Here is a 69,905-nt window from a genome sequence, read left to right on the forward strand (position 1 = left end):
TATTTTTCTTTATATTTCTTAAATTTAATACCCAAATTAAATACTCCCTCCATCCACAAAAAATAGAGCACAATTACCATTTTTGGCCGTCCACAAAAAATAGAGCATATTTATTTATGGAAAGTTTTCAATAAATAATACTCCCTCCATCCTAGATAATTCGACCTAGTATTCCATTTCGGCCCGTCCGGCATAATTTGTCTCACTTCACTTTTACCATTTTTGGTAGTTGACCTCATATTCCACTAACTCATTTCTATTCACATTTTATTATAAAACTACTACTTTAAAAGTAGGACCCACATTTCACCAACTTTTTTAACTCACTTTCCATTAGATTTTTTAAAACCCATATTGGATCAAAGTGACCCAAATTATCTAGGACGGAGGGTGTAATCCTATTATCATTTTACTAATACTACTTTTCACTTACTTTTTTTTACTCTCTCTTACTTTTTTCTCTTCTCTCTTACTTCACTAATTCTACATTAAAATTCGTACTATACACAAATTGTTTTTTTTTTTTGGACATAAGAAGCATGACTTATATTGTGTGACAAGAAGTATAATTAAGAGGACAAGAGATTGTGAAATTAATTTTTGAAATATGGAACAGAAAAGTACATCATCACATTATTTGATTATACATGTCCATAGACTAATTCCAAATTTTTGGGGAAGTGTTCCAATAATTGAATGGCTATAATATTGTATACTCCCCTTAATAAGTTATGAGGTCAGATTTGGGATGATTAGAATAAAAAGTGAAATGCTTTAATAAATTATGAGGTTAGATTTGGGATGATTAGAATAAAAAGCGAAATGCTTAAGAATTTTATTGTTCTAGTATTTTTTATTTTTTAAGAGCCTTCACAATAAGAGCCTATCTCCGGAGCTCATTTCAAGTCTATCTCTATATTTTCCTGCCACGTCAGCATGTTCATTCCAGAGCCTATCTCCCTGCAATGAGAATCCATCCCAAAGTCTATCTCAGAGTCTAACTCATTTCCACATCATCACTATTTCATTTCACTCTTTTAATTTTTTTTGATGTAATAATTAAAGACAGCGTAAAATATACGATAAAAAACATATTTTATTTTTATAACTAAATAAAGCATAAATGTGAAATAGAGAAGGACGTGGGTGTGTGAAATGAAAGAGAAGAGATTGAGGTATTTATAATAGGAGAAGAAAAAAAAATTAAAAAAACAAAAAAGGGAAAATCGACTCTGCCATCGGTCCCGAGCCTCCGCAATGGAGGCCCATGCAGAGCCTATGGGGCCATCGGCTGAGGCCATTGATCGGCGCGGGTGCGGAGGCGAGGGGGAGGGAGAATCGGCCCTCCCTCCGCAATGGTGACCGGTCGGGGAGGGGGGGGGGGGGGGAGATCAATCGGCCTTGGTGATCGCCCCCCCATTGTGAATGCTCTAAAAATTTTAGTGAAATAGAGAGAAAAATGATCTGACACAAAATGTGATTCAAAAGTGAAGTGAATAATACTCCATCATTTTAGGTACTCAAACTATAAGAAAATATCATAATTCTGTACTAGAGAAAGAGATAAAGAAAATATCAAATCCAATACATATATATGAAAGTCCAAAAATGTCCTTCATGTCTTAGGGGTATTTTGAGTGTAAAATTGTGATGAATAGTGAAAAAGTACCATAAATGCGATTACACCTTAGTTCAGTGACGACCTATGATATTTTTAAAGTTTAGGTATCATTCGCGTGCAAAACACATTGTTCAGGGACCATTTGCGTCACTCTACTTTAGTTAACTCACTAAACACAACTTTCTTAAATCTCGTGCTGAAAAGAAACGCTTCAAGTAATATGAGACTAAGGGAATATTTATTTTAGTGTGTTTTTTTATTTTATTGCATTTTTTCTTGTGTTTTTTCTTTCATTTTTCTAATAGCATGTTTATATTTTTGTCGCTATGTAATTTTCATGAGTATAAATTTTAAATTATATACGGAAGTAATAATTATATGAATTTCATTTGAATATTAAATTAAAAAATAATTAAAATTATTTGCGTACTCATATGATTATTTTATTTTTAACAAACCTTGTATTTTATTTAGATTAAAAAATAATGTAATTAGATTTTATAGTAAATAAATTAAAATAATAAATGCATAGAAAATAAAAAATGTGCTCCATTGACTAATTAAAGAATGGATGATGCTTTGTTGCCTTACATATTGGTGTTGTTTTAAAAGTAGTGGAGTAAAAAATAAGTAACAAGTAGAGATCCATAAAAATAGTCTAGAAGAAACTTAGTTATGGAGGGCCAAATCTTACTCCATGTATTGAAAAAATACATTTCATTTTATTAAAGATGACCCATTTTTTTTTTTTAGTTTATCTCAATTAAGATGACTCAGTACTAAAAATATAAACACATTTATCTTTACTTTATTCACTTTCTCTTACTTACTCTCTCCACTTCACACACAAAATAAAATTGCATAAATTTCCGTGCCGCCTAAGGAATGGGTCATCTTCCTTGAAACGGAAGAAGTATTTTTATACTGAGGAGTCGATAATGTTATTTTTCGTTTCAACTCTAAAAGACTATTAGACTTTCGGACGATTATGGGGTCACCTCACCCCCAAGGCGGATACAGTAATAAGAGGAGAGAGGCTTACTTCTGCATATATTAAATTGCTGAAGACTAAATCATATGAAGGGGCTAAGTGTGAGATTTTGAAGCTTATAAGAAAAGGCAACAATGGCTACCGTTAGTATGGTAAAGAAAACGGTCACAAGAACATACTGTTTCCTTCGTCCCAACTACGTTGAGTCGTATTTCTTTTAGAGATGTTGTCCCAACTAAGTTGAATCATTTTTTTTAACCATTCTTACTTTATTTTCTCTACTTTACTATCTCTTACCTCTCTTATTTTAGTCTTTTTATTCTATTTTATCTTTATTTGACCTATTTAATAGAATTTTTTGATCTTCACGTCCAAAAGAAATGCACAATTTAATTGGGATAAAGGAGTATAAAAGAGTTAGAGATATGTGTGGAGTTTTATCTTCTATTAAAAGTTCTATCTCCTTAAAATATACTAGTATAAAATATTTCGGTAGAGTGCGGTGAATCATGCAAACCTCTTTTTCACATTATCTTTGAGTAAAAATAAAATTGGTCCTGAACATATGCTTATTTTATCATTTTGGTCCTAAACTTTATCTTTTGGATTTTTCGGTCCTGAATATATAGAAATTTGATCATTTTGGTCCTCCGTCTGCATTTCCGTTAATATTTAACGGTCAACCATTTTAATCACAATTTTGACCAACTTAAGCAATTTTTAATTATTTAATAACTCTTAATCATAACTTTAATTATTTAAGGATATATCATTTATAATAAAAAATAAGAATTTTAAAAAAGAAAATAAAGAGAAAGTCTGCAGACATTTTTGAAAAAAAACGCGATTCACTCTCTCGCCCTCTCTCACTTCGACGGCGAGCGACGAGCGACGAGCGGCGGCTAGTTTCTCGGCAGATGGAGAAGGAGAAGGGGGAGGGGAAGGGGAAGAGCACCTGGTCCGGCGAGAGTGGTGGTGGCCGACGTGACCTTCGATTCCGGTACGAGTGGTTGAGAGACAGATCCAGATCTGAGGTGGTAGAAGTAGGAAATCGACGCTGGAATTGCGCCGATGAGCTTGTTTTTGCTGAGCAATGCGCGGCTGAGCATTCTCAATTTTCCGAAATTTCTCGGAATTGTGCTGGAGATCTGGTTGCTGCGGATGTCGAGAGGCATTAGGGAGGAGATATTGGTGAGGAAGCGGGGGATGTAGCCGGAGATCTGTTTATTGGCGACATTGAGGACGGTGAGGCGGCTGATGCGGCCGATGTCGGCGGGGATGGGGCCGGTGAACTTGTTGCCGACGAGGTCGAGGATGCGGAGGAAGGGACGGGAGGTGATGCAGGAGGGGATGGGGCCGGAGATGCCTTTCCAATCGGCGATTGTGAGGCTGGAGAGGCGGGTGACTTCCTCTTTATTTTCTTTTTTAAATGATATATAGTTATGATTAAGAATTATTAAATAATTAAAAATTGCTTAAGTCGGTCAAAATTGTGATTAAAATGGTTGAACGTTAAATATTAACGGAAATGTTGATGGAAGACCAAAATGATAAAATAGACATATATTCAGACCAATTTTGGCCTTTACTCCATTATCTTTTTTATTAGCAGAAGTCAATTAATAGTATTAATTTATATTATAAATGAGGTGATTTCTTTTCAACTCAAAAATCTTTAATTAATTTATATAAACTTTATTATTTGCTGAAAAATTATTAGTCTGAGCATTTGAGTTTGAGCTATTAGGTTGAAGTTTTCCGATATTAGATTAATGAACATAGGGTTTAGAGTGTTTTCGGTCATTAAGAATAGGCAAATAAAGCCTCTACGAGTAAAAGTTTTTTCGTTGGACCCTTGCTTACTATTAGTCCCATAATAGTCACTTGATTACATAATACTAATAATTTAATGAAATGTTTTAATATTAGATTAGAATATTCGGTTTATTTAGTGGTCATATGATCTTATCATGTAATGGAGTGGCTAAGATTTTATACTTTATCTATCTCCTTACATCAAGTCAAAAGAAAAACAAAGATTACGACCTAATTATGACATTCATTGAAACTGAAGTATTCAATTGAATTAAATATTGAAAGGGTCTATTCCCAAAATAAGTTTAAAAACATACTCCGTATATTTTTCTCTGTTATATTATATAATTAATGCATAAATTTCAATGATCCTACGTAAAATGCATTACCACGTGCAACGACTTTTTATTATTGAAGGAATATTTGCTCTCTCCATGCTTTGCGTTTCTAACTGAATTGATTCAATATAGTGTACTTAGATGTTAGATGATTGTTCAAGAAAAGGAAAAAGGTGGAGCAGTGGAGAAAAAAAGAAAGATTGGGTTTCAACTTTCATGTGCAAAAACTGAAATAATTGATTTCTTTCATACTTTCCCTTTGAAATATGGACATTCATAATAATTTATTATATCCGAGTTGTATCTTTTAATATGTTATCCGGATTTGGATTTTTCCGTATTTCACACATTAATTAGATTAACAAATCGCATTGAATAGGAAATTAATGCAATCAACGGCTATCATTTGCTTTCACTAGTATTTAGAGTCCCTAGAACAATTTTAAAATACAACTCACAAGATTAATAGTAGATGTAACTCAAATCAAAACAATACACTATCATGCAGTATAAAATTACATGTTGAGATTATTTTATATTGCTCATAGATAGATCACACGTCAGTTGGAGTTATCTTGAATCATATCAATTTCAAGAACAGCTTTATATCTAACTTAACAATATACACAAAATTCAAGCGGGTCTAATTTACATATTGATTGCGATTAAAAGAAGTTACATGATTAGTTATCAATAATGCCTCATATTTCAACGTTGTTAGTGTTGTTTGCACACATTCAGCTAAAAAAAAGTATGCTACACAAAGTTTGATTTCAAAATAGCACATGAATGGCATTTTATTTGGTAGTATGAATGAAAACGCAGAAAATCACAATACATTTCGGAAAATGTTACAATTACATAAATTGCAAAATATAGAAATGCATCAACCAAATCAAGTACGATATTATTAAACCAGTATACTCTAAAAGTCAGCGTTGACTCACTAGAGCTTGCTGAGGTTTGCCGATCCCATCGCCTTCGCCGCCTCTCTGAGCACAAACTTTTGTATTTTTCCGGTGGAGGTTTTGGGCAGCTCCGCCTCGAACACCACCGTTTTAGGCACCATATACCGCGGCATCCTCTCCCTGCAATACTCAATCACATCTTTCTCCGTCGGTTTCTCCTTCACCCCTTCCTTCAAGCTCACGAACGCACACGGCGTCTCTCCCCAGAATTCATCCGGCCTCGCCACCACCGCCGCCTCATTCACCGCCGGATGCCCGTACAAAACCGATTCCACCTCCACGCTGCTCAGATTCTCCCCTCCGCTGATGATCACATCCTTGGACCGGTCCTTGATCTCTATATAGCCGTCGGGGTGCATCACTCCGACATCGCCGGTGAAAAACCACCCGTCTTTCAACGCCTTGGCGGTCCCCTCCGCGTCTTTCAAATAGCCTAACATCACGCAGCCGCCGCAGAGAACCACCTCACCTAGAGTTTTCCCATCGCGCTCCACGCTTTTCCGTGTTTCAGCATTGATCACGTCGATCTCTGCCATCGCGGGAGTTCTCACGCCTTGTCGCGCCTTCAGCTTCGCCCTCTCCACCGCCGGAAACATGTTCCACTTTTTCTTCCACGTGCAGAACACCACCAGCCCTCCGGTCTCCGTCAGGCCGTACCCGTGGCTCACGACGAACCCCAGCGACTCCGTCCGGAAGAGCACAGCCGCCGGAGGCGGCGCTCCGGCGGTCATGATCTCCACCGGCTTCTCCAGCGGCTTCGGATTGCCGTTAGTGAGCAAGTTGAGCACCACCGGCGCGCCGCACATGTGCGTCACGTGATACGTGTGGATCGCAGCGTAGATCGCGGCGGCGTCGAATTTCCGGAGGCAGACATTGGTGCCGCCGGCCGCGGCCATCCCCCAGGTGTAGCTCCACCCGTTGGCGTGGAACATCGGCAGCGTCCATAAATAAACCGGCTCCTTCGGCACCGACCACGAAATCAACGAATCGATCGTCACAAGGAAAGTGCCGCGGTGGCTGTGGACGACGCCTTTGGGAGCCGAGGTGGTGCCGGAGGTGTAATTCAGAGTCAACGGATCGAATTCAGTCTCCGGCTGAACCCAATCGAAATTAGGATCGCCTTTCTCCAAAACGGTGTCGTAATCCGCCACGAATCCAGGCTTGGAAGCACCTCTAGGCTGGGCTTCCTCAGCAATCAGGACGAGCCTCGGGAGCGGGCAAGTCGGCGGGAACAGAGAGATGGCTTCGAGGACGATTGATTCGGATTGGTAATCAACGAAGACGAGCTTGGATTCGGAGTGGCGGAGGACGACGGAGATGGTTTGGGCGTTGAGGCGGAGGTTGATGGTGTTGAGGACGGCTCCGGCCATGGGGATAGCGAAGTGGAGCTCGTACATGGCGGGGATGTTTGGGGCGACGACGCTCACGACGTCGCCGCGGGTGATGCCTAATGAAGAGAGAGTGGAGGCGATCTTGAGGCAGCGGAGATAGGTCTGCGACCACGTGTAGGTGGTGGAGCCGTAGACGATGGAGGGGCAGTCGGCGTAGACGGTGGCGGCTCGCTCGATGAAGCTGATCGGCGTCAGCGGCCTTGAATTGGGCGGACTTGGCTTCAGCTGATCCATTTTTTATTTCTGCAAAAGCTGTGTGTTGTTTTTGATTAATGAGATTGATTTTGGAGGGTAGATAAGGCGTATGGAAGTCAATTGATTCCTTAGTTTTACACGTATCTAAAATGGATTCAATTTGATGCAAATTTTCTTTTTATTAGTAGTATATCTTTTTCTGAAAAGGAATCTACAATACTAATCCCTTGTTTGTCTTGTTCATACCAGAGAAATCTATTGATACCTAAATATTGGATTTGAGATTTCGATAAATTATTTTCTTATGTGGTTTGGTATGAGAGCAATATTATGTTTTATGTACAATGACAGTGATAAAACACAGATTTTATAATTTTAAATATTGAAAAGAATAAGAAACAATTAAATGGTGGGGGTTAAATTATAATTTTGATAATATGAATTATAAACAGAAACAAAATTACATTTTGGTGAATCGTAAATAAGAAAAAGAGTGAAATACATAGATCATCCAAATTCAAATCCTTCACAAAGTATTGCTGGCAGCACAAACAATGAATGAACAATGGAGGATGATTGCAAGAATGTTTATGAGGTTATATATAAATTATCCAGAAAAGGGCTCTCATGATTTGCTGATTAATCAGCCCATAATTCATAACATCAATTTTGTCTTTGCTATGGGACCATGTGAATTTATCAGAAGATATGGGTGGAATCTATCTCCTCTCTTTTCTTCTCGTTTCTTTGTGGAAGTATTATTTGCCGTTTTGGTGAAATGGGTTGTTTTGTTATATATTTTTTGCCTTTTTTAGAGTGGGGTGTGTAGGATGAGGGTGAGATAAGAATTAAGGGTATCAAATGAGTCAGCGGTTACATATTCTAAAGTGTAAATTTAATGCACTAATAAACAAAAATAAGTACTCCTTCAGTCCATTGCCATGACTCACTTACCTTTTTAATTCCTCCCATTTAAGATGATTTATTACTTAAAATAAAAATACCTTTTATCTTAATTTTATTTCATTTCTGATTTCTCTTACTACTTTCTCCACTTAATACATAAAATAAAGTTGTATAAAATCGCGTACCACCTAAAAAATGGATCATCTTCCTTAGAACGGAGGGAATAATAAAATATTCCAAAAATAATTGTAACAAAGTATAACTACCAGTGTCTAGTATTTAGTGGTTGCACCCACATGGATGTTCCATAAGAAAACAAATCCAACATACTAGAGTTGTCAACTGAGCTTGGGTCTGAACCAGAGTTGTCAACTGGGCTGGGTCGATTCAAGCCCATCGATTCCCGCCTATATTTTGGCTCAGGCCAACCTAGGCCCATATCTGAAACGGGTTGGGCTGAACTTTTATTCAAACAAATGATATTTTGTTACAAATAACTCAATTTATCAAATTATCTACGTTAATTATTACTCCTTTCGTCCGCGAATAGGAGTCTCAATTCATTCCGACACAAGTTTTAAGAAATGTTAAGAAAAGTAAGTATTAGAAAATTAGTGGAATATGAGTTCCACTTATGTATATTTGTTTTAAATGATATGTGAGTGGAATGAGTTAGTGGAATGTGGGTCTCTTTATTATTTATAGTAATTATGAACCGAGACTCTTATTCGCGGACGGATCAAAATGGAAAGTCGGAAGTCATATTCGCGGACGGAGGAGTATATGCTAGTACTATAAGATTTTAAAATGTTTTAGTAGTTTTTTATTTATTATACTTCATCCGTTCCTTGTTAATTGTGGCGTTTCTTTTCAGCACGGAGATTAAGAAAGTAAGAGAGAATAAAGTAAAAGAGATGAAAAGAGATCAAAGTTGCACAAAAATAGAAATGACCCAATTAACTTGGAACTTTTCAAAATAGAAAAATGACTCATTTAACATAGAACGAAGGGAGTATTTTTTTCTTTCCTAAATTATTTTCAAAGTATTTTATTGTAATGTAATTATTAAATTTATATTTATATAAGATCTTAAGAATGATTCAATTCGTCCCTAATAATTTGTCACCATTTGACCTGACACGGGTTTTAAGAAATGTAATAGAAAAACGAGTTCAAAAAATTAGTGGAATATGAGTTATACGTTTATGTAGTACTCCCTCCGTGAACAAAAATAGCAACAAAGGAAAGTAGGCAAAAGAACTTCATTGTGCAAGTTTTGAATTGCATTTCTAATTTGATTTCATGAATCATGAACAAGTTACAAAATAAGCTATATATATAGTCATCTACTGCAACTGACAGAACATGCAATCTGAAACTAACTAGATCATGGTCCATCATCCTTTCTTCTAACCACCATTTCACACACGTTGTTAGTGGCCCAACAGAGCAGCTTTCCAATTCATGAGCTGAGGTGGAACTGCTTTGGATTCCTTATCTTCACGATCAATATCCACACGTGTTGCATTACATCCATATTTTTCGGTCGAGCTCGTTTCTTCATTCATCAAGTCGTGGGTAGTTTCAACACCTCCCCTCAATTCAAGCGACGTTAAGGAACAGACCCCAAGTTTGTTTCTCAACTTCGCGAAGAATTGCAAGCTCAGCGGCTTTGTGAAGATATCAGCGATTTGATCAACTGACGGCACATGTCGTACATCCAGTTCCTTCCTTATCACTTTGTCTCTCACAAAGTTCAAATCTATTTCAATATGCTTTGTCCGAGCATGAAGAACAGGGTTTGAGGCCAAGGCAATTGCACTCAAGTTATCCACCCAAACTATCGGTACTCCTCCAGGCTTAATTTTCAACTCACTCAGAATCGATTGCATCCACGTCACCTCCGAGGCAACATGCGCTAGACTTCGATACTCTGCCTCCGTGCTGGACCTCGATACCACCGACTGCTTTTTAGCACACCACGATATGAGGTTCGACCCATGATACACACAATATCCGGTTGTAGACCTTCTGTCATCAAGATCCGATGCCCAATCAGTATCGGAGAAAGCTGTAATTTGCCCATTTGATCTCGTAATGTGAATGCCATAGTCCAATGTTCCGGCAAGATACCTGAGGATCCTTTTTACGGCCTTCCAATGTGAATCGAGTGGGTTCGCCATGTATTGACTCACTTTGTTTACTGCAAGCTGATGTCGGGTCGAGTAATGGTGGCGTATTGCAGTGCCCCTACTGTACTCCTATACACCTTTCCATCGATTGAGGGATTTCCAATGACTTTGCTGAGTTCACAGTTGGATATCATGGGAGTTGGGCAGCTCTTTGCATCATCCATTTTCACCTTTTTTAAAAGATCTTTAACATAGCTTTCTTGGCCAAGATGAAAGCCTTGTTGGGTTTTTGAGACTTCAATACCCAGAAAATGCCGAACCTCCCCAAGATCTTTTAAAGAAAAGTGAGCATTCAATTGGTCGATCACCTTTTTTATGGACGCCGAATTAGAGCCAGTCACCAACATGTCATCAACGTAGAGAAGAATGTAGATGATGTCTCCATTTGAGGACTTATGAAACAGGGACGCATCAGCTCGAGATTGAGCAAACCCGAGAGAGACAAAAACCGAGTGAATGGTATAAAACCAAGCTCGTGAAGCTTGTTTGAGGCCGTAGAGTGCTTTATTCAATTTTCACACAAGGGATGGAGACCCTTGTTCGAAACCAACCGGTTGTTTCATGTAAATATCCTCCTTCAATTCCCCATGGAGAAAGGCGTTGTTGACGTCAAGATGATTGATAAACCAACCAGCAGCAATAGCAACACTAAGAATCAAACGAATAGTATTTGGCTTCACTACCGGACTGAACGTATCATGAAAGTCAGAACCGGGCTGCTGTGAGAATCCTTGAGCCACAAGTCTTGCTTTGTATCTAGCAATGCTTCCATCAATGAGCTTTTTAAGTTTGAAAATCCAGGCTGACCCAATCAGATTTTTACCAGGAGGGAGAGTGGTTAGAATCCATGTCTTGTTTTTTATAAGAGCAAGGTATTCCTCAAGCATTGCTTGCTTCCAGACAGGTATAAGTAGAGCTGCAAGAGCAGATTTGGGTAAGAGAATTTCGGGGATGGTAACAGTGAAGACCTTAGGCTTAAAGATGCCTGCTTTAGACCTTGTCACCATTTTATGAGAAGGAGCAGGAGGTGAAGAATTGTGAGCAGGAGAGGCAGAATCAGTGGTAATGATATCATGAGTAGTAGTAGGAGTAGATGAGGACGAGCTAGCATCTGAAGGGAGTGGGTGATTAGTGATTGGATCATTTGTGGCTGGAGAGTTGGAAAAAACAGGAGCATTTGAGCTGGTGTCCGCAGCTGATGGTGAGTTTAGAGTAGGTGGAGATGGAGTGATGTGGTCTATGATACATGGATTAGGAGAAGGTGAAAGAGAGGATGAGGAATAAGTTTGAGTTGCAAGAATTGGTGTCTTCTTGTAAGGGAATGATGACTCATCAAAAACAACATCTCTTGAAACTATCACTTTACCATGAGGGAGTAAGGCCTTGTAACCTTTGTGGGAGCTGTTATATCTAAGAAATGTAGCAGCTTGTGATCTGTACTGCAGCTTATTGGTGTTGTAAGGCCTTGTGAGAGGGTAGCAAAGACACCCAAATACTCTCATAATAGTGTAATCTGGCTGTTTCTTGAAGAGCATTTCAAAAGGAGATTTCATGTTGATGATATTTGAGGGCAGTCTGTTGATCAAATGAACCGCAGTCAAGAACGCGTCATCCCAAAATTTAGGAGGCAAGTTAGCCTGAGATAAGAGAGCAAGACCAGTTTCAACAATATGCCTGTGCTTCCTTTCAGCTAGACCGTTTTGTTGAGGTGTGTGTGGGCATGACAAACGGTGATGAATTCCACTATCTTTCAGAAATCCAGATAATCCTTGAAACTCTCCTCCCCAATCACTTTGAAGAACTTTAATTTTGGTAGACAAAAGATTTTCAGCCACAGCTTTAAAGTTCTTAAATGCAGCATAGACATCACTTTTCAACTTCAAGAGGTAAATCCAAGTATGTCTACTAAATTGATCAATAAAGGTAACATAATAGGAGTATCCACATCTTGAAGTTGTCGGGGAAGGACCCCATAAATTACTATGAACAAGTTCAAGAGGATGAGAGTATGTAGATTTAGAATCAGAATATGGGAGCCTGTGAGCTTTGGAGACATTACATGGATGACAAAGAGGAGATGTTTTCATTGAATCAAAAGGAATATTACATCCATTTAGAACATGTGTTACAATGCTAAAAGATGGATGACCTAATCTCCTATGCCATAGGCCTACACTAGAAACATCAATGCTGGAAGAGGAAGCTAAGGTGGCTGAGCATGCTGTAGGAGGAAGAACTGCTGGATTTGGAGGTGTTGAAATGACAGCAGACTTAGGCAGAAAGAAGCGGTAAAGACCTTGATCAAGAGAACCCTTGAGGATTGTTTGTTGGCTGTCCTGGTCCTTAACAAGACAATGAGTAGAGTGAAATTAAAAAAATACTCCATTATCTCTAGCAAATTGTGACACACTGAACAGATTTTTAGTGATAGCAGGGACATGAAGCAAATTTTTGAGAAAAAGAGGTTTAGAACATTGTGAAGTAACAGGACAAATACTTGATTCACCAACATGATCAATGTCAACACTAGAACCATTCCCCAAAATAAGTTGTTTACCTCCATGATACTCACTGCTAATGTTGAGGTTCGAAAGGTCATTAGAGATGTGGTTTGTGGCTCCTGAATCCGGGTATCAAGAAGTCAGTTGGCTACCCTCAAAGTTGTACTCTGATAGAGGTCTGATGGATGGAAGAGGAAGTGGCTGATGAACTCGAGTTTGAACCATGTTGGCAGAGGGATTGGATTGTTGTTGCTGCCTGCCTTGTTGAATTGGCTGTGGAGTGAAGGTTTGTTCAAATCTGTGCCAGCACCTATCTGCTCCATGTCCTGGTTTTTGGCACAATTGACAAATGATTTTGGAACTAAAGCCTCTTCCTCCACGATCTCCCCTCGATGACCTGCCCCCGAAGTGTCCTCGACCTCCTTCATTTTTTCCAGAGAATCCTCCTCGATTACTTTGATAGTTGTTGTCCCTTCTTTGCCCAGTAACCTGGGCGAAATTTGCAGTTGGTAGCACTCCATCCGCTTCCACAGTTGATTGCTTTCCACTATCCAGTCTCGATTCGAAACTAAGCAAGAGTGCAGTGACATCTTGCACTGTCCACATATCACCTCTTGAAGTGATAGTTACCATCACAGAATCATACTCGTGGCACAAACCTGCAAGGATGTATAGGATTTGATCTTGCTCAAGAACTCGGCATCCTGCGGCCCCAAGCAGATCACAACATGACTTTACTTTGTTAAGGTAATCCTTCATGGAGAGACCTTCCTTCTTCAAGGTCTGCAACTGCAGCCTAAATTGCATGACTTTCGCCTTCGATTGGCTTGCAAAATTAGTTTCAAGAGCATTCCAAACATCTTTTGCGCTGCTCAGCCCCAAAATCAAGGCGCTATCTGACAACGACGCTTGTATCCACGCCGAGAGTAGCTGATCCTGACTATGCCAAGTCAGAAAATCTTCATTCACCTCCATTTGGTCTGATCCGTTCACCGCTATGAATTCCGGTGGGATCGGTAGGCTTCCTGTCAAGTGAGACTCCAAACGATATCCTCGCACAATGGCAAGGATCTGCTGTTTCCAAATGAGAAAATTATCATCATTCAGTTTGACTGAAATGGGGTGATTGTGTGAGATGGTGTAGAGATACGTGGGAGAGAGTTTTGTGCGGAAGCATGTGGGTTGTGGTTGAGTTTGAATCTGATTCTGCCATTGTAAGAGAAAAAAAAAAGAGGGTGAAAAGGTATAGAGTCAGGGCCTAGGCACCTGCTCTGATACCATGAACAAAAATAGCAACAAAGGAAAGTAGGCAAAAGAACTTCATTGTTCAAGTTTTGAATTGCATTTCTAATTTGATTTCACGAATCATGAACAAGTTACAAAATAAGCTATATATATAGTCATCTACTGCAACTGACAGAACATGCAATCTGAAACTAACTAGATCATGGTCCATCATCCTTTCTTCTAACCACCATTTCACACACGTTGTTAGTGGCCCAACAGAGCAGCTTTCCAATTCATGAGCTGAGGTGGAACTGCTTTGGATTCCTTATCTTCACGATCAATATCCACACGTGTTGCATTACATCCATATTTTTCGGTCGAGCTCGTTTCTTCATTCATCAAGTCGTGGGTAGTTTCAACACTCCGTCCGTGAATAGGAGTCTCATTTTTCCATTTTAGTCCGTCCACGAATAATAGTCCCAGTTCATAATTACCATAAATGGTAAAGTGACCCCACATTCCACTAACTCATTCCAACTCACATATTTAAAACCAATATATACAAGTGAGATTCATATTTCACTAACTTTTTTTCCATCCATTTTTCTTAACATTTCTTAAAAATCGTGCCGAAAGTAAATGAGACTTCTATTCGCTTACGGAAGAAGTATTAATTTTATAATAAAATATAAGTGAAAATGAGTTAGTGAAATGTGAGATCCATTACCAAAAATAATAACAATGAAATGTGACAAATTTTTAGAGACATGCAAGATGAATAAATGACAAATTTTTAAAGATAAAGGAATAATAAAGTATTATTTTTAAAAAATTTGTAATTAACAAACGAAAGAAAAATGATCAGTCAAACTTTTTAAGCACCAAATCATTTTAATTAAGTATCGTACCCAAATAAAAAGTTTTGGATCCCCTTCCTTCTCCCTTTCCTTTTCCCGGCGTCAAACCTTGCCCATCCACCCGCCACCTCACCTCTTCAATAGCCTTCTTCAAGCCCTCTCATCTCTTTTTTTTTTTTACATTTTAAAGTAAATATAGATTTATAGAATATAAGAAACTTAAGCTACGTACTCCCCACCTTTCAATAGTAGTAGAGTCATTTTGTTCTTTTGGCACGTTCCATAGTAGTTGCGTCATTTCTCTTTATAGTAAAAGTCAATACATTTCTTCTCACTTATTTTATTCTCTCCACGTCTCTCTACCTTTTTTATTTTCTACTTTATTCTTTTTTTTAATTAACCCACTTCACACAATTTTTTTTTAAATTCCGTGTTGAAAAGAAACGCCTCCACTACTATGGTTTGGAGGGAGTACTTTTTTCTATCTTTAACGAATAAAAGCTTTATATTTGAAAAATAAAAACTTTTGAACCGATACAGATTTTAATGTATAATTGGAAAAATAAGAGAGATGAGAAGAAAAAAGTGATTGAAGTATTATTAGTAAATAATGAGTCTTATCTCATTAGAAAGAAATAAACTTCTTAAAATAGAAAGTTTCTATTTATAAGGGACAGAACAAAATGAAATAATTTCTATTTTTAGAAGACGAGGAAGTGTCTTATTAGTTATATACTCCATTAATATTTTCATGAACAAACTCTTATTTAGTTTGCATTAGTATTATTTATTTTATTTTATATATTTACGTTAATTTTAATACCTTCACATTTGTCATTGTTATTATCTATTCTATAAATTTATTTATTCTAAAAGGTCATTGTTTCATTTGGCCTATATTTAAGATAAATGGATAAATAATAAATTAGTCTTGGACTTTTATGTAACTTTTAAAATTAACAATGTTAATAACAATTTTTAGAGTATTAAAATCTAATTAAATATAAAAACAAAACGAACAGCGTTGTATGTGAGCTAAGTAACTATATAAAAAAAATGTAAGGATTTCTATAAGAACACATAAGTTTTCAGAATTGCTTCAAACGGAAGGCTGGCACTTTGGGCTTTTATTATTTCAACGTTCAAAAAATAGAGGCCCAGTTTTGCTTAATTTCTAAGATTCTTTTCTCTATAGGCCATAGGCTTATTTGGTTTTACAATTGGACGAAAATATTGTTAAATTGTTTGTTAATATACTTTAGTGCTCAATGTGTTCGAATCGAATAAATACAAGGAAGTCAATACTATTACTTATACTCCTTCATCCATTAAAATAAAATGAATGAAAAAAAATATTACGAAAGTGAAGTCTATATACGATAAAACAGTACTACTATTCTTTTTCAGAATTTGGTTGCTTATCCATAGGCCATAGACATAGGGAATTTCATTTACCCCTTCAAAACCCTTCAAAATCCTTCTTTTACTAGAGAAAACTTTCCAACCCCTTGGGTCAAATATTGCATAATGGAGTATGTTTAACTAAGAAATACCCTATCCCATAATAAAATAAATGCCGAATGCATTTTTATTGCGAGAAGGGACAATAGTTGAACCACTAATACTTTTCCATTTAAAAAGAAAAAAAGTTACTAAAATAATGAACTTTGGGAACTTTATGAGAGTATGAGGATGGTGATTTGAGAGTGTTCTTGTTGTGACCCTGAAATTTGGGATATACTAATATTCAATTATTTTTTTTCATTATTTGAGACTTTTATATACAGAGACATAGATTGACATGCAATCAATTGGCACGTAAGAAATGTTGTTTGGCTGAATGATTGGCTGTGAAAAAATTGCATAACTCTCATAAGTTTGTTTGGCTGAATGATTTGATATTTTGATGTGAGCATTAGGCCTCACAAAGAAATTTTTGATACAAAAATTCCACCGTCCCTAAGTTGGAAAGCCATATTTTGGATTAATTGCCAATTTGCGATGTGTTTTGCAGTATGATTGCGTAGAATTTATGCCGCAAAATTGCAATTTGGTGTACCACTGGAGATGCCCTTTCTTCATCACCATTTTGATTTCAGCCCCTAATACCTCCAAAGACCTCTGCCAACATCAGCCGTCGTGTCATCATCCCTAGCTGTCTTAAGCCTTCTTCCTGCGCTACAAAGAGAAGATGAGAACTTGAATATACCCTTGATGTAACTGCAAATTTAAAGGCTCCACTTAATCACTCTTTAGTTATACACGATCATCTTTAACCAGTCCGGATCACCTAATGCATTCCCTAATCCATTTCCTACGCCACCCCTCACAAATATATTATATTATAGTGGGGTCCACTCTCATGTATGTGAGGGGTGGAGTAGAAAATGAATTAGGGAATGCATTAGGTGATCCGGATTGGATAGATATCATGTGAGGCATGAGTCCCCGCAGCTGCATATTAGTAACTAAAATATGAATGAGATCATACCCCAAAAAGTCAATCAATTCATAATCATGCATATCAGCAATACAGCTTGAAAAAATAACAAAGATCCAACAATTCAAATGCAGCCAAAAAAATAAAGCAAATAAAGAAATCCACTCTACGTTACTACTACAACAAAAATCACAAATTAAACCTGACAGATCCTTCTATTGACGAGGATATATCAAAATACTTGAAACCAAAACAAAACAATTTTATTACTATGGTACATCAAACTCCATCAGAAGGCAAATCCATAGTAGAATAATAGAGAAAATGGGATTGGGAACTAACGCATACTAATGTTGGCCGATCCCATCGCCTTTGCGGTGGAAGTTTTGGGTAGCTCAGCCATTACCACCACCGTCTTTGGCGCTAATTTATATTGATTACGATTAAAATTACTACTCCCTCCGTTCCTTCATAGTTGAGGCGGAACTTTTCGGTTCGGAGTTTAAGAAATGAATGTGGAATATGTTAAATAAATAGATAAAAAAGTAAGAAAGAGAAAAAGGTAGAGAGAATAAAGTAAAAAGTGAATAAAATAGAGAGAATAAAGTAAGAGAGAGTAAAGTAAGAAAGAGGAAAAAGTTACTATATATGAAAATGACTCAATGGAAAAATGACTCAACTATGAAGGAACGGAGGGAGTACATGATTAGTTCTGTTCTCAATAATACCTAGGTTCTCATAACCTAAACAAAGTAGGAGTATGCAATACAAAGTTTGATTTTAAAATAGCACATGAATGGCATTTAATTTGGTATGAATGAAAACGCAGCAAATCATAATACAATTCGGTAAATGTCACAATTACAACCAAATCAAGTACAGTATTATTAAACCAGTATACTCTAAAAGTCAACGTTGACTCACTAGAGCTTGCTGAGGTTTGCCGATCCCATCGCCTTCGCCGCCTCTCTGAGCACAAACTTTTGTATTTTTCCGGTGGAAGTTTTGGGCAGCTCCGCCTCGAAAACCACCGTCTTCGGCACCATATACCGTGGCATCCTCTCCCTGCAATACTCAATCAAATCCTTCTCCGTCGGCTTCTCCTTCACTCCTTCCTTCAAGCTCACAAACGCACACGGCGTCTCTCCCCAGAACTCATCCGGCCTCGCCACCACCGCTGCCTCATTCACCGCCGGATGCGAATACAAAACCGATTCCACCTCCACACTGCTCAGATTCTCCCCGCCGCTGATGATCACGTCCTTGGACCGGTCCTTGATCTCTAAATATCCATCGGGGTGCATCACTCCGACATCGCCGGTGAAAAACCACCCGTCTTTCAACGCCTTGGCGGTCCCCTCCGCGTCTTTCAAATAGCCTAACATCACGCAGCCGCCGCAGAGAACCACCTCACCTAGAGTTTTCCCATCGCGCTCCACGCTTTTCCCTGTTTCAGCATCGATCACGTCGATCTCCGCCATCCCTGGAGTTCTCACGCCTTGTCGCGCCTTCAGCTTCGCCCTCTCCACCGCCGGAAACATGTTCCACTTTTTCTTCCACGTGCAGAACACCACCATCCCTCCGGTCTCCGTCAGGCCGTATCCGTGGCTCACGATGAACCCGAGCGATTCCGTCTGGAAAAGAACCGCCGCCGGAGGCGGCGCTCCGGCGGTCATGATCTCCACCGGCTTCTCCAGCGGCTTCGGATTGCCATTTGTGAGCATGTTGAGCACCACCGGCGCGCCACACATGTGCGTCACGTGGTACTTACGAATGGCGGCGTGGATTGCGGCGGCGTCGAATCTGCGGAGGCAGACATTGGTTCCACCCGCGGCGGCCATGCCCCAAGTGTAGCTCCACCCGTTGGCGTGGAACATCGGCAGCGTCCATAAATAAACCGGCTCCTTCGGCACCGACCACGAAATCAACGAATCGATCGTCACGAGGAAAGTGCCGCGGTGGCTATGGACTACGCCTTTAGGCGCCGATGTAGTGCCAGAGGTGTAATTCAGAGTTAACGGATCGGACTCGGTCTCCGGCTTAACCCAATCGAAATTAGGATCGCCGTTAGCCAAAACGGTGTCGTAATCCGCTAAGAATCCTGGCTTGGAAGCACCTCTAGGCTGGGCTTCCTCAGCAATCAGGACGAGTCTCGGGAGCGAGCTAGTCGGGGGGAACAGAGAGATGGCTTCAAGCACGATTGATTCGGATTGGTAATCAACGAAGACGAGCTTGGACTCGGCGTGGCGGAGGATGACGGACATAGTGTGGGCGTTGAGGCGGAGGTTGACGGTGTTGAGGACGGCTCCGGCCATGGGGATGGCGAAGTGGAGCTCGTACATGGCGGGGATGTTTGGAGCGACGACGCTCACGACGTCGCCCCGGGTGATGCCTAAGGAAGAGAGAGTGGAGGCGATCTTACGGCAGCGGAGATAGGTCTGTGACCATGTGTAGGTGGTGGAGCCATAGACGATGGAGGGGCAGTCGGCGTAGACGGTGGCGGCTCGCTCGATGAAGCTGATCGGCGTCAACGGCCTCGAGTTAGCCGGGCTTGGTTTCAGGTGATCCATTTTTTATTTCTGCAAAAGCTGTGTTGTTTTTGATTAATGAGATTGATTTTGGAGGGTAGATAACAGAAAAAGAATCTACAATACTAATCCCTTGTTTGTCATGTTCATAAATCACGGGTTTATGTTCAACCTAACTTGTCTGGTTTAATAATTTAAGTCACCAAAACCCAAAAAAATCTGTCGATAATGATGGATCACATTAATTTTGGATTTGAGATTTTGATAAATTATTTTCTTATGTGGTTTTGTATGAGAGCGATATCATGTTTTATGTACAATGATAGTGATAAAATTACACAAAGATTTTATAATTTTAATTTTTATGAATATTGAAAAGAATAAGAAACAATTAAATGGCGGGGGTTAAATTATTATTTTGATAATATGAATAATATACAGAAACAATTATATTTAGTAGTAACATAGTACAAAATTACATTTTGGTGAATAGTAAATAAATGGAGGATGATTGCAAGATTGTTTATGAGGCTAAATACAAATTATCCAAAAGGCTCTTATGATTTGCTGATTAATCAGCCCATAATTCATAACATCAATTTTGTCTTTGCTATGCGACCATGTGAATTTATCAGAAGATATGGCTGGAATCTATCTCTTCTCTTTAATTCTCGTTTCTTTGTGGAAGTAATTTTCCATTTTGGTGAAATAAGGTGTTTTGTTAAATATTTTTTGCCTTCTTTTGGAGTGGGATGTGTAGGATGAGGATGAGAGAAGAATTAAGGGTATCAAATGAGTCAGCGGTTACATATTCTAAAGTAAATTTAATGCACTAATAAACATAAATAAGTAATAAAATATTTCAAAAATAATTGTAACAAAGTAACTATCACTATCTAGTATTTAATGGTTGCACCCACATGGATGCTCCATAAGAAAACACATTTAACAAACTACAGTTGTCAAGCGGGCTTGATCCGAGTTAGACTAGGATTGTCAAGTGGACTAGGCCGGCCTAAGCCCATCAATTCCCGCCTATATTTTGGCTGGACTTTTATTCAAACAAATTATATTTTGTTAAAAATATCTCAAATTTTATTAAATTATCTATGTTAATTATTACTCTCTTCGTCAGTGAATAGGAGTCTCATTTCATTCCGACATGGGTTTTAAGAAAAAATGAGTGAAAGAAAGTAAGTGGGATATGAGTTAGTGATAAAATGCAAACTCATACATTGTACAAACTCCAAGCATTTCAACACAGTTTCGACAGTTTGCATTTGATTATTGATGCAGTATTGGATGATAAAACTTGGAAGCTAAGCAAGTTACATTTTTTATTTTATTTATTTCCTAGTTAATAGAGTTAGTAGATGGTAAAATATTAGGAGTAATTATTTTTCCTTCTACAAAATTAGATTTTCTTTTTGTTTTTTTTCTTATTTTCCTTTTAGTTTTATTTTTAAGTTTATGATTTTCCTTTGCTTATATAGAGGCTTCATTGTTGAACTTAAAAGACTTGATTATTAATTTTACATTGAGTTTTATACTCTAGAGTTCTCAATTGATTGAGTTCTTTATTTACCAGTTTAGTCATTCTCCGTACGTTTTTGCATCATTTGGTATCAGAGACGTACGGAGAATGACTGAACTGATAAATAAAGAACTCAACTTGTGTATATTAGTTTTAAATGATATATGAGTGGAATGAGTTAGTAGAATGTGAGACCTCTTTACCATTAATAGTAATTATGAACCGTTACTTTTATTCACGGACGAACCATAAATAGAAAAACAAGACTCTTATTCGCGGACGTAGGAGTAATATAAGATTTTAAATGTTTTAGAAGTTGTTTAGTTATTATACTTCCTCCGTTCGTTGTTAATTGTGGTGTTTCTTTTTGGAAATTAAGAATAGTATGTTAAGTGGATGGTGAATAAAGTAAGAGCGATGAAAAGAGGTTAAAGTAAAAGGATGGTTACATTTTGCACAAAAATAGAAATGACCCAATTAGCTTGGAACATTCCAAAATAGAAAAATTAATATAAAACGGAGGAAGTATTTTTTTTCAATCCTATGTTTTTTCAAAGTATTTTATTGTAATGTAATTATTATATTTATATTTATATAAGAACTTCATAATTATTCTATTAATTTGTCACCATTTGACCTGACACGGATTTTAAGAAATGTAATAGAAAGTTTGTTGAAAAAACTAGTGGAATATGAGTTATACTTTTATGTAAGTTAGTGGAATGTGATGTCCACTACCAAAATTAATAAAAGTGAAATGTGACAAATTTTTAAGGATAGATAAAATGAATTAGTGACGAATTTTCAGAAATAAAAGAGTAATAAAATATTATTTTTAAAATATTCATAACTTACAAACGAAAAAAAATAATCAGTCAAATTTTTAAGCACCAAATCACCTTAATTAAGTATCGTAGCCCAAACAAACAGTTTTGGATTCCCTTCCTTCTCCCTTTTCCTTTTCCCGGCCTCAAGCCTCGCCCATCCTCCCGCCGCCTCACCTCTTCAATAGCCTTCTTCAAGCCCTCTCATCTTCTTTTTACATTTTGAAGTAAATATAGATTTGTAAAATATGTGAAACTTAAGCTAAATACTAAAAGCTTTATATTTTAAAAATAAATTTTTTTGAACTAACACAGATGTTAATGAATAATTTTAAAAATACGAGAGATAGGAAGAAAAAAGTGATGAAAATATTATTACTAAAAAATAATCTCATCTCAATAATAAGAAATAAACTTTCTAAAATAGAAAGTTTCTATTTTCAAGAGATAAAAAAATGAAATAATTTCTATTTTTAAAAGATGGATGAAGTATCTTATATAGTTATTAGTTATATACTCTATGGAATGCGTTAAAATGACAACACCTCTTAAAATAACACCATACCAGCATTCTTAGCCAATCATTTGAACACGCGGACGAATAATCAGCTGCCATGTGGCAATCATAAAAAATGCCCAAGGGTAAATTTTCTGGGCCAACAATATCCAATACACTACACAGCAATATCGAATACACTAGACAACAATTTACAACAATTTTTTTTCGGCTAGCAATATCCAATATGTTAGACAACAATCTATACAATCTATAGATTGATGTCTAACGTTTATACTATTGTTGTGTAGCGTTTATAATATTGCTGGATACGATGGTGTCACAATGTCATTTTAAGAGTTGTTGTCGTTTTAACACAAACCTATACTTCATTAATATTTTCATGAACAAACTCTTATTAATTTGCATTAGTATTATTTCTTTCATTTCATATATTTATGCTAATTTTAATACCTTCAAATTTATAATTTTTATTATCTATTCTATAAATTAATTTATTCTAAAAGGTCATTGCTTCATTTGGCCTATAATTTAAGATAAATGAATAAAATAATAATTAGTCTTGGACTTTTATGAACTTTTAAAATTAACAATGTTAAGAATAATTTTTACAGTATTAAAATCTAATTAACTTTAAGAATACTACGAACACTGTGTTGTATGTGAGCTAACTGATAGTGATGTGATAAATATGTAAATACCATTTCTCTTCAAATAATATAAGGATTTCTATAAGAACACATATGGTTTCAGAACTTCTTCAAACGGAAGGCTGGCACTTTTTCTTATTTCAACGTTAAAAAAAATAGAGGCCCAATTTAAGCTTAATTTCTAATATTCTTTTCTCTATAGGCCTTAGGCTTATTTGGTTTTACCATTGGACGAAAATACTGTTAAATTATTTGTTAATATACCTAAGTGCTCAATGTGTTCGAATAGAATAAATACAAGGAAGTCGATACAATACTTACACTCCATCTGTTAATAGTTGGGCACATTTTGACGGCCACATATTTTAAAAAAATGTATATTAAAATGAATTGGAAAAAATATTATGGAAGTTAAGATGGGTTTACTTTTATATACTCTTATCAATTTTATAATAAAATGCAAGTGAGATAAAATCAATGGAACGTAAGATCTATTACCGAAAATTGTAAAAAAAATGAGATAGTAGTATTTATTAATAGATGAATAAAAAATGAGACGATTATTGATAGATGAATAAAGTACTTTATACGATAAAAACATTATTTAAAAAAAAAATAGTTGCTTATCCATAGGCCATTGGAAATTTCATTTATCCCTTCAAAATCCTTCTTTTACTAGAGAAAAATTTCAATTTCCTTGGGTCAAATATAATACTAATAAACATTAAAATGATTTGAAACAAGATTTATTATTCTCTTCTTCCTATAGGTAATCTTTGTTCACCTACAGTTGATTGTTCTCTCTAGGGATTTCAGTACAATTTGCAACTCATGGGCTGAATTAAATAGCCTACCAAAATTAGAGGATTAAGATTAAAATTTTTTAGCTCAATAAATTTACAACTCGATTATTCCATACTCGATTAACTTGCAACCCATTAGGATCAGATCTGAAAACTCGCTGAGCCGACCCATCGACATCCCTAGTTCTTTCTTACTTTACTGGTTACGTATTATAACCTATACCAACACTAAATGACCTATTTTTATGAGACGGAAGGTATATAAATTAAAATATTAGAATAAAAAAATTGATAAATACTTCCTCAGTTTTTTTTTTTTTCATTTTAACTTGTTTCACAAAAATAATTTTTTTTCTTTTTCTGGCATGATTTTTTTTCTTATTTGTTTGACTCAATTATTCATTTACTATACTTTAATCATTTCTTTTTAATATTTTCTCTTACTTAATTTTATACAGTATTGATATTTTATTTTTTATTTTTTATTTCTTTTGAACTGAACAAATTAAAAAACTAAATTCAGTCATTACTCGACAGATAAACAGGAGTTTAGAGCATCCACAATGCCGGTTAGCCGATTCACGTCGCTAGCCGATCGGCTATCCGAATCATTGCAACCGGCCAGCCGAGAATCGGCGTAAAAATCGGCGTGGGCTAGCAGATTAGAGGGCGCTGGCTGATGCGCTGGCCGCCATTGTGGCGTGCCGATCAGCCAGCGATCGGCCAACGCCAATTTTCGTTTTTTTTTTAATTTTTTTGAAAACCTATATATACGCGATTTTAGTTTCATTTTCATTTGCACCACTTGTTTTAACGAGTTTTCTCTCTCTTTAAATTTCTGTACAAGAGCAACATCGAGGGATGAGTAACGCGGGTGGTAGCGGTGGTGGTAGTGGTGGTAGTGGTTGGGATGCTGAGGAGTACGAACGGCAGATGAACGAGGCTATGGAGGCCTACATGAACCGCGAGATGGAGCGGTACATGCGAAGGGTGGAACAGCAGGCGGTACGTCGCCCTCCACCGGTTGTCCACCGCCGAGCAGTGATTGATCGGGATCACGTAGCTGCACATCAGCGCCTATATGACGACTACTTCGCTCCGGACCCGCGGTTTCCAGCAACCATGTTCAGGCGGCGTTTTAGAATGCGCAGGGAGTTGTTTATGCGTATCGTTGATGCTTTGGAGCGTCGATATCTTTATTTCCGCTTCAGGCACGATGCGGCTGGCAGACCCGGCCACACCCCTATCCAAAAGTGCACGGCGGCAATCGGGCAGTTGGCCTACGGAGGCGCGGCAGACATGTGGGATGAGTACCTCCACATCGGTGAGACGACTTCTCTGCAATGTCTGAAGTTTTTCTGTTAGGGCGTGATTCAAATTTTCGGTGAGGAGTACCTTCGAAGCCCTACCCCCCAAGATTGTCAGAATCTGATGCAGATGCACGGGGAGCAGCATGGGTTCCCCGGGATGTTAGGCAACATAGATTGTATGCATTGGGAGTGGAAGAACTGCCCGACTGCCTGGAAGGGGGCCTACACGACCGGCTACAAGTCAAAGAATCCCACGATGATCCTCGAGGCCGTAGTTGATTATCGGCTGTGGATCTGGCATGCGTATTTTGGGGTAGCCGGGTCGAACAACGACCTCAACGTCCTCAACTCGTCGCCCCTCTTCAACGAGAAGTGTCAGGGCATCGGTCTAGCCATCTCATTTGTAGCCAACGGCAACCGGCATGATATGGGCTACTACTTGGCGGATGGGATATACCTTAGGTGGCCCGTCTTTGTGAAGACAATCAGGCACGCGGCGGATGACAAGAAGGCCTACTTTGCGAAACGACAGGAGTCGGCGCGCAAGGACGTGGAGCGCGCATTTGGTGTGCTCCAGTCTCGATGGGCGGCAATTAAGGGTCCAACGCGTTTGTGGGATGTCAAATGCGTTTCCCAAATAATGTACGCCTTATTCAACTCCAAAAGGATATAATTGAAGAGTTGTGGGCACGGAAGACTGCACAACGATAGTTTTTTTTCTTTATTATGTAATTTATTTTTTTAAATGAATGTACTTTTTTTAATGCAATTAATGAATTTTCCCGTATATGTCTCGTAAATTTAATTCCGCAATTTAATCGTAAATTTAATTCCGTAAATGTAGTTGTTTTTGAATTATTTTTATTGTGGCTGGCCTATGGCTGATGTGTCAGGTGGATTTTTAGTGCTGCTGACGTGGCAGAGAGAGAGAGTGGCTGGCCTATGGTTTGGCCTATTTCTACCGTGGATGCTCTTATATATAGGGCTCCAGTAAATTTATTACTCCATTTTGCAAAATAACTTTTCCTCTTCTTCAATACACTCAGCAGACTCAGAACCCTAATTTGTGTCACGCAATAGCTGCATAACTGCGTCCCTACCTCCGATAGTGGTGCTGGACTAAATTTGGTGGTGAGTTACACATATTTTTAATCACATTCCTTCTTTCTGTTGAATGTGCACTGATCGTGGCTGTTTCTTCTTTTCTATGCTTTGATGAAAGTTGATTTAGTTGTTTATGGAGTGTTGCATGCATGGGTGGAGAGGCGATGTATATGTGAAGACATGCATGCAGTATACATGAGTTGGCAATTATGTTTAGTTGTATTCTTCGTTTAGGAAATAAGCTTGGATCAATAATCAATAATGTGCACGTGAACATACGCTGAGCTGGCGCTGAGGTGGCAGGAGATGACGGAGAGGTGACGTGGAGCTAATGTGGAAAGTGAGCACGCAAGATGCATGGGAGAGGCGGTATAAAAGGGGACCACACCACCTTTTCTTAGAGTGTGTATTTTTGTTGGTGAATGTTCATGTGTTTTAGATCGTGGATCTAGAGCATCGTATCTCCTGATTGTGTGTGTTGTAATCGTTACTCTTTGATCGTAATACAATTCCTATTTGAGTGTTCATTGATTGAATAGCGTGCGTGCTCTGTTTTTCGAGTGAGAGATTGTGGAAGTGTTGCGATTTCATCCACGATTGGGAAGCCTCGAGGTAAAAACGCAACAATGGAGTTCATTGAAGGTCGCTTCTTTTATCTCCGATTTTAAATGCATGTCGAATTGATTTGTGAATTTGCTACCTAATGTTGAATTTTAAATGTTTTATTTACTGATTGTGTAGATTAGTATCGAAAAATGGAGCCAGATTTCTTCGCATATCTGCCATTAGAAATCATCCCCAAAATCCTGTTAAGGCTCTCTGTTCGAACCATTGCAATCGGCAAGTGTGTTTGCAAATCATGGCTGGATCTGTTCAGCTCTGATGATTTTGTTGATTTGCATTTTTCCCAATCTTCTCCCGCCTTAGCTGTGTTGATGCGCTCAGATCGGTGCACTCTCTTCGGAATTACCGATCAACTCGATCGCCCCTGCATTCCGCTCATAAATTCCCCGTTCCCTCACGGAGTAGCTATAGATGGTGCTGCCGGCGGCATGCTCCTTCTAACATTCGCTGGAACTCAAACTGAAATTGAAACTCTCCGTGTATGCAATCCAATCACCCGTGAATGTGTTGAGCTATGCTGCCCTCCGCCTCCACTAGCTATGGAGTTTGGACCTCGAACTGTATATGGATTTGGAGCGAGCAAAACAAGTGGCGAGTACAAGGTAGTTCGGATCAGTCCTTATCCCGACTGTCATGTATACACCCTTGGACCAGTGGAAATGTGGAGATGTGTCGAAATGAACAACTCGCTTAATTACGAGGATGATGGCTGTAGCTGTGGTGCTTTTGTTAATGGAAATCTACATTGGTTGGTATATTCAGATTTGGATGGCAGCGCGTGGATTTCTTGTTTTGATCTCGAGGCAGAGTGTTTTACCGCCTTCTCTGTTCCTCTTTCCTATGAAAGCTTGTCAGTTTTGAGGGATTGCCTGTGCGTGTGTGAATACACGTTGGATAATGAAATTGTTATATGGACGATGAAGGAATATGGGGTCGACCAATCTTGGGCTAAGGAGTATGTGATTAGCCGAAATCCTGGTTTTGATCGACGTGGCTACAAAAGTGTGTATCCGATCAAAGTTTTCGAAAATGGTGACATATTGATGTTATGGGGTGCCAAGTTCCTTATGTACTACTCTAAGGAGATGAGAACTACTCAAGAAATTGGTGGTTTTGAATCAGAGGGTTATACTTGTAACAGAATGATTGTCACTCCAAGCTTGGTCACGCTCAAAAGGTTGGGTATGGAGAATGTGATCTCAATTCTGGCTGATTAGCTATGTAGCACCACCATCTTTTGTGTCTTTCTAATATGCTAATATTTGTTTGTAAGTTTCTTTAGAGACTCGTGTTGCAAGTAATGTTTTTTTATGCTTGTAATTGTTGGTTATACTTTTAAGTATTTATTTCATAAGTATTCTTATGTCACTGTTATGTAGTGTTACGGTTATAAATTGGAATTTATCAAACCATCTCTTTAGTGCATAACTAGAGATCGAATCTCAACCACTAAAATGAAAAGGTGAGATTGAGTTTTAATATTTTTAGATTTTGAAAACATTGAGGCCATTTTAAGGGCGTTATAGTTTATTTTTAAAATTTGAATTTAAAAACACGGTCATTTAGTCATTTAAAATTTCAAATTCAACTTCATCATCAAGCAAATATTTGCCACTAGTTTTAGTCAAACTAGTTGAAACTGCTAGAAGAGTAAAAATGCTAGAGTTGGACTTTTGCATTGGAGCTGGGGGAAGGAGAGGTGATGGTGATGGCAAATGATGGCAGAAGGGAATTGAAGAGCTTCACCATTTGATTGTCCCTTCTAAAAAGAGAAGGCTAGAAGCAAGTTAAAAATTTTGTTTAGCTATCTTTGAGAAGGCTTGAAGCAAGTTGAAAATTTGTATGGCTATCTTTGTATTTGAAGCTATCAATGGAAATGGATTCTTGAAAAAAAAAAAAAAACTAGTTGAAACTGCGTCTTCACTTTCTGTTCAGAAATCTTACAGCACAAGTGTTAAGTTTCATACCATATATACTTGTATTACTATAAGTGATCAACACTAGTCTTATACTTATATGCAAAAAAATGGAACGAGATTTCTTGGCATCCCTACCTTCAGAAATCTTCATCAATATCTTATCAAGGATCTCTGTTCGAACCATTGCAATTAGCAAATGCGTTTCCAAACCATGGCTCGATTTGATCGAGACTCGTGCTTTTGTCAACTCTCATCTTTCCAAATCCATCCCCTCTATGCTGTGTTGATGCGCCACAGGGGACCGAATGGCTGCAGATTTTTTGAATTCCAGGACCAAGTCGACGATCTCCAGAGCTGTGATCGTCGCTACAATCTACTCACCAAGATTGATCTAAAACATGATGCAATATTATTGGGTGCTGCTAATGGCTTGCTTTTTCTGTACAACTTCGGCTCCCACCATCAAACTCTTGGTATGTGCAATCCGATCACTCGTTAATACGTTGAGCTTTGCTTCAATAATGAACTTGTCATCTCTTCTGATGCACAAGAACATTTTGCGATTTATGGATTTGGAGTAAGCAAAATAAGTGGGCTAAAGGGGGTTTGGAATGTTCCCGGATCAGATTGCTATGCATACACTGTTGGAACAGGGTCATGGAGGCACGTGGAAGCCAATGCGTTGTTCGAGCACAAATCCTTTGGCTCTGCTGTATTTGTTAAAGGAAATCTCCATTGGTTGGTGTCAAATTCCAAAGCGAAGCTGTTGATTTGTTGCTTTTGAAAACCGGGTGTTTTACAGGTTTTTTCGTCCCTCCTCTTCGAAGAAGCTATGGGAAAGGGAGCATTACTTCTTTGAGGGATTGCCTATGTTTTTGTGATAACACAAGTGAAGGTGAAAGTGTTATTTGGGCGATGAAAGAGTATGGAGTTGAGAAATCTTGGAGCAAGAAGTATGTGAGAAGGAAAGATCCTAATCTTGTCGAACTTTGCTACTGGCGTTGACCCGGTGATATGTTTAAAAACGGTGACATGTTGATGTTAAAGTATGAGAACACATTCTTGCACTACTCCAGCAAGAGTGATACTAGTGAGGAAATAAGTGTGTTTGATCGGAGATGGATGGGTATTTGAATGCGAGAGTTTGTTTCATTCAAAGGTTTGGGCTCATTGATGAGGAGCTTGCTCCACCCAGTTGTTGTCCACTATTCAAGTCATGCTGGTGGACGGACTAATTTAGGAAACAACTATAGTTACTTTATGTGATTTTTCGTATATTGTTATCCGTCTTATGTTATCTTTGGCTTTATAATTTGATGAAAAATAACTTTATCTTTATATAACTTATTTATAATTAATTTTAATTGGTCAAATTATATTTCGGCCACGTTTGGTAGCTATATTTCATCATTTCTTTTTATCACAACTTTACTACTCCCTCCGTCCCGGCTAAGATGACACATTTCTTGGTGGGCACGTGATTTTAGGAGTTATTGGTTAAAGTGTTTAATTGAAAAGAGAATTAGGTGTTAGTATTAAAATAGAAAAAGAAAAAAAGATGAATATTTTAATAGGAGTGAGAAAAAGTGGTTGAGTATATTACTTGAAGAGGGAAATTTTTCAGAAAAGGAAATGTATCATATTAGTTGGGACAAATTAAAAAAGAAAATGTGTCATCTTAAGTGGGACAGAGGACACCACGATAATAAAATGTAAGATCTATTGTCAAAAGTTGTAAAAAAAAATGGAAAACATATCATCTTTTCTCCATCTTAAGTGGGACAGAGGACAAACTAAAAAGAAAAGTTTCTACTTTTATATACTCTTATTAATTTTATAATAAAATGTAAGTGAGATAAAACTGATGGAATGTAAGATCTATTACCAAAAGTTGTAAAAAAAATGAGATAGTAGTATTCATTAATAGACGAATAAAAAAATGAGACGATTATTGATGGATGAATGGAGTACTATATACGATAAAAACATTATTTAAAAAAAAAATTAGTTGCTTATTGATAGTCGTATTCTAAGCCTGGGTAACTGGTCAGTATGTCGTGATTTACATGTATTATCCGCACAGAAGTTGCTTAGGTGTGTAAGAAAAGGGTCCCGATCAGTAGGAGCAGGTTCGGACAACTCAGGTGAAAAGAGCGCTAGAAGGGTGCAATACTGACCAGAATGCATACCAGAAAGAAAGCTCGAGATGGAGAAGAAGGATTGCTTGGATGATCAGCCACAAACAAGGGCAAATGAGTCAATTCGCGAAGGAAGTCTACCCTAAAAGTAAGGGCACGCCTCACTATAAAAGGAGCCACTTGGAGAGAGAGAAGGAGTTCGGCCACTACACTTAGTTAGAATTTTCTCTCGGAAAATATCAGTTCCTTCAGCATTGTCCACATCTTTTCATTCCTCGCCACAACCATGGTCACCTGAAGTTCCAAACGTCCACCGGAGAATCACCGTCCATCGTTCCAGCCAGTTCATCTCGTAGTAGTAGCAGTTTCATCGCCCGGAGTGGAAAAACAATCTTTAATCGTTTTCTTAGTTTAAATCTTTACTTGCTTTCTTTCGTTGGCTCTGTTGCATAATTTAACACTTTGTTATCTTTTGAAGCATTTTGTTGAGATCCAAACGCTTTTAGTAATGAAGTTTGTTTTATGCATCTCTTTGGTTCGAATCTGTTTCATTGTGCCTAGGTAGCTTAGATCTAGTTATCGCGTATAATTCCTAAGTGTTAAAGCATGTTTTCGTTTGAGTAGGCTAGATTCGAGTTTTTAAATAGAATCCCGAGTTTCTTTGTTTCGGTTTAAGGTTTTATGCATGAGTTTTTCATTTTACGTTATTGTCGTCACCTTGCATGTTAGTCAGTAGGAGTAATCTGGAATTATTGGCTGTTAATCTTTGAGTTTAAGCTTTTAATTTATTTATGGATCCTATGTTTGAAGCTGTAAATCTGAGTTCATCCATGGAGTTTGTGTTCATTTAAATTTTATGCATACTTGTTAAAGAAGAAAATATCACAATCTTTTTTTTAGGACCACTTTTACTTTTTAGTTACATTTTGCTCTTGTCCTTTACTTTTAAGTTTGTACCCTCCAAACCTGTCAGAGTAGCCACCGACCACCACATATTCCATGTTACTCCATATTGCCTTTTATAGTAACCGTTTTTGTAACACCCCTACTTTTTCTATCTTTTTGTTTATTCTTTAAAGAACGTTGTTTGCGCACCTGAAAATTTTTCGCCTTTGACTCTTTTGTTGAGAGAATGAGTTTATAAATTTGGACTTAAACAATTATTCTTTTCCTAATAAAATTATTTTCCTTACTTAGAGAGGAATTTGTTATAAGCCAAAATCATCTTTATTTTTATTCTTCGTGAGCCCACTTTAATATAACTAATTGAACGCCACTTTTCATCCAACAAATTTCAGTTTCACAAAATCTGTTAATGATCGGTTTCTACCACCCCATGATTCCTTGAAATCAGTTTTCTACATACATATCTCCCCATGACTTCACGTATCATTAAATTCAATATTCCAAGAAAAATCAGAGAGTTAGAAATTTAGAGAAAGAGAGAGTCGAGAGGGAGAGGGAGGTCGACGGTGGCGCGAGTTGGAGGTGGCCGGCGACGGTAGAACTGGTTGAGAGAGAGAGAGAGAGTGCGGCTACGATGGACGGTTGCGATGGTGGTGGGGCAGCGAAGAGAGTGCTTGAAGAGAGGGTTTAACGAGGATTCTTTTCTGTGAAGTTGAGCGAGGGGAAAGCGAGGGAGAGACAACGTTGGCTGCCGGAATCTTCAGTGGTCTCGTTAATACTAGATTTTAGACAGCGGCAACTTCAGTCTTGAACCACGATCGAGCAGCAACACGACAGCAGGTTGACGAAGGCAACTGATTTTGAGTAGAGGCGCTGTGACAGGCTGATGCACTTTTTATTTGCACTATAAATACCTGCAAGTATACAGAGTAGGTATAGTATAGCAAAAGGTTAGTACCGGGTATCGAACACGGGGAAGAGGTACACAAAGTGTCTATCTTCTACTAGAACTCAATTACTATCTGGAGAAACAAGAATTTTTTGTAACTTTTTGAAAACAGTAAATATTAAAAACAGTAAACAACTAAAAACAAGCAAATCACGGAGAGAAAAGTATAGAGATAAGGGGAATTCCAGGGATGTGCTTTCGCTTTATGGTTATACAAATTCCAAACTACAATACCCTAGCACAGTTAATACTTTGAAAGGACGAGTCACCTAGCTTATGCTCATGCGATACAAACGTTGATTACTAACATTAGGGTTGTCAATCCTAACACGTAACTCCAAAAAGCTCCTAAGACCCTTGAAAAGTCCTCACTCTCAATTAACAGTGCCGTTTTAAAGGAAGCTAACTGTAGTGTCTACTAAGTGGATCTAACTCGCTAGAACTCTGTCACAGTTATGAAGCAAGTTGTATTGAATCATACATAATTGTGTCACTCAATTATGAAGCATCATGATTAACTTAGGGAAGAAACAAAGTAAAAACAAAACGGATATTAAATAGAAAACGGAATTGTATAACCAAAGTTGCTACTAACACATCCCTAGAATCCTATGAGTTTAGTTACACATGACTGAATAAACTAAAAACATAGATTGAAGGGAAAGCAATTTGAACATAAAACTAAAGCAAATAAAACCCGTAGGTTGAATCCTTGTCGTTCTTGATGTTCTTGAAATCCTTCTTCAACTCCTTGCACAATTGAAGTACTCTAGCTTTTGATCTCTATGAATGTGTTCTCGTTGTGTGTCGGAAAAAAAACACTCTCTTTTGATGAAGCTTGAGGTCCTATTTATAGGGGAAGATTATTCCTCATCATAGAAGGAAAAGATCTTCACAATTTGGTAAATCTTGGAGCAAATCTAGGGCTGGTCGGATTCGCCGCCTTTCTCCGGCGGGCCGCCGCACCTTGGTCGGCGGTCGCCGCGTTGGAGTCCAGAGACTCTGACCCTTCGGTGGCGGACCGCCACATGTCCTCCGGCGGTCGCCGGGCGAGACTCTTCTCCTAGCGTAAATTTCCGAGGCGGGCCGCCACATAGCTCTGACCGCCGGGCGCCGGCGGTCGCCGTACAACTTCGCGGCGGTCGCCGGTCGCCGTCTGACTCCAGATTTCCAGACTATGCGTTTTTTCTCCCCTTTTCGGCTCAAATATGCACATTTCTCACAAAACACGTCAAAATACCAAAATGTATAGAATATGCAAATAATGGACATGTAGAGTGATTTTGATAACAAAAACGGACCAAATAATGGCCTTAAAACAGAGCAAAATCCGGGCGTATCAACTCCCCCAAACTTACATTTTTGTTTGTCCTCGAACAAAACATTAAAGACACAAGAATAGACGCACGGAATGCACAAGGACTAGACGTCATAATTGCCTCAAAAGATGAAAGAATAGATTAAGCATGTATTAACACAATCAAATCAAGCAAGGCTTAATAGTGCACTTTCATTACTAACTCGTGGAACACCTTGAATTCAAGCACTCATATGTGGCAAACTTCCAAAGATGGGAAGTGTTCTTTCTCTCACTCTCAAAGTGTATAAAGTAAAGTGTAAATCAATCATGCATCATGCAAAGTTTACCATAGGCTTGCTCAAAGTCTAATCCCTCCTCTACTCAATGTGATTAAGCATCAAAAGTCCGAAAGGTCTTTCTTTTCGGTTGTAACGTAGGCTCTTTGGTAGGTGAGGAATATTTGGCTAAAAAGTGACTCAAATATAAAAATATCCCAAGTAGAGTTAAGATGACTCCACTTTTCTAAAACTTAAGACACTTCTAACACTTTATTTTTCTCCTTCAACTTACTTTCAATCCTTCGTTTTTTTTTTCACCACCTTTCACACATATTTTTCTTTTTATTTATTTATTTATTTTTTCTTTCTTTGTCTTTCTCTTTCTTTTTTCTTTCTTACACATCCTTTCTCTTTTTTTCTAAGATCAAGCACATATTTGGAATTTTTCTCAATTTCGCAACTTGTACTTTCTTAATATTAAGCACACTACTTTTTATACTTTCCTCCTTATCTCTCCAATTCCTTTATAAAAGAAGATAACAAAAACTATACTAACCCAAGGAATTGTTCCCCCATTTATTTTGGCTTCCAAAGAAAAGGCTTAAAGGCTCAAAATTGGCTCCAAAGGAAAAAATTGAGAGGGTCGAAAATTTTGGATATAAAAGTAGCTAAGAAAAGACGGCCTAACATCCTCCTAAATCAGCTTAAACACTATGTAAACTTAGGCAGACTAAGAGCAAGTTCTAGAAACATATACATGCATACAGATAAATCACACAAGAAAGAATTTAAGGCTCAAATCTCACAAGGTAGAAGCACGATTCAAGGCGAACAAGCAATTCACTAATTATGCACCTTTTCACCAACCATCATATCAAAACGTTAAGCCACACTTAAACATAGATGGAATATAATATCATTGGCAACTCGGTCTAATGTGTCCCTAAGCATGCGTGTTTCTAAGTTCTTCATGTTATGTTCATGACATGGATTCAAGAAAACATTTTTAGAACACAAAAATCTCCTACGGGTTTTTGGAAAATTAAAGCAAAAACAAACAAAAAAAACAAAAAGAAAACCCTAAACTCACGGTCCACCACTTCATCCCCCCAAACTTATTTACAACAAAGTGTAAAATAAGTTTGTAGAGTCGGTAGGGACGTGAGTATACTACTGAAAACAAAAACGTACCCTGAAAAATTTCGCGTAGAGGTTGAGCGGGGCGAAAATTCGAAGAATTTCGAAAAATCGCGCTGGAAAATTGTGCCCAGGTGGCGGTCCGCCGCAGCTGTTCGGCGGTCGCCGCACGTCAAAGATGATTTCCAGCGTTCAGGTGGCGAACCGCCGCAGAGCTTGCGGCGGTCGCCACGGAGAGGTCAGAACCTGCGAAAATTTTTGCAAAGCACAAAATAAACCAAAACCAAAAAGATATTTAAAAACTTAAACCAAAATTTTCAAAAATGGTTGGGTTGCCTCCCAACAAGCGCTTATTTTTCGTCTTTAGCTTGACGTTCTTTGAAGCTCATGAGTTATCCCCCATCGTGAGGATTCCTTTGGGATGCCTTTGTACCAACAATCTTAGTCTCTGCCACCGCGAATGGAACCAACTTGTTGAGAACTTTCTTCCACCATTTGAAGTTTCCATTCGAGGTTTTGATCACGTAGATTTCAGGGTCATTTTGAGGTGGAGTCTTCTTCCTCTTCTTTTTCTTGGGCTTTTCCTGCAATATAGGCTTAGTAGGATTAGACTCGCCCTTTTTAGGAGCTTGAGGTAAAGTGTTAACAATGAAAATAGTAGGGTTAGAATGATCTTCCCCTCCAAATGGATCATAAGGCTTTGACAAATCGGTCACCATGACCTCCCTGCAATCATGCTTCATCTTAGCTTGTTTCGCCTCTTCATACTTAAGCATCGCGCTTTCGATGTTGTAGGTCGACTTTCCTCCATGGTCACTTATTGTGATTTCTCCTCTACCTACATCAATAAGAGCTTTGCATGTGGCTAGAAAATCTCTGCCTAAGATTAGAGGTACATTCTTGTCTACTTTCATATCAAGAATAATGAAGTCGGCAGGAAAGATGAAATCGTCTACCTTCACCAAGACATCCTCAATCATACCCACCGCTTTGATGGCCGTGTTATCGGCCAACCTTATGGTCACATCCGAGGTCTTGAGCGGCCCGATGTTGAGCTTTTCATAGTACTTCAGCGGCATGATGTTGATGCTTGCTCCCAAATCACAGAGGGCCTTATCAACTTTTCCTTCTCCAATTCGGCACCTAATGATGAACTGGCCCGGATCTCTTTGCTTCACTGCCCTTTCCTTTTGGATGATCTCGCTGCAATGATGCGGTAGCTTAAGGTCGGCTTTAGTCGGCTTTTTCTTCCTCATTACCGCCTCCCTTAGTAGCTTTGCATACTTTGGTATCTCCTGCAACGATTCAACAAGTGGAATGTTAGTATGGACCTTGCAAAACATGTTAAGGAATTGCTTGAACTGCTCTTCAAGCTTGAACTTCCTCTTTGGCTGAAAAGGGAGTACAATCCCGTTGTGCCGCACGAGCTCCTGCTTAGTGGACGATTCTGCTGGCTCAGTGGCGGCCCGCCGCGGGGTGTGCGGCGGTCCGCTGGGTGTCGGGCAGTCCTCAAATTTCGTTCCGGAGGTGCTGCCTTCATCCTTTTTCTGCTTCGCGACCCACTTCTTGTTTATGTCCGCCACTCGTGCTGCTGCCTTTCCCTTGTCTTCTTCAAGTTTCTTGTGGACTTGGTCCATTAGAGTTTGAATGTTCATGACGGCAGTGGTAATTGTACTTATTCCTTGCTCGAGGTTGTTCACTCTCTCCTCTATAAATCCAATCCTGGCCTCATTGTTTCTTCTATCCTCAAGCATCACCTCCAAGATCTTTTGGATGCCCATCTCATATTTTTCTCCATTGGTAGGTGGCTCCACTCCTTTTTCTTTGCTCACATTGAACCCCCCATTTTGGACATATTTAACATCTTTGATGACATTCCCCTCTTTGCCTGTAGCTTCTAATTTTTCAAGTCTTGCTCTGATGGATGCCAATTCTTGAGATGTCTCATTCCCACATGGTCTCTTCACTGCATCTAGCCTTTCAGCTTTGTGCTTCTCTTTGGACCAACCCCGACTGTTGGTAGCTAATTCCTCTATCACCTCCATAGCAGCAACTCCTCCTTTCCTCAAGAATCCCCCATTCGCCCCTGAATCCAATAAACTAGAGATTTTTTCGTTAAACCCATTATAAAGGATTCCTACCTGATGGTCTATTCCAAAACCATGGTTCGGGCATTTGCTGAGGAGAGTTTTGAAACGTGCGAGAGCTTCATATAGAGGCTCATCGGATCCTTGCATGAATTGAAAAATCTCACACTTAAGCTTAAGGATGGTGCCAGGCGGGTAGTACTTGTCGAGAAAGAGTACCACTAGATCCTTCCAATTGGTGGTTTTATCTGTAGACAGACAATCATACCATTCTTTAGCAGCATCAGTTAAGGAAAAGGGAAAAAGTCTTACCCTCACAATATCATCATCAACACCATTGATCTTGATTGTATTAGCTATTTCCACAAACTTGGTGAGATGTCGATTCGCGTCCTCATTATCTCTTCCTGCGAAGGCATTTTGTTCAACCCTATTGATTAAGGGTATCCCCAACTTGAAGTTATTGGCCTCTATCCGCGGACCTGCAGGAATGTCCACAATGTTACCATGACTAAACATATTCAAGACTGGAACTACCTCCCTTGCTCGTTTTTCTTTTTCAGCTTTTGCCCGAGCTCTCTCTGCTCGCATCTCTTCCACCTCCTTTCGGAGGGCGATGATAAGATCGTGGTTGGTAGGCTCCGCCATCTTATTTTCTCCACAAGATACGTAAATCTGCACAACCTGCAGAAACTAAAAAAATAAAAATAAAAATAAAATAAAAATGAAAATAAAATAAAAATAAAAAAATAAAACAAAATAAAAATTGAAAGCAGTAATATCCAAAGTAGTAAAATTATCCGTTTGAAGATATCACTCCAAAGTGAATTGTCTTCCCCGGCAACGGCGCCAAAAACTTGATGCACTTTTTATTTGCACTATAAATACCTGCAAGTATACAGAGTAGGTATAGTATAGCAAAAGGTTAGTACCGGGTATCGAACACGGGGAAGAGGTACACAAAGTGTCTATCTTCTACTAGAACTCAATTACTATCTGGAGAAACAAGAATTTTTTATAACTTTTTGAAAACAGTAAATATTAAAAACAGTAAACAACTAAAAACAAGCAAATCACGGAGAGAAAAGTATAGAGATAAGGGAAATTCCAGGGATGTGCTTTCGCTTTATGGTTATACAAATTCCAAACTACAATACCCTAGCACAGTTAATACTTTGAAAGGACGAGTCACCTAGCTTATGCTCATGCGATACAAACGTTGATTACTAACATTAGGGTTGTCAATCCTAACACGTAACTCCAAAAAGCTCCTAAGACCCTTGAAAAGTCCTCACTCTCAATTAACAGTGCCGTTTTAAAGGAAGCTAACTGTAGTGTCTACTAAGTGGATCTAACTCGCTAGAACTCTGTCACAGTTATGAAGCAAGTTGTATTGAATCATACATAATTGTGTCACTCAATTATGAAGCATCATGATTAAATTAGGGAAGAAACAAAGTAAAAACAAAACGGATATTAAATAGAAAACGGAATTGTATAACCAAAGTTGCTACTAACACATCCCTAGAATCCTATGAGTTTAGTTACACATGACTGAATAAACTAAAAACATAGATTGAAGGGAAAGCAATTTGAACATAAAACTAAAGCAAATAAAACCCGTAGGTTGAATCCTTGTCGTTCTTGATGTTCTTGAAATCCTTCTTCAACTCCTTGCACAATTGAAGTACTCTAGCTTTTGATCTCTATGAATGTGTTCTCGTTGTGTGTCGGAAAAAAAATTCTCTTTTGATGAAGCTTGAGGTCCTATTTATAGGGGAAGATTATTCCTCATCATAGAAGGAAAAGATCTTCACAATTTGGTAAATCTTGGAGCAAATCTAGGGCTGGTCGGATTCGCCGCCTTTCTCCGGCGGGCCGCCGCACCTTGGCCGGCGGTCGCCGCGTTGGAGTCCAGAGACTCTGACCCTTCGGTGGCGGACCGCCACATGTCCTCCGGCGGTCGCCGGGCGAGACTCTTCTCCTAGCGTAAATTTCCGAGGCGGGCCGCCACATAACTCTGACCGCCGGGCGCCGGCGGTCGCCGTACAACTTCGCGGCGGTCGCCGGTCGCCGTCTGACTCCAGATTTCCAGACTATGCGTTTTTACTCCCCTTTTCGGCTCAAATATGCACATTTCTCACAAAACACGTCAAAATACCAAAATGTATAGAATATGCAAATAATGGACATGTAGAGTGATTTTGATAACAAAAACGGACCAAATAATGGCCTTAAAACAGTGCAAAATCCGGGCGTATCACCGGCCGAGAATATGAAAGCATCGGCGACGGCGCTGCAATTTGGAGAAGTTGGGCAGCGGTGCTGTTTTTTTTGGGGCTGCCCAACCGAGTAAAACGGGGAGCCGACGACCTTTGCGGCGTCGAGAAGTCCGAGAGAAAGATAGGCTGATGGTGGCTGACTGCAACTGCTGTGATTGAGCCCGACGGTGACGGAGAAACTGTGGCAGCAGCGGCGGCAATGGCAGATGGCGATGATGGAGCCCCACCAGGTCGCGCGATGGGAGGCTGTTGAAAGATCGGTATTGTATTCATTCAACTCAATTGTAATTATCGTATACATGCCTCTCTCTTAAGTAGGCAAATAATTACATAAAGATGGCAAGATTTGCCCTAATATTTATTCCCTAATTACCATGATTCTACAATCTTAAACCCATAATTAATCTTTTCCTTACTTACATATTTTTCCTTTCCAACACTCCCCCTCAAGTTAAGTAACGGGATTCCCCATTCTTAACTTGCCCAATACCTCACGGAAGCTTCTTGCATCGACAGCTTTCGTAAGAATATCTGCCAGCTGATCTTCAGATCTCACAAACGGGAGTTCTACTATCTTGGCTTCTATATTATCTTTGATGAAGTGTCGATCCACCTCGACATGCTTTGTCCGATCATGTTGGACTGGATTTTCAGATATACTTATTGCCGCCTTATTATCGCAGAACAATTTACATGATTTTCCCGAGTTAAAATCCAGCTCGGTCATCAACTTCTTCAACCATAGAATCTCTGTCAATCCACTCTTGATTCCTCGGAATTCTGCTTCAGCGCTTGATAGGGCCACTACCTTTTGCTTCTTGCTCCGCCATGTGACAAGATTTCCCCCTACAAAGGTGAAATAACCAGCGGTTGATTTTCTGTCATTTGGATTTCCCGCCCAGTCAGCATCGGTAAACCCATGAATCTCCAAGTGTCCATGATTCTCAAATAGAATTCCATGGCCCGCTGTCCCCTTTAGATATCGAACAATCCTCAGTGCTGCTTCCCAGTGAGCCACTTGAGGTGCATGCATGAACTGACTAACTACTCTAACTGCATAAGCTATGTCGGGTCTAGTGTGGGAGATGTATATCAATTTTCCAAATAGACGCTGATATCGAGTGCGGTGAGTAGCCTCAGCTCATTCTACAATTGTAGACCATGGTTCTGGACCATAGGTGTGTCGACTGGCTTGCATTCTAGTAGTCCCGTTTCAGTCAGTAAATCAAGAACATACTTTTTCTGACTAATAAAGATCCCCTTCTTCGATCTTAGCACTTCTATACCCAGAAAGTATTTTAGTAGCCCTAAGTCCTTCATCTCAAATTCTGCAAACAAACTCTTCTTTAGTCGGTCCATTTCCTCTTTGTCATCCCCAGTGAGGATCATATCATCTACATAGATGATCAGACATGTAATCTTCCCTTCTCTCCTTTTTAGAAACAATGTATGATCAGAGTTGCTTTGCTTTTACCCACACTTCTTCATTACCTCTGTAAACCTCCCAAACCAAGCTCTAGGCGACTGTTTCAGCCTATACAGTGTTCGTTTCAGTTTGCAAATCTTCCCTCCTTCGAATTCCCCAATAAATCCAGGAGGTGCTTCCATATAGATAGGCTTCTTTAGTTCCCCATGTAAGAACGCATTAGTTACGTCGAACTGATGGAGTGGCCATTCCCTGGCCGCTGCTATCGAGAACAGCACTCGAATAGTACTCATCTTGGCTACAGGTGAGAATGTCTCTGCGTAGTCAACTCCATAGGTTTGAGTATAGCCTTTGGCTACCAGTCTCGCCTTGTACCTTTCAATCGATCCATCCGGTCTCCGCTTGATGGTGAAGACCCATCTACACCCCACGGTTCGAACTCCATCAGGTTTCAGACAGACCTCCCATGTATTACTCTTTAGTAGGGCTCGCATCTTTACCAGCATTGCTTCCCTCCAATGAGGCGTTTTCATGGCCTCCTCGACCGTGTATGGAATTTCCTCCTCCTCATAAAGAGCTGCTTCAAATGCCCTAGCCATTTCAGTTAGATTGGCCTTGGCCAGGTTTGCCATAGAATATCTGCTTTTGCTAATCCTTTCAGGACTGTATCTCTTTGCCAGGATGCCACGAGTGATCCTCGAAGGAAGCATATAACGGCCAGTATCACCATCAATTGCTGCATTCTCACTCTCATCTACACTAGACTCGTCAGGGGTAAGAACTGTATTATCTGAGCTAGTTTCAGGAATTACCTCAGATATCACTGGAGGAGAAGATTCGGGCGTAGACGTTTGAGGAGGCTCTACAGCAGACATGACTGGCTCGGCGGGGGCACTAGCTTGCTCTGTTAGTTCCGCGGTCGAGATGTTTGGGTGTGGCACCAACAAATTGAGGGGTCGAATTATTTCACACTCCCCCTTACCAGGATTCTCCCCTTGACCCCGAGGTTTGGTATAAAAATATACACTCTCTAGAAAATTACAATTCATGGTTGTTATAATTTTTCTAGACCCCGGGTGATAGCATCGATAACCTTTCTGATTTATCCCATACCCCAAGAAAACACATTTTATTGCACATGCAGAAAATTTAGCTCTTTCACGTTTTGGCACATGCACATAAACAGAACAACCAAAGATTTTGAGCGGAAGAGTGAAAGGTGTAGGAATATCAGTTAAGGATGAAAGAACCTGTAGATGAGTTTTCATACCTAATATTTTAGTGGGCAGATGATTAATTAGATAGACAGCAGTAGAACCAGCTTTGGGCCACAGAAACTTAGGGACTCCTGAGTCGAAAAACAGGGCTCTTGTGATCTCTAGGATTACCCTATTCTTTCTCTCAGCTACCCCATTTTGTTCAGGTGTGTAAGGACAAGTAGTTTGATGAACTAATCCATTTTCCTTAAAAAAATCTGTCATTTCTTTACTAACAAATTCCCTACCATTGTCAGATCTAAGGATTTTGATACCGGTTTGGAATTGTGTCTAGATCAAAGTAAAAAAGTGAGTAAATTTTTCAAATACGTCAGATTTATGGTTTAAAAAATATACCCAAGTTAATCTAGTGCAATCGTCCACAAATAAAAGGAAATATTTAAATCCATGATCACCAATAATAGGAGCGGGACCCCAAACATCCGCATGTACTAAGGAAAAAATAGTCTTAACACGAGTATCGCGTGATCTCAAGGATTGTCTGTGGCTTTTTGCCAAAACGCAAGACTCACAAGTAATATCCTTAAAATGAGAAAACTTTGGAAAAAGCAATTTAAAATAACCCGAGGATGGATGCCCCAATCTGCGGTGCCACAACCAAGCTTCCCGGTTTGCAGATCCGTGAGCAAGCATTGCGGTGCCACCTTGTTGAGCAATCTCATCCACATAATAGAGACCTTGACGCTCAGTGCCACGCCCATTTATCCTCCTCGTCCTGATATCCTGTAATACGCAGAAATTTGGATGCATCAGTAATGTACAGTTTAATTCTTTCGTAATATGGCTGATAGACATGAGTTTATGGGATAATTTGGGCACATATAGGCAACTTTTAGTTTTAAGGTTGGAGAAATTTCGATGGTTCCACTCCCATTCACAACAGTTAATTCCCCATCAGCAGTTTGTATATGACTTTTTTTCGCTCCATCAAATTGAGAAAAATCATCTCTATCATAGGACATAGTATCAGTTGCCCCACAATAAAAAATCCATCCACTTTCCTTAGAATTGGTTCTACTTTAGGCAATACAAGCAATCGGGATATTCTCCAAAGGTGCAAAACGATTTGGGCTAAGGAAAGTATTTTCAGCTAATTTAGGGGTTTTATCTCGAAATTCATTATTTCTAGGGCTCAGATTGAATACTCTTAGAACTACAGGGGCTATAATAAAAATGACTCATGCAGTGGGGTGTTTTTTTAGCATCAATCGAACTTGGAGGACAAAATAGAAAATTAAATTGGGGATTAGGATTTGTCAACCCTAATCCCATATCTCCAATTGAGCCGCCTCCTTTTCTCTCGGCGAAAGCTGCCTCCCCAATTCCGGCTGCCCCGCCGGCTCTGCTGCCTCCGCCTTGCTGCTGGGCGATGTCCCCTGCTTTCCCACGGGCGACGGCGACCTCCCGGTTGCCCGCATCTTGCGGAAATAGTCCACCGCCTCCATCCTCCATCCCGATTGCCAACCGCGCCTTTGCCTTTTGATTCTCATCCCACCACTCCGGGAACCCGACGAGGAGAAAGCACGTTTCTCTGGTATGTTTGTTCTTTCCACAGTGTGAGCACCACATCTTTAATTTGTCGGGTTTGAATCCTCGGCGGTTGGGTGGTTGTGCGGTGGCTCGCGGTGGTGGCTGGTTCGGCCGTTGTTGAGGTTGGTTTCGGACGGCGAATCCGAGTCCAATTTGGCCCGATGATGAGTCGCCGTTGATTGCGCCGGTCTGGTGGTGGTCAGGGTCTGTTGCCGGCATCATCTTGCGTCGTGCGGCTTCTCTTTTCACCATCCCGTACGCGGTCTCGGCTGAGGGCAACGGGACCTCTTTGAGAATGTCCCTCCGGATTCCGTCGTATATCGGGTTGAGTCCTGTCAGAAATTTGAATAGGCGTCTGGTTCCTACATATGTTCGGAGTTGGCTGATTCCCTTGTCGCAGCAGTCGACCGGTTGATATTGGCTCCGGTCGATCTCGATCCAAACTCCGTGAAGTTGTCGCCAATACGTCTCGAGCCCCTGTTCTCCTTGGACGACCCTGCCTGCCTTCTCCTCCAAATCATACAACAAATATGGATCTGTCGTGCTTTCAAAAGTGGTTTGTAGGCTCTCCCGTAAAGCCTGTGCAGTCTGATGGTGTGCGAAATCGACAACGATTTCAGTCTCAATGTTGTCAATGATCCATGAGAATACGATCATATCGGCTTCCTCCCAACTTGAGTAGCCTCGCATTCCTGGTTCCGGTGGAGGCGGTGTACCGGTGATATATTGGTATGCCCGCCTCCCTACAATTGCTATTCTCATCAACCGTTTCCACATGGAGTAATTCGTCCCGTTAAGTTTAACGGCTAGAGTAACATTCTTGCTCATCTTTAATCGTCCATCCTCAATATTGTCTGGTTTCGGTTCCTCCTCGCTGTCTGACATTTTTGGTGTAGATTGCAGGTTCGCCTTCTTGGCCGAGAAAGGTTTCTAGGCTATGATGATATTTTTCTGAGCCTTTGCTCTGGTACCAAGTTGAAAGATCGGTATTGTATTCATTCAACTCAATTGTAATTATCGTATACATGCCTCTCTCTTAAGTATGCAAAGAATTACATAAAGATGGCAAGATTTGCCCTAATATTTATTCCCTAATTACCATGATTCTACAATCTTAAACCCATAATTAATCTTTTCCTTACTTACATATTTTTCCTTTCCAACAGAGGCGACTGAATTGAGGTGATGTACAGAGAGAGACGGCTAGAGCAGAGACGGGTGCAGCGAGGCATTGTCGCACGCAAGCGACGAATTTCTCTCCGATGGGAGGAAGAGAGAGGCGGCGCTGCCGCTGGGAAAGAGAAAAAAGAAAAGAAATTTTGGGAACTTCAATCCCACTTTGGGATTTCACGTAAGTCGCAAGGTAGAGAAAATATTGAAGAAGATTTGGGCTTGTTTTGTTTAATGTTTTGTGCAAATGAATTAATTTAAATATTTGGGCCTTTTGCTTTAATTAAGGAGATGGATTGGAGTAAATTTGGTTTGGGCCAAATTAATTGAATGGAAGATTGAGCCGGAGTACATTAAATCAGCGGGTGACTTCACGCACACTTTTTGAGAACGGAAGGGAACACAAGTTAAGGCTTTAAACGAACGAGGTGAGCTTTCAAACTAAATACTTTCAAGAGCTTTAGTTTTAATATATCGATTCGAGCATCATTTTATGTGACGAAATTCCTTTTAACTGAGACTGCAATTATTATTAGTTTTATTCCATGATGAGGTGATATATGATTAAAGTGAAAGTGATGTTATGTGATAGTATATGTGTTGATTTATTGAGTGATATTGTGAATTGCTTGACTTGTTGATGTGATGTGAGATGATGTTCGACCTTGACAGAAAAATGATTCAACTACGTTTTATGAGAAAAATGGACTTTGCAAAGGGTATATCATGCCATGTTTTTGTTTTGAGAAATGCATATCTGTTTGTTTAGCAAGGGAGTGGTCCCTACTAGACCTATTGAAATCGAATTCGGGTTTGACTAGGGAGTGAGTCCCTACTCAGGCTAGTGTACACCATTGGGGATTGTGAGCCGTCTTTTGTGTCGGCCGGTCCGGTGATCGAGTTGTGGCCATACTCTCGTTCACACGTTGTTGAGGTTGTTGATGTTGAGGTTGATGATATTGAGGTTGTTAAGATGATGATGTTGATGATTGCTTAGTGGGGAGTGAGTCCCTACTTTGAGTTAAATCGAATTTGGGTCCTAGAAAGGGTGCGTCCCTACTTGGACTAGTGTACATGATGAGGACTGTGAGTCATCGAATGGGTTGGCTGGTTTTCGTGCTCGTGGAAAGTGGCCTTACACGGCACCCTAAAGAACAAATATGGCAGTTTCTTAAATAATAAAAGAGAGATGGTTGTGTTTTTGAAATGGTGTGGAAAAACATTTGTGATGAGACGAAAGTTTGTGCTTGAAATGATTTTAGTGTTTCTCGACATTTTAAAGTAAAACCCGAGATTCACTCAATGGCGGCATGACATAACTGTTTTATAAAATTATTTTGGCATATGTTCACTGAATACATCAAGTACTCAGCCCTGCATTTGTTTTCCCTATGTGCAGGTTGAGCTGTGACGAGCGCAGTGGTTGTTGAGCATAAAAGTGACGAATGTTTATCAAATGTTCAGAATATGTTGTGTCTTCATACATAGCAGTATTCTACTCTCGAAATGCTTCCGCTGGGTTGTTGTCTTCTTTGAGTTCGGGTATTGTTGAGATAATATTCTTTTGAGTTGTTAATTGTTGAGATAATACTCTGATTTTATTTAAGCTATTCCCATTTATTTTGAGCTATGGTCGAGTTTTGTAGTTTCCCCCTTTCTTCCCCGCTTCTTTAACCCTCCTAGTCGCGATTCACCATGTTTTCTATCCTTAGAAAATGCGGGCGTGACAGTTCTACTTTCCACATGTCTCCAAAACACCTTGTCCCCCATTTTCACGTACACAGCCACATGTCGATCACTTTCACGTCCATCAGTCAGTAGAGTACCACATTTAATTCCTGTCTAAGTAGAACCTCAACCTAATCGTGGTAACTAACCAAAACCTTCCAGATTTTTACCACGATTGTCCTAACGTGTCCATCTCTGTGGGATTCGACCCTTACCTCCACTAAACTAGCCAGTAGAAGTGGGTTGAGGAATTTTATTGATACCAGGTTTAGGTTGTCGTGTCAACGACTCAACTAGGTAGGGATTTTCATCCTGATCAGTTGGATACACATCTGCATATAACACAACACCGAAAACCTGCTCTTTCACTTATCCATAGGCCATAGGGAATTTCATTTATCCATTCAAAATCCTTCTTTTACTAGAGAAAAATTTCCATTCCCTTGGGTCAAATATGATATTGCATTATGGAGTACATTTAATGAAGAACCCTATCCCATAATAAAATAAATGTTGAATGCATTTTCATTGCGAGAAGGGGCAATAGTTGAACCACGAATAAGCTTTTCCATTTGAAAAGGGAAAAAAAATAATACTAAAATCAGAACTTTGGCAACTTTAGAGCATCTCCAATCGCTTTAGGCCAGCCACAGGCTTGCCACTCTCTCTCCTGCCACGTCATCAGCACTAAAATTCCACCTGCCACATCATCATTTTAAGCAAATAGGCTAGCCGCAATAAAAAAAAATTCAAAAACAACTAAACTTACGGAATTAAATTTATGATAAATTACGGAATTAAATTTACGAGACATATTAATTTCATTTTTAAAAAAAGTACATTCATTAAAAAAAAATTACATAATAAAGAAAAAAACTATCGCCGTGCAGTCTTCCGTGCCCACAACTCTTCAATCATATCATTTTGGAGTTGAATATGAGCATTCACTTGGCGCATGTCGGCATGTGCCTGGAGGCGGCCGACTTCATCGTGAGGTACCCCCTTCTTACGTTGGGGGTGGCCACGCCATGGCTTGGACCGACTTCATCGTCATTGGCCCAATTAGTCAGTTGTACGCCTTGGTCTTCGACGATCATGTTGTGCAAGATAATGCAGGCGTACGTTATATCAGCAATGCAGCCGACATCCCATAAACGCGTTGGACCCTTAATTGCCGCCCAACGAGACTAGAGCACACCAAATGCGCGCTCCACGTCCTTGCGCGCCGACTCCTGCCGTTCCGCAAAGTAGGCCTTCATGTCATCATTTCCGTGCCTGATCGTCTTCACAAAGACGGGCCACCTAAGGTATATCCTATTCGCCAAGTAGTAGCCCATATCATGCCAGTTGCCGTTGGCCACAAATGAGATGGCCGGACCGATGCCCTGACACTGCTCGTTGAAGAGGGGCGACGAGTTGAGGACGTTGAGGTCGTTGTTCGACCTAGCTACCCCAAAATCCACAGTCGGACGTTGAGGTCGTTGTTCGAACCCTAATACGCATGCCAGATCCACAACCGGTAATCATCTACGGCCTCGAGGATCATCGTGAGATTCTTTCCCTTGTAGCCGGTCGTGTAGGTCCCCTTCTAGACAGTCGGACAGTTCTTTCACTCCCAATGCATACAATGTATGCTGCCTAACATCCCGAGGAACCCATGCTGCTCCCCGTGCATCTGCATCAGATCCTGACAATCTTGGGAGGTAAGGCTTCGAAGGTACTGATCACGGAAAATTGCAATCATGCCCTGACAGAAAAACATATGACATTCCAGGACTGCCGACTCACCGATGTGGAGGTACTCATCCCACATGTTTGCTGCGCCTCCGTAGGCCAACTGCCTGATTGCCGCCGTGCACTTTTGAATAGGGATGTGGCCAGGTCTGCCAGCCGCATCGTGCCTGAAGCGGAAACACAGATATCGCTGCTCCAAAGCGTCAACGATACGCATAAACAGTACTCTGCGCATTCTAAAACGCCGCCTGAACAGGTTGACCCCAAACCGCGGATTCTCTGAGAAGTAGTCGTCATATAGCCGCTGATGTGCAGCTACGTGATCCCGATCAATCACTGTTCGGCGGTGGACAACTGGTCGAGGGCGAGGTACCACCGGCTGCAATGCCCTTTGCATGTACCGCTTCATCTCGCGGTTCATGTAGGCCTCCAATGCCTCGTTCATTCGCCGTTCGTACTCCTCAGCATCCCCACCACTACCACCACCACTACCACCCGCGTTACTCATTTCGCGTTGTTGCTCTTGTACAGAAATTTAAATAGAGAGAAAACTCGTTAAAACAAGTGGGGCAAATGAAAATGACGTGAAAATCGCGAATATATAGTGTTTCAAAAATAAAAAAATAATAAAAAATTGCGCTGGCCGATCGCTCGCCGATCGCCAGCCTGCAATGGCGGCCAGCGCCTTCAAATCGGCGTGCGCTTGCCTAATGGCTAGCCGATTTGCCACTCACCGATCGCAGTAGTTCGGCTAGCCGCTATTGAAGATGCTCTTATGAGAGTGTGAGGATGGTGATTTGAGAGTGTTCTTGTTGGGACCCTGAAATTTGGGATATACTAATATTCATTGATTTTCTTCATTATTTGAGACTTTTACACATAGACAGATTGACATGGATCCAATTGACACTAAAAAATGTTGTTTGGCTGAATGATTCGGTGTGGAAAAATTACATAACTCTCGTAAGTTTGTGATATAATTTGTTTTAAAATTTCATGTAAAATAGTCAAAATTTATGATTTTAGCTATTATTAGTCATAAAAATATTTCATTACATCTATAATAAATTCATAAGTACAACTCATCATACTTACCAATTACTATCATAAATTCATACAACTCATCATACTTACCCATTACCATGTGACAAACTCATGTTTTCATCGGTTTAATTGGTCTGTTGAGTTGCTTAATGTCGAGTTTATTGCTTGAATTGTTTATTTCTAGCCAATTATTCTATTATTTGGAGTTTTATTGTTTGTTGAGTGTTTTAGGCAAAAACAGACGAAAAGAATGTGAAAATTCGGGTGTGGAAGCTTTTGAAGGCAGCGAGGCCTCAAAACACTACACCCGGCCGAGTGGATTTTCAGCTAAGAAATCCTACCCGGTCGGGTACTGTTCCGCAGCTTCAAATGGTCAGAGAGGGTCCAAAAGGTGACACCCGGCTGGGTGGATTTTCATTGCATTAATTTCACCCGGCCGGGTCCGTGAAGTCAGCGAGTGTTTTAGCTGTTACGATTTTCGAAAGAAGAAAAGAAAAAAGGGGATCTAGGTTGGGAGAATTCTATTCTACCGCCTACCACACACTCTACACTTCCCCAAGAATACCTTGAAGATAGATTTGAAGATTGGAGACTACAAATCAAGAGATTGGAGTCTCTAATCCATAGAATCATTCCACATGAGTATTTATTTGCTTTCTTTGATGTATTTGATTGAATCCATTGTTTTGGTTTTCATGAAGAACATGAGTAGCTAAATTTATTGTGGAGTTTTGGTGAAGACTACAATGAGTGTTTGTGATTAATTCAAGGACTTCTTTTGATTACTTAGCTCTTGTGATTTCTTTGTTCATTCTTTTGCCTTTTCAATTCAATTGCTTAGCTACCAATTGGGTTTGTTTACCTTTATAGTTGTAATCGAGAGATACCTATCTAGGTTTGATAAAAGAGTGATCACTTTGATAATCTACACTCGAGAGAGGGGAACCTTAGTGAGGGCTTTGGTCTTTTGTTCTATGGAGTTAATCTAAACATATTAGAATGAGACTTCAATATTAAGGGTTAATCAACGAGGTGAGTACACTCGCGAGGGAGCTCAACCTAGACTAGCGACTTTCCTAGTAATCCTAGAGACATAAAATGAGCAATCGAAGTTGTTGAATCAATCGCATGACAATTCCATTGTAGTTGGATCCAAAACTCTACTCTCCTCTCCTCTTTGTGGTACCTTTTCACTCGTGTTTATTTCCTCTTGTTACTTTTAATTTCTTTTCATTGTTATATGCTTATAGTAGTGTTAGAACAAAACCATTTCTCTTTGGATTGTCTAGATAGTAGTCGAAATTTGTTCGTGGTACTTGAGTTGATACAATCTTGTCTCTATAGAATACGATGCTCTTGCTTGCTAATTGCTATACTAGCCCCGTACACTTACGGATATTATTTGTGTTAAAATAAGTCGAGTCACCGTGTATGTAAAATGAGATATACTATTACAAGCCTCCACTAACCTTTTTATTAAAATCGTGTCATTCGAAATATATTACTACTCCTAGTAGCATTTTTTAGCAAAGGGAATAAAATTTTTTAAGTCTAAGAAATAATGAGGAATGAGTTCCTTAATTCAAATCTCATGTGATGTATGAGTCCCCGCAGCTGCACATATTTTTTTATTCATATCTCATGTGCGTGTGTATGTGAATTGTATAATGTCATACACCAAAAAGTCAATCATTTCATAATCATGCATATCAGCAATACAACTGAAAAAAAATAACAAAGATCCAACAATTCAAATGCAGCTAAAAAAATAAAGCAAATAAAGAAATCCACTTTACGTTACTACATACATCAAACTCCATCAAAAGGCAAATCCATAGCAAAATAAGCAAATAATTAGAGAAAATGTGATTGGGAACTAAAGCTTACTGATGTTGGCCGAACCCATCGCCTTTGCGGCCTCTCTGAGCACAAACTTCTTTATTTTTCCGGTGGAAGTTTTAGGCAGCTCAGCCATTATCACCACCGTCTTTGGCGCCATATACCGCGGCATCCTCTCCCTGCAATACTCAATCACATCCTTCTCCGTCGGCTTCTCCTTCACCCCTTCCTTCAAGCTCACAAACGCACACGGCGTCTCTCCCCAGAATTCATCCGGCCTCGCCACCACCGCTGCCTCATTCACCGCCGGATGCGAATACAAAACCGATTCCACCTCCACGCTGCTCAGATTCTCTCCGCCGCTGATGATCACATCCTTTGACCGGTCCTTTATCTCTACATAGCCGTCGGGATGCATCACCGCGACGTCGCCAGTGAAGAACCACCCGTCTTTCATCACCTTGGCGGTCCCCTCCGCGTCTTTTAAATAGCCCAGCATCACGCAGCCGCCGCATAGCACTATTTCTCCTAAAGACTTGCCGTCACGCTCCACGCTCTTCCCCGTTTCAGCGTCGATCACATCGATCTCCGCCATCGCGGGAGTTCTCACGCCTTGTCTTGCTTTCAATCTCGCCCTCTCCGCTGATGAGAACTTGTTCCATTTCTTCTTCCACGTGCACCAAATCACCACCCCTCCTGTCTCCGTCAGACCATATCCATGGCTGACGGAGAACCCCAGCGATTCCGTCCGGTGAAGCACCGCCGCCGGAGGCGGCGATCCGGCGGTTAGGATTTCAACCGGCTTTTCCAGCGGCTTCGGATTGCCATTTGTGAGCATGTTGAGCACCACCGGCGCGCCACACATGTGCGTCACGTGGTACTTACGAATGGCGGCGTGGATTGCGGCGGCGTCGAATCTGCGGAGGCAGACATTGGTTCCACCCGCGGCGGCCATGCCCCAAGTGTAGCTCCACCCGTTGGCGTGGAACATCGGCAGCGTCCATAAATAAACCGGCTCCTTCGGCACCGACCATGAAATCAACGAATCAATCGTCGCGAGGAAGGTGCCACGGTGGCAGTGCACGACGCCTTTAGGCGCCGATGTAGTGCCGGAGGTGTAATTCAGAGTCAGCGGATCGAATTCGGTCTCAGGCTTAACCCAATCGAAATTAGGATCGCCTTTCTCCAAAACGGTGTCGTAATCCGCCACGAATCCAGGCTTGGAAGCACCTCTAGGCTGGGCTTCCTCAGCAATCAGGACGAGCCTCGGAAGCGGGCAAGTAGGCGGGAACAGAGAGATGGCTTCGAGCACGATTGATTGGGATTGGTAATCGACGAAGACAAGCTTGGACTCGGCGTGGCGGAGGATGACGGACATAGTGTGGGCGTTGATGCGAATGTTGACGGTGTTGAGGACGGCTCCGGCCATGGGGATGGCGAAGTGGAGCTCGTACATGGCGGGGATGTTTGGGGCGACGACGCTCACGACGTCGCCGCGGGTGATGCCTAATGAAGAGAGAGTGGAGGCGACCCTGAGGCAGCGGAGATAGGTCTCCGACCATGTGTAGGTGGAGGAGCCGTAGACGATGGAGGGGCAGTCGCCGTAGACGGTGGCAGCTCGCTCGATGAAGCTGATCGGCGTCAACGGCCTCGAGTTAGCCGGGCTTGGTTTCAGGTGATCCATCTTTCACAGAACGTGTTTGTTAGTAGTTTGGAATTCAACTTGATGGGATGATGATTTTATAATTTACAAAAGCTGTGTGTACTATCTTATGCGCGCATCACTCCATATGACCTCTATTTTTTACACATATTTGTCGTTGACCTTAATAACTTGCATTTCATATGTAGAGTATTATATTGCCACATTGTACATCCATTTTCTATGGCTTGTCATTTTGCATAGTTTAGAATCTTATTCATTCTCGATTGGTTGCCTAATACTCCCTCCACACCCAAATTAAGAATAATGTATTAAGTAGATAGTGAATAAAGTAATTGAGAATAAAATAAAATAAATGAACAGAGAATAAAATAAGAGAGAGGGTTACTTTTTGAAAAAAAAATCAAAATGACTCAAATATCTTGTAATTTCGCAAAATAGAAAAAATATATGATTCAATTAATATGGAACGAATGAAGTAAAAAATACTGCTTGTGTCGAAAGAGTAGACATGATTAATTGCTAATTCTCTCTAAAATACTGATCACTACAAAAAATTATGGATCATAGAATGTTGATCTAATACGGTACTAGTATTTAAATTGCCATATATATATATAATTTTATTTTTTATTACTTAAGATTTTCTAGATAATGCAGTAACTACCAAAATTTGGATGTATGATCGTTGTTCATGTACTGTATTAATTATATTAACACAATGGCTTGGGTATATTAACACAATTTAATATTGACACAATAAATGTATTTGATTGGCATTTTAGGATAGTTATATAATGTTGCTATTAAATTGCTTGTCGGAATATTTAAAAATTCACGAAAATATAATCAAAATTTGTCATCGAAACACATGCAATTAGGATGTCATTAAAGTCATTATAATTATTATTTTGATATATGTTGTGTGAAAAAATAATTTAAACCACTGTAGTTATATGAATTTAAAATTTTGAGATATTTTTTCAAGTTGTAATTATTTTTCTTTTTTCTTCGTTAGTTAGTTTTGATGATTTTGCAAAAATATTCTTGAGAGGGAAAGAATTTGCATAGGGAGAGAGAGAGAGTTTTGGAAAGTCAAAGTTCAGTTTCGAGCTTCAAACTTAATAATGGAGTACTAAAATTCTAATTTCTTCCTTCTGCAATTCTTGATCCTTTTGCACTCACTTTAGGAATTAGTTTGGCTTGCACTAACTAATAATCCCTTCGTCCTACAAAGATTGTCTCATTTTGATTGGGCACGGATTTTAAGAAATGTAATAAAAAGTGAGTTGAAAAAATTAGTAGAATGTGGGTCCTACTTTTATATATTAGTTTTATAATAAAATGTGAATATGAATGAGTTAGTGGACCATAGGTCCACTGCAAAAAATGATAAAAAGTGAAATGAGACAAATTTTGTAGGACGAACAAAAATGGAAAAATGAGATAATCTTTGTGAGACGGAGGGAGTATTCATTGCTGTCTTCTCTAGGAAGTTGTGGAAGAAATGCCAGGAGATTAAAAGAAGGAAGGGAAATGAAGGGGTTGGCTTTTATGAGAAATGACATGCAGGGAAGAAGAAGATAAGAGTTGTTGGAGTGCATGGAATAAGCCATACCTGAAGTCAATATATGGGGTAGAAGAAAATGCTTCCGTACATGATGAAGATGGAGTGATGAAAATGACTGAGAGATGGAACTACACAGCAGGCTGCTCACCCAAAGAAAAAGAGGTTGAACTGTCCAAATCCATTACATGTCCGAGAGCCCATAACATGCACAAGCTGCCCAGCCTTTCCACGAGCAAGTAAGGCCTTAGTGTGAGGAGGTGCTTCACATTTATGTCTTGCTTTTGTTTGTGTTTTATTTTTATTTTTTTAGTGTTTGTTTAAGTACCAAGATGAGCATTGCCAAGTGTGCATATTCATGTTTTAGTTAGTTGTGTTCAGTTTTTGACTTCGTGATTGTGTTAGAGTTGGATGATTCTAGTTAAGTAATTTAAGAATGATGAAATATTGAGTTTGACTTGAATAGATGCCACATCATGTGAGATTTGAGCCTTAGATGTTAAATACTCTCTAGTTTGTTTTTTTCTTATTCATTAGTGAGGGGAGGTTATGTACCACAAATACTCTGCTCCTGGTTTTCTGTTGGAGGACTAGAGAAACAGACCAAAAGGGAGAAGTGCATCTATAATGTGAAAGGAAAGAGGGGCAAAACAATCATTAAACAAAGAAAATGAAAACCTAGCCATTAGGGAGCTGTAATCAGTCACCAATTGAAGAAAATGGGGATCGGCCATTTCTGCACATAATGGAAATAATATTTGGATAATGGTTAAACAACCACCTGCCATTTTCACCTGCTTCACCAGGTCTTAAATAGAGAAGAGATATATTAATTCCTACACAATGTAGATGAGGAACTTTTGCCCATCTCCGAGGGGAGGGGACGAAATTATGAGAGTCATAATTTATATCTCTCGTCTATTCACCAATTGATAAAGTTATATTGGGCTAGATTAAGAATCTATAGAGGTTTGTTCGCCGCCCATCCATTCGCTCTGCCTTGGTACTGATATTCCTCATTCTTGTAGATGCCGCAAAAAGTTACATGTGTTGACATGTAGGGCCCGTGCTGGAAGTGTGACATGGAGGGTCAGTAGATGCTCTCAGTTGGAGGACACAGCCTCTAGGTAGAAAGGGCGACGCAGCCAACTTCCTCTCTCCTCCAAGAACCTCTGAGTGACGAGCCAATTGCAACGGGACCCGAGACGCGCTGCGGATGCCTTAAATAAAAGAACCACCTCCACTTTTAGAAAGTAATTAATAAATAAGAAAAGAAACTCATCTGGTCAAAATACCACCAGATTTTGGTGGCACGGCCCCCAGACATAAATGCCTTCTCCGAATGTAAGTGAAATATAAGCATCATATCATGTGTATAATTCTGAATTATGGATCTCAATTAATGCCGCTCTTCGAACATGTACATATACATATGTAGACCATATGCCTAGGAAGCAAACATTAACATCAGTATAGAAAAGAAGAGAGAGAGAGAGAGAGATATTCATATCACCTTACTAACTGATGGATCAATTGAAACCCAGCTCCGCCAACTCATGCCCCCTTACCCCACTCACATTTCTCCAACGCGCCGCCGTAGTCTACGGCGACTGCCCTTCCCTCATCTACAACTCCACCACCTACACCTGGTCCCAAACCCACTCCCGATGCCTCCGCGCCGCCTCCGCCATCGCCTCCCTGGGGTTTTCCTCCGGCGCCGTGGTGTCCGTGGTGGCGCCCAACATCCCCGCCATGTACGAGCTCCAATTCGCCGTCCCCATGGCCGGCTGCGTCCTCAACAACATCAACATCCGCCTCGACGCCCGAACCATCTCCCTCATCCTCCGCCACTCCGAATCCAAAGCCGTCTTCGTCGATTCCCACCTCCGCCCCATCGTGCTCGAGTCCATATCCCTCCTCCCGCCCGATGCTCCCCGCCCCGAGCTCATCCCCATCACCGACGAAGGCTACTACATCGACGACGATCGTCGCGATTTCGGTACTACATATGAGGAGATGCTACAGAATGGAAGTGAAAATTTTGAATGGGTGATTCCGGCTAGCGAGTGGGCCCCAATGACTTTGAATTACACCTCCGGCACTACTTCTTCACCGAAAGGAGTAATTCACAGCCATAGATCGCTTTTCATCATCACATTAGATTCATTGATCAATTGGTCCGTCCCCAAACAGCCAGTCTACCTCTGGACGCTGCCGATGTTCCACTCCAACGGCTGGAGCTACACCTGGGGCATGGCGGCGCTCGGCGGAGTCAACATCTGCCTCCGCCGCTTCGACGCTGGATCAGTTTACGACGCCATTAGCAACCATAAAGTCACTCACATGTGCGGCGCTCCGGTGATACTGACAATGCTCGCAAACTACCCTTCCGCGGCGCCGCTGAGATCCGCCGTCGAATTCATGACCGGCGGCGCGCCGCCGCCGCCGCAGGTGGTGCTGCGCACGGAGGCGCTGGGTTTTTCAATCAGCCACGGGTACGGGATGACGGAGGTGGCCGGGGTGATCGTGTCGTGCGCGTGGAAGCCGAATTGGAGCAAGCTTGCGGCTGCGGAGAGGGCGAGGTTGAAGGCGCGGCAAGGGGTTCGGACACTGGGGCTGACGGCGGTGGATGTGGTGGATCCTGACAACGGAAGGAGCGTTAAAAGAGATGGAGTGACGATGGGAGAGATTGTGGTGAGAGGAGGGACTTTAATGCTGGGGTATTTAAAAAATCCAGCGGCGACGGCGAAGTGCATGAGGGAGGACGGGTGGCTGTACACCGGCGACGTGGGCGTGATGCACCCGGACGGGTACCTGGAGATAAAGGACAGGTCGAAGGACATAATCATCAGCGGGGGGGAGAATGTGAGCAGCGTGGAGGTGGAGACGGTGCTGTATTCGAACCCGGTGGTGAATGAGGCGGCGGTGGTGGCGCGGCCGGATGAGTATTGGGGGGAGACGCCGTGCGCCTTCTTGAGCTTGAAGGAAGGGGTGAGTCCGAAGCCGCCTGAGGGGGAGATGATAGAGTTTTGTCGGGAGAGGCTGCCGCATTACATGGTGCCTAAGACGGTGGTGTTCATGGCGGAGTTGCCGAAAACGGCCACCGGGAAAGTGCAGAAGTATGCGCTGAGGGATATTGCTAACAAGATGGGGACGCTGTCGGCGGCCAGCCGGATGTAGGATGCTACTCAAACACCTATTTCTTTAATTGTTTGTTTAATTACTTGGAATTTAATGATTACCTATTTATGGAATTGGTTACTTAGTTAATCCTGAATATAACATGTTTTTTTTTTACCATTTATAAATAGAAAACAATAAAGAATTGTACGTTTTCTCTCCACTCTTATTCGTTCTTTCGTTCTTTCGGTATTTGTTAAATAACGCTTTTCTTTATGTTGTTTTTTGATAATTGGTACTCCCAGTCATTCCTTGTTAATAGAGACACTTCTTTTCGGCACGGAGATTAAGAATAGTGTGTTAAGTGGAGAATGAATAAAGTAAGAGAGATGGTTGCTTTTAGTCAAAAATAGAAATGACTCAATTATTTTAGAATTTTCTAAAATAGACTAATGACTCAATTAACACGGAATAGAGTAGTATCTTAATAACATGCTTAAAAAATTTATTACATAGAATCGTTTAATTTCTAGAGATTCCATTTCCATTAGTTGTGCAACTTAATTATGTTTTAGTTTGAATATGTTCTTTTTATAGTAATTACTAGTACAATTAGACATCAACAATATTGAATATTATTTGCATGTCTCTGAACATTATGACGCTATGACTATAGTCTATGGGCATCAACAAATATTGAATACTACGAATCACTTTATTTACATTTATTGCATAGTCGATTAGTATAAGAAGTATTTTACTCACGTTATTCATGGATCTCACCTACTTTTCTTATTCTTTTCATCATTCTTTCTTAACTACTTCTTCCGTTTCATAGTAATTGAGGCGTTTCTTTTCAACACGGAGATTAAGAAAAATTGTGTTAGGTGAGTTAAGTAGAGGGAGAATAAAGTGGAAAATGAAAAAGATAGAGAGATGAAGAAAGAAAAAAGTAAGAGAGAGTAAAGTAGGTGTGGAAAAATGTGTTGACTTTTACTGAAAAGGAAAATGACTCTGTTACTATGGAACGTACCAAAATAGTAAAATAACTCTATTACTATGGAACGGAGGGAGTACTTTACTATGAACAAAAAATACTGAAATGTTAACATCAAGATTTATATAAATGAAATAAATGAGAAATTATATAACTAAAATAAAAAAAATTATATATCACAACTAAAAATATATATAGTTGAAATATAAAAAAAAGAAATCATAACTTCAAAAATAAAACTAGAACCAAGATAGATTTAGCATAGCCTCGAGTGAAACCAAAAACTAGTTGTATTTCACATTTCTTTCCCTATTCTCGACAAACAAGTCCATGCACAAGGCGGTGTAGTGTATTGACATTAAATAATTTCATTCGATCTCAAGTGCTATGTCATTTCCTTCATCTCTATCGGTGCATTCCTCACGACTTCTATTCAACACCATGCTAGCACTCCTGTCTTTGCTCGGATCGCTCGATACTCCGCTTCTTGTGCATTGTTATTGCTATTATTTATATTGTTATTGTTTTCAATGTACTCTGTGTTCGCAGCTCTTAGCTTTAAATATTTGTTTTCATTTTAGAAAGAATCGTGTATTTGTTTTCATTTTAGAAAGAATAGTGTAATTTGATGGAAGATGATGATACATTGATAATTGTTTAGGAAAGGAATAAGTTTTAGGTGTCCAAATAAGTACTGTAAAGTATTAAGTTTGAATTTATTAATTCGGAGTAATTTAATTTTGAAGTATTCATTGTCGTCATGAAGGCGAGTTTGGTAAGAATGGAATGCACCAACTATCTATAGCTGTTGTTCATAATTATATATATAATTTATGAGTGTATTTTAGATATTTTCAAACTAAAAATTTATTGGTAAATTCATGACCCATGAATCATATGATCCACCCCCGGTCAATTAAGTGACCACCCAAAATCAGCAAAACTAGTTCGATGTATATATATAAATTAATTATTAAAAGGTCTTGCATTTAAGACTAATAGATTAGAAGACGCGTTTCTTTATTATGATGGCAATAAATTCACCGTTATTGATCTACAAATTATATATTGATATGTAGGTGTAAGTTGACATTAATTTCATTTTCTAGTTTCTCGAATAATCGGTTTTATTTTTATGTTATTATCAATTTAGTACGAGTACATAAATTTGGGTCGACTACTTCCGAGCAAACGATGCCAACGCCTTTTCTCTTCTATAATGTTATTGGCTACGGTAAGCTAAAAATATTTCAATTGATGCAGTGACCACATTATGTTCAAATTAATAGTACCATATTTAATTGATGTCAGATATTCTTTATTTTGAAGTAGCAATCATCCACATTATGTTCGGACAGTTGTATGGTTCGGCCATCCTAATAAAAGTTTAACCATAGATTAATAAATATTAATTATCTGAAATTAATACTAACTAGTACTTCTCTGTTCACAAAATAATGTTCTATATATTGATAATTCCACTAACTCTTTTCACCATTTTTATTCACATTTTAAAAAATTCGCACTAAGTTGAAGTCGGACTTTAAATCCTGCTTGGAGGGAGTAATAAATAAATTCACAACTTATATTACAATTAGATGATTAAGTGAATTAAAACCTAATATAACATAAATTACTACGGATACAATGTTAACTATGGTTGGCTAAATATTTAGTGTAAAATTTTTATTGTGAAGATATTTGATTGTGTTGTGGTGTCTAATCATTTTTTTTTTTTTTAAATCTTTTATGTGGCTTTGATTCATATCTTGAAATTTGAATGCTTGCTTGATTAGCTATTTTGTAAGCTCACTTAGATTAATTATGGTATTTGGAAGATGAAGTAATTAAGGAAGAATCAACATCACAAGTTCACAACAATTGTAATTCGGGAAAATTAAGGTAATGCGTGAGAGCTTTGATCCTAAGTTCTAAACACCAGACATTTATGAGACACTTGCAGATTAAGTACTTAAACATAAAGCTTAATCTAATTAAGTGAACATACCCGGTGTAAGATATCACACTGTTCGAGAAACCATAGATGTTGTCGGAGTAAAGGATCATCAACAAGAGAGTTCTAGAGCATTGTAGATTCTTATTCAAGACTTGTATCATTTGAGAATGAATAAATGCACATCGATCACACAACTAAATTCATGCTTAGTGTTAAAACTAAATTCAGTCAACGAGCATCATCAAAAGAAATTGAATATCCATTGTTGACTAGTTTATAAATAGAAATTGAATTTCTTCTAAACAAAGGTATCAACAGAATATCTTTTTATACCAAAATTGGTACTACTAAAGCGTAAATAAACAGCTCCCAATGCAATCACAGCTAATCTCATGGCATCTCCAAGTTGGACATTGATCTGACCCTCATGTTTTTATAATTTGTATTAAACTATGGTGAAAATAAATATGGTCAGTAGCTCCCGTATCCACTATTCATATATGAGTGAAAACGACAACTACGTGTAATTCTACCATATGAACTTGATGCATTTACCTATTTAAATAATTTCTTTTACTCCCTTTGTTCCTTCATAGTTGAGACAACTTTTTTTAGGATGAAGTTTATTAAATGAATGTTTAGTGTGTTAAGTGAGAAGTTAATAACATAGATCAAGTAAGAGAGAGTGGGAGGAAAGTACAAATAATAAAGTAAGAGGGGAGAATGAAATAGAAAAGAAAAATGTGAGTTAATTATTACTCTCTTTGTTTGACATAGATTTTAAAAAATACCCTCTCCGTCCGCGAATAGGAGGCTCATTTTCCCATTTTAGTCTGTTCGCGAATAAGAGTCCCGGTTCACTTTTTCCATAAATGGTAATAGGGTCCCACCTTCCACTAACTCACATTTTATTTAAAACTAATATATACAAGTGGACCTCTATCCAACTAACTTTTTTCCACTCACTTTTCAACATTTCTTAAAACCCGGCCGCCAAGAAATGGGACTCCGAATGGTGGACGAAGTGAGTATAAAGAAAAATGAGTGAAAATAATAGTGGACTGTAAGATCCATTTTATATAATACTCCCTCAGTCTCATTAAATATGCAACATTTGGAAATCGGCACGGGTTTTATGTAGTGTTGTTTTGTGAGTTAATGAAGAGAAATGAAAAACTAGAGATAGAGATGTTTCTATTTTATGAAATGTTTCATTTTTAATGAGACAAACTAAAAAAGAAAACGTTTCATTTCAAATGTGACAGAGTGAGTACTAATTTTATAATAAAATGTGGGTGGAATAAGTTAGTGGAATGTGGAACCTATCTTCCATTTATAGTAAGGGTGAATTGAGAATTTTAGTTGTGGATGGACTAAAATAGTAAATCAAGACTCTTAGTTGCAAATGTAGAAATACTATATGAAAATGACTCTATAAAGGAAAAATTTCAAACATAAAAATGATTCTAACCGCTCTCCCCGTCTACGATTAATTGATACCAATTTTCTCTTTCGTCCGCTCACAATTAATTCCACTAGCTTATCATACTCACATTTATTATAAAACTAATATATAAAAGTTGGATTCATATTCACTAACTTTTTCCATCCACTGTACATTATACTCCCCCCGTCCACGAAAAATAGACAAGTTTTGCTATTTTGGTCCGTCCACAAAAAATAGACTAAGTTCAAAAAGAAAAATTTTCAACCAATATTAACCACACACATCATTCTAAATATGGACCCCACAATCCACTAACACTCATTTTACTACATTTTCCCTCCCTCTCTCTTACTTTTCCTATCTCTCTCTTACTTTACCAATTATACATTAAAACACGTGGCATTCACAATCTTGTCTATTTTTCGTGGACGGATAACGTATTTTGTAAAACTCATGTCAAGTCAAAAAGGTTAAATTAATCATGGACGAAAGGAGTATGAAGTAACTATGAAGGAAGGAGTACCTTTTTCGTTATTGCCCTTTTTCCTTATTGGGTACCAAAGCAAAGTAATGCGTCTAGACCTGCTCACGGTTCAGAAACCGTCGGTTCCGGTTTGGAGCTGGCAGTTCACAGTTTAGAAAAACATTGAACCTGAACTGGCCCGGCAAGGTGTTCGGCGGTTTCGGTTCGCGGCCCGTAACCACCGGTTCAGGCGGCGATTGCAATATACTTCCTCCGTCCATGATTAAGAGTCTCATTTCTAAATGGCGCGGGTTTTAAGAAATGTTAAGAAAAGTGGGTGGAAGAAAGTTAGTGGAATAGGGGTCCCACTTGTATATATTAGTTTTAAATGATATGTGAGTGGAATGAGTTAGTGGAATGTAGGGTTTCTTTACCATTTATGTTAATTATGAATCGGGACTCTTATTCGTGGACGGACAAAAATGTAAAAACGGGACTGTTATTCGTGGAAGGAAGGGAGTACAAAAGACTTGAAGTCTTAAAAAATAAACAAGTAAAGTACTCTAGTAAACAACTTGAGCAAGTTAGAGACAATGGGGATAGAGAATAGAGAAATTGAGAAGAGAAATCTTTGTCAACACAAGAATGGAGTGAGTAGAAATGATGGGGAAGGGTATTTATAGGAGAAAAATTGGGAGAAATCTGATTTAAATTTTTTTTTTAAATTTGAAATTTGAAATTTCGGCCGGTTTACTGCCGGGATCGGCAGTTCAAGTCTATGGTTTCTGACCAAAACCGCAAGTTTCTGACGGAGAACCACCGGTTTCCTGCACCCATACATCTGCAATGCCTGAAAAGCCTTATCCTAGGTCGGAAACCTACTTTGAACCGTTGAACCACCGGTTGCGAACAGACGGTTCCAGTTTCTCAAAATGTTGAACCTGAATCGAACCGTAGGAATCGCCAAACCATCCGACAGTTTAGAACCGACGCACCAGTCCCGATAACGGAACGACGGTTAACTACCGGTTTGATCCGGTTTGAGCAGGTGTAAATGCGCCGTCTTCTTCTTTCAGCAGCAATAACTACTACTTCATCAATTAAAGTCCAAGACTAGTGGTCCAATACAAAATTGACAGTTCAGCAGCAAGTACCAATAGATTTCGATGCCAGACCTGGTGGCCCATATATTACAACCCTAAAGGCCCACACCAAAACAGAGCCGGTTAGATCCCAATACCCGGTCAATTAGTGAAATCCACAAACCATAGTTAATTTTCGAAGATTTGATGACATCAAATATTACCTTGGAGTTCCAATTACCAAATCCAGTTTTAATTTCTTAAATTATTCCAAAAATAATAAGATCAAAAAATTAATTATTAATTGAATACGTAAGGAATTCTTGTCATTGTATACTGTTACGCAGCAGAAAATTACGGACAGGAAACATATCTAGATTCATATTTAATATTACACGTTAAGCATTTAATTACATCAATCCAACTTACTTGTTGTGCTATTTGTTTTCAACGATTTGTCTAATGCTAACACAGTTTAATCAGAGAAAGCTAAAAATATTTGTTAAACATACACACTACTATTATTTTATCTGATGAAAAAATAGTTCTACGTTTTAAACGTTCTTATAATCATCTCTTTCTCTATAAATGAGATATAGAAAAACGATCAATACAAAAATTGATCTAATACAAAATCTAGCTCAAATTCTGGCCATCAGATTTGGCAATTCAATGGTCAATAATTAAATAAAAATACGGAGGTTCATTACACAACAGTTTTAGGCCATGCATATTATAAAATTCAGGTTTGAGGTTATGTTAAGATCATATTATAAAATTCGGATTTTATGTCATCCTTACTATAGTGACCTAAAAATAAACTAACAACAACCTACAAATGCCCTCCGTTATGCTTTGTTTTGTATTTTATATTAAGAATGAGTTTGCATATCAAAACCCGATATATACTATACACTAATAGCACCACAAGCTTTGAGCCTATGAACTTATTTTCTTTTGTCTGTGTTAATACTCCCTCCGTCCGCCATTAAATGTCTATTTTTCCTTTTTCGTCCGTCCGCCAATAAAGGTTCCATTTCACTTTTACCATATTTGGTAAGTGGACCCCTACATTCCATTAACTCATTCCACTCACATTTTAACTATAAGAGTGAACTATATAAATAGTACCTGATCTTTCATCTTCGCATATAAATGGTACCTGATCTTTATTTTATATCGTTTTCGGTACCTATTAATCACAGTTTTAGTACCTGATAAGATTTCCACCCCAAAATGCCCTCTAAACAAATGTATTTTTCTATTTGTGTCATGGATGATATTTTGGGCATAAACAAAACTAGTACCAAAAGTGATATTATAATATCTTCTTTCATTCTCCTCACTCTTTATACTATGATTATTAATCAATATTAATATTATTATTTTAATATTATAAATTAATAATAAATCTATTTTTTAATATCATTCAAATATACTTAACTATAATTATAGTTATAATTATTTAGATTATGAATGATATAATATTATATAATAATAAAAATTATTATTATTATTTATATTAAATTAATAACTAATCAATATAGTCTTAATAAATATTTAAAATTGCGAATTGTATTCATAATGATATAAAGACTTGAATATTTTTAGAGGTGTTTCAACCCTAAAATGAGTATAAAATAATTTAATAAAAAAATATTCAATTGATTTAATTACTTTAAATAATTAATTTAATTAGCAGTTTTGTTCTTGATTTATATTATGAATACAATTAGATGTGTGTATGATACACTAAAAAGAAAGAAGAGAAAAGAAAAAAGAGGAAACATAAACTAAGGAAAAAAAAGAAAGAAGAAGATGTTGGGGTTTGGTTCCCCTTGCACAGCGGAAGTCATGCATAAACAATTTTAAATTATGAATGATATAATATTATATAATAATAAAAATTATTATTATTATTTATATTAAATTAATAACTAATCAATATAGTCTTAATAAATATTTAAAATTGCGAATTGTATTCATAAACAGCGGAAGTCATGCATAAACAAATCAATTGCATGCTAGAACACATATAATTCACAAACAGGAATAAGAACCCTAATTCATGAATTCCATTACCGATCTGATTCTCCAAAGAATAGACGATTGCTTGCACCTCCTCCACAAGATGTTCTTCGTACTCAATTATGAATCTTCTAATCTGTATCCCGAACTCAGATAATGACCTTTGGGTGAGCAAAGCTTGTCAGAATCGAAAAGGGTGATTAAAAAGAAGAGAGAATATCAATTCTGTCAAAAACTGATTTTTCCGTCCACTCCCAGAGGGAAGCACGAAAATTATGAGTTAATTCACTCTAAATCTCCTTTCTAATCTCCTTTTTATATAGAGTTATGATGGGCCAGATTAGGGATCCATGGAGGTTGGACTTGGGCCAAACCTGTTGGACTTTTACTAATTAAATTGAGCCCCCAATTTAATAAAAGTCCGACAGAATATTATTTATCAGCCACTACAGTAAAATAATATTGACTGCCCGTCCAATCCCAAATTACGAGTAATCCGGGATTTACCTCTTTAATTTATTATTTCCCGTGTTAAAGATATAAATATCCATTAATCAATTTAAGTCTGCTATTTGACTTTAATTAATTAATATCTTTTTCCAAGAGTTGTCTAGTTCAAAATCTTTATTTATTATTCCTGAATAAATTCCAACCGGACGGGTTTCTGAATAATAAAACCTTTTTCGAACACCTCTTGGGGATATTATCAAACTGGACTCACCCAGTACACGATTCATTGCAATAACAATACTAGCACCTCTAGACATTGATCACCACTACCCAAGATTAGGGCTGGGGAAAAATGTCGAAAAAATGATATATCGCTCGTATCGTATTGAAAAATATCGAAAAATTATCGAATTTTCGATATATCGTAATTTTCGATACAATACGATATCGTATCGTAAGTTTTCGATACGATAACGATATGAATTTCCTTATATCGCGATATATCATTTTATATCGAAAATACGATATATATCGAAAATTTTCGATATATCGATATTTTCGATATATATCGATATTTTATTTTCGATATATATCGATATATATCGAAATTTTCGATATATATCGATATTTAACGATATATCGAATTTCGATACGATATATCGAAATATCGATACGATAACGATATGAAATTTTTTTATATCGAAAGTTCGATATATCGAAACTTTCGATACGATAACGATATGAAATTCTTTCATATCGATATTTTCGATACGATACACGATACAACGTTTTCGATACGATATATCGTACCTACCCACCCCTACCCAAGATATCAGGATTCTTGGATTGCGAAAAATCCACACCATTTGATAAATCAACGTAGTGTATAATCAATATCGTATGCTCAATGTTATATCAACAATGATTAAGAAATAACAATCACCGAGACCTCGTCTTTCGGTAAATAGCAAGAAAGACTTATCTCAACTGTTAGATCCTTCTGTGCTATACCACACCAGCGTCGTTTATTTCCTAAGGTAAGGAAACATGCGGACTGACACTGCAACCTTTCACGATAGGTAGCCAATGCCTATCTAGGTTGTGAAATTCTATTTCTCTTCTACAAAGGACCGACTGCGTCACCTTCTGTGAACATCGTTCACGACCAGTATACTATGCAGAAGAATCTGACTTATTTGCTTCTTATACGCTTAAATGTTTGAGAAACATCTTATAAATGTACAAGCAAACATCAATGCGATAAAATTACTTCTTCTCGTCTTGGGTTAAAAGTGGATTGTAGAATATATTGAATAAAAGCAATTCTATCCGTGCAACATGCTCGAAATATGCTTTTCAGTATACCAATCCTAACAATCTCCCACTTATACTCAAAATCATGCTTTCGAGTAACCCACTGCCAAAATTCTCCCACTTATACTCTAAGCAGGTCTCGGACCATGATACATCGAACTACCATACTTTTCACCTCATGTGTAAATATAGGCATTTTGTGAAAAATTCTACCAGGTTGTTCTCTGATGATATCTTGGTAACCATAATGTCTCGCTGCGCACTTAATCCTTAATTAATTTCATACTTCCTCTCTATGTGACTGCTTAGCCTTATCAGATCGTGTTTCCCTTGAGTTAGACACATGACTAGAGTAACCATAATAAAATATAATACTCATAGGCATACTCAGAATCACGGTCAAAGCTATTAGGAAGGTACTGAGATGAACAACTACCTTAGTTGTTTCCAATGAAACCACACTTGTAATTTTCATGATAGAATCTATGATTTGATCACACTCTTTCATATCTCAGTTCAACTCCTAAAGTGAACACATAGTCAGAGGATGACTCGATTACCGATCAATAATAAAATCAAGTCGATGTAACCTAAAGGATATATCATGGATGTCTGGTAAACTAGAGCACACCGTTTAGTCTTCTTCAAGTACTATAGTATATTCTTTACCAATCCAATGTCCTTGGCCATGGTTAATATGATATCAAGCTTATATGCCAACGGCAAAGCTAATATCTAACTTAATACACATCATAGCATACATGAGACTTCCAAATACGGAACTTGTCTCATTCTTCTTGTTCCCATTCAGTGTCGAAAAACACTTGACTAGAGACAAGATAATTCCATCTAGAGAAGTAAAAACTTTTCTTGGAATTTTTAATGCTCGAGTGTCTAAGTATGATGTAGATGTAGAATTCTTTAAGAAAACTTAACATTCTTTTTCTAGCAATCTAATAACTTAGATGTTAAGAATGTAACTAGTTTATCTTAAATCCATCATCCTTAAACTGGGTAGACGACCAGTTTGCTACGCTAGATAACCCTCTGAGTTGCTTATCAACTTTTATAGATGTCATCATCGTAGAGTACCAGGAATACCAAATATAGTGAACTTTCAACTTTCTTGTACTTGTAGCACGTAACCATTTAGATGTTCCATGCAGATGATCTCCTCAAGACTTCTACTAAAGAAAGCTGTCTTGACAATCATAATGCATACATCCTAATTTATGTAGGCTACAATAGACAATATACAGATCGACTTAGGCAAAATGGCAGCCGAGAATATGATTCTCTCTGGCTATAACCCTTTGCCATTATTCTTGCCTTTTGGGATCCATGTTTACACTTGCAGATCCACTAGCTCCCACTGGCTGAAAAAGTCTATGGGTAGTATCGCAAGTCTTGCAAACATTCTTGTCTATCTTAGATTATTATTCAAAATCTATCATCTTATCAAGAATGATTATCTGAATGAGTCAATGCGTCCTTGTAGTTACAGGGATTAGATTCAAGTCGATCTAAAACTGAGTCTAAAGACTCTCTTAGACCCATGAACTTATTATATTCGCAAGGAGCGTTCCCACTACGACATGATTCTTATAATCCTAAGTACAAATGTTGATTTTCTAAGTGCATAAGTATCTAATGGTATGACTTCTTGGTTAAGATGGAAAATAGATATTCTCATTATCTTGAGAATTATCATGCTTGTTAGGCTTGTAGTTCTTCTCA

At 38.9% G+C, this 69,905-nt stretch overlaps 4 protein-coding genes, 1 non-coding gene and 2 pseudogenes across 7 annotated transcripts; 2 read left to right on the forward strand and 5 right to left on the reverse strand.

The window, feature by feature from the left end:
• Positions 1-5,579: 5,579 nt before the first annotated feature.
• Positions 5,580-7,469, reverse strand: LOC125209631 (2-methylpropanoate--CoA ligase CCL4-like). Its single transcript, XM_048109221.2, has one exon. The coding sequence runs from the start codon at positions 7,356-7,358 to the stop codon at positions 5,712-5,714; it is 1,647 nt and encodes a 548-aa protein (XP_047965178.2). The 5' UTR covers positions 7,359-7,469; the 3' UTR covers positions 5,580-5,711.
• A 6,009-nt stretch (positions 7,470-13,478) lies between these two features.
• On the reverse strand, positions 13,479-13,614 carry LOC125217209 (small nucleolar RNA Z247). The gene has a single exon (XR_007175628.1). It is a non-coding gene; the product is annotated as a small nucleolar RNA Z247 (small nucleolar RNA).
• A 3,252-nt stretch (positions 13,615-16,866) lies between these two features.
• On the reverse strand, positions 16,867-20,127 carry LOC125211755 (2-methylpropanoate--CoA ligase CCL4-like). 3 transcript variants are annotated; one of them, XM_048111671.2, is made up of 2 exons: positions 18,367-20,127; positions 16,867-17,180 (listed from the first exon to the last, which is right to left on the reverse strand). In XM_048111671.2, the coding sequence occupies exons 1-2, from the start codon at positions 20,010-20,012 to the stop codon at positions 17,105-17,107; spliced, it is 1,722 nt and encodes a 573-aa protein (XP_047967628.1). In that variant the 5' UTR covers positions 20,013-20,127; the 3' UTR covers positions 16,867-17,104. The 3 variants fall into 3 exon arrangements, with proteins under 3 accessions (XP_047967628.1, XP_047967629.1, XP_088923301.1); XM_048111672.2 differs by having other exon boundaries at positions 16,868-17,175; XM_089067175.1 differs by lacking the exon at positions 16,867-17,180 and having other exon boundaries at positions 18,065-20,127.
• A 6,730-nt stretch (positions 20,128-26,857) lies between these two features.
• On the forward strand, positions 26,858-28,643 carry LOC125210769 (F-box protein CPR1-like). The gene is made up of 2 exons (XM_048110353.2): positions 26,858-27,354; positions 27,454-28,643. Exon 2 carries the CDS (start codon positions 27,468-27,470, stop codon positions 28,551-28,553), a length of 1,086 nt encoding a protein of 361 aa, XP_047966310.1. The 5' UTR covers positions 26,858-27,354; positions 27,454-27,467; the 3' UTR covers positions 28,554-28,643.
• Positions 28,644-43,720: 15,077 nt separating this feature from the next.
• On the reverse strand, positions 43,721-45,450 carry LOC148930479 (uncharacterized). Its single transcript, XM_089067650.1, has 2 exons — positions 44,312-45,450; positions 43,721-43,760 (listed from the first exon to the last, which is right to left on the reverse strand). The coding sequence occupies exons 1-2, from the start codon at positions 45,448-45,450 to the stop codon at positions 43,721-43,723; spliced, it is 1,179 nt and encodes a 392-aa protein (XP_088923776.1).
• Positions 45,451-51,914: 6,464 nt separating this feature from the next.
• LOC125212001 (2-methylpropanoate--CoA ligase CCL4 pseudogene) lies at positions 51,915-53,802 on the reverse strand (annotated as a pseudogene).
• A 2,979-nt stretch (positions 53,803-56,781) lies between these two features.
• LOC125212918 (2-methylpropanoate--CoA ligase CCL4 pseudogene) lies at positions 56,782-58,653 on the forward strand (annotated as a pseudogene).
• Positions 58,654-69,905: the final 11,252 nt, after the last annotated feature.

The sequence above is a fragment of the Salvia hispanica genome, chromosome 3, assembly GCF_029641045.1.
Source record: "Salvia hispanica isolate PSC_SH4W2 chromosome 3, Shi_PSC_v1, whole genome shotgun sequence".
Classification (NCBI taxonomy): Eukaryota; Viridiplantae; Streptophyta; class Magnoliopsida; order Lamiales; family Lamiaceae; genus Salvia; species Salvia hispanica.

What these genes read in the sequence shown, in the direction of transcription:
- LOC125211755 (XM_048111671.2), bottom strand. Translation starts at nt 20,012, where the DNA reads ATGGATCACCTGAAACCAAGCCCGGCTAACTCGAGGCCGTTGACGCCG. An exon ending in GCAAACCTCAGCAAGCTCTA is followed by an intron (nt 17,181 to 18,366) that starts GTGAGTCAACGT and finishes TTCTCTTTGTAG; the next exon opens with CGCAGGAAGAAGGCTTAAGA.
- LOC148930479 (XM_089067650.1), bottom strand. Translation starts at nt 45,450, where the DNA reads ATGTCAGACAGCGAGGAGGAACCGAAACCAGACAATATTGAGGATGGA. An exon ending in AAAGGAGGCGGCTCAATTGG is followed by an intron (nt 43,761 to 44,311) that starts AGATATGGGATT and finishes TCTGCGTATTAC; the next exon opens with AGGATATCAGGACGAGGAGG.
- LOC125209631 (XM_048109221.2), bottom strand. Translation starts at nt 7,358, where the DNA reads ATGGATCAGCTGAAGCCAAGTCCGCCCAATTCAAGGCCGCTGACGCCG.
- LOC125210769 (XM_048110353.2), top strand. Translation starts at nt 27,468, where the DNA reads ATGGAGCCAGATTTCTTCGCATATCTGCCATTAGAAATCATCCCCAAA.